The sequence below is a fragment of the Nicotiana tabacum genome, chromosome 19 (assembly GCF_000715075.1).
Source record: "Nicotiana tabacum cultivar K326 chromosome 19, ASM71507v2, whole genome shotgun sequence".
NCBI lineage: Eukaryota > Viridiplantae > Streptophyta > Magnoliopsida > Solanales > Solanaceae > Nicotiana > Nicotiana tabacum.
In genome coordinates this window covers 6,234,880-6,299,529 of record NC_134098.1, presented here as the reverse complement: position 1 = coordinate 6,299,529, position 64,650 = coordinate 6,234,880, and the positions used below count along the sequence as shown (strand labels likewise).

Here is a 64,650-nt window from a genome sequence, read left to right as displayed (position 1 = left end):
AATATATTTATTTGAGGAAATTATATTAGAAGAGATTTATTGAAAGAATTTTATATTCGAAAGATGTTTATTTGAGGAAATTATAGTTGAAAAGGAGTTTTGTTTGTCAGAATTATGTGTGAAAGATATTTAATTGAAGAACTTAATTTAACTGAGTGTAATTGTATTTATCAATTGTTGAGCAATATTAATGATGATTTTATTGTCATGCTGGGCATATCACTGGTTGATTTGTGTTTTCCTTATTGTTATTTGTTTCCTATTATATCATATACTATATTGCACAGGTTATTAGACTAGTGAGTGTCTTGACTGTACCTCGTCTCTACTCCACTGAGGTTAGTCTTGATACTTACTGGGTACCAACGGTGGTGTACTCATACTACACTTTTGTACATTTTTGTGCAGAGCCAGGTATTGGAGGTATCGGACTCGGAGAGAGTTAGAGCGGGATCGCAAGGATTCAAGGTAGATCTGTTTGGTCGTCGCAGTCCCATGGAGTCTTTTCATTTCATTGTACTGTTAAATTTTAATCAAACGATACTGTATATTCGGTCCTTGTGATCATTTCATGTATTCAGTTAGAGTTCGTAACTCAGTACTACCAGTCTTGGGAGGCTTTTATATTTGTAATTATTTTTGTTGTTGGTGTATAAAAAAATGGCTTGAAATGTAATTGTGATCGGCTTACCTAGTCTTAGAGACTAGGTGCCATCACGACGCCTGTGGTGGAATTTTGGGTCGTGACATGTGTGTTGGGATATTATCTGGGCGGAGCGATAAAGGTAGTTATAGGAGCGATAAGGGTGGCTATAGGAGCGATAAGGGTGGCTATTGATATTGTTAGTGCGGATGGATAAGAAAGGCTATTATAGGAGTGATAAGGGTGGCTATAGGGGCGATAAGGGTGGCTATTGATATTGTCAGGGCGGGAGATAAGGGAGGCTATTATAGGAGTGATAAGGGTGGCTATATGAGAGATAAGGGTGGCTATTGATATTGTCAGGGCGGAGGGATAATCGAGGCTATTATAGGAGTGATAAGGGTGGCTATATGAGAGATGATGATGGCTATTGTCAGGGATGATATGTGATGATGTGGGGTTATTGCGTTGGTAATTTTCATGTAATGTTGTGATTTTCCTTGTGTTCATTTTTATACCTTGTGCAATTTATCTTGTTATTGGTAAATTGATAATAGTCTGATCTATGTTGAAATTGGGAGCTTGTGGTTATTGCCAGGTGGATTATGAAATGAAATGTGGGCACGAGATGCCGTGAGTAAATAATGATGATATTGACACGTGAACTGTCACAACTCTCAGAAATTCATCACAACTCTTGCTTTGAGACTGAGAAACTTTGCCCAGGACTGTGTCGATGCCAGTGACTGTGAGGATACTCTTTTCGATCAGTGGCGCCCTTTGCGGGTTTTCACTAGCTGGCCCCTCTCATTTCTCTTCTCACCATCGCCTTATAGTGCTCTTTGTGAGTTTTCACTAACAAGACTCTCTCATTTTCGAATTTCTCTGCTTACCATCGCCTTATGGTGCCCATGAGGTTTTCACCAATAAGACTCTCTCATTTTATTTCTCTCATTTTGTTGTATTAGATCCGAGTTACTGCATCTTCCCATTTTGAATCTCTTTGCCGATTGATCAGAAGGACTTGAAAAGGATTTGGGTAAAAAGGATTTGGATTGAATTACAAACTTTGGAACCTTTCAGACAAAACCATCGCCAAACCATTATAACATCTTCCCTAGTTTCACTTTTGAGGGAATTTGGATTTTTTGCTTTGGTGTGACTGAACCCCAGAGAGAGGCTGCCTACGTATCCTTTCGGAATCAAGTCAAACGTAGTTCAAGGAACTTTGTTCCTGATTTTCTTTTGTTTTGGTTTTCTTTTCTGTTTTGGTTTCTTCTCTTTCTTTTTTCCTCATTTTTTATTTCATTTTCCTTTTCTCTTTTTTTCGTTTTTTTTTTTTTTTGCAATAACGCTTTCAGGTACCAAAGAGGGTAATCAAAGAAAAGGTAACTGGCTCAAAGGGTTTGCAAAAGGTTTATAGTGTTTGGGTATCAAGAATGAATGCCTTCGTCATCCCAATCAGAGAGTATTAAAGTTGCGTAAAAGGGTCAAACATAATACCTTTTGACCGCGTCTGTATTGACAGTTGTCTCGGGGTCATTTCCTTCGATTCTTTCCAGGTACAATACTCCCTTTTGCAGTACTCTCGTTACAATGTATGGACCTTTTCAATTTGGAGCCAATTTTCCTTTAGCTTCTTCATGAGGTGGGAGGATTCGTCTTAGAATGAGTTATCCTTTTTCAAATTTCTTGGGCCGCACTTTCTTGTTGTAGACACGAGCCATTCTTTGTTGGTACAACTGCCCATGGCAAACTGCGACCAATCATTTTTCATCAATAAATGTCAATTGTTTAAATCGTTTCTTGACCCAATCTTTATCCTCAATCTCGGCTTCAATAGTGATCTGAAGAGAGGGAATCTCAACTTCGTTTCAATTTTCTATTTATTTTCTTATAAGTCTTGTCTTCAAATCATTCTGCTTCTTGATTCATTATTTCAAGGTCTGACAGCGTTTTAGGATCTGGTCATGAAGTTCGCAAGCATGTCATGTTATTAAAATATGCATGAACAGAACTGAAAAGAGAATAAGAAAAGTGACAAGATTTTAAAAAAAAGGCATTCCTAGACAATGAAATACTAATTTCATTTGATTTTTTTTTGTTTTGCTTTTTTTTTTTTTTTTTTTATAAGTTTGAAGATAGAAGGGTTTACATCGGAAGGTAAGATAATAAAGTAAAATATTTGGATCACACCCTGAGATAATCCGGATGCAGAAAAGATAGCAAGACTGGCTACCGAGACTCCCGTATGATGGGGAACTTTCAGGCTTGACGACCATTTTTATCTTTTCTTCTGTCTCGGCAATGAATGCAATGGCCTTCCATTCCGGATCAAATTTTTCATCTTCACAAATCATTTCAACTAATGGCATATTGGTGTGAGTAGGCAGATGATTGTTCATCATATTAGGGTCTTCTCCATCCCTAAGCATTATTGATTGGACCTCGATGAGGTCTTCCACTGCTCTTTTGTGAGTCCAACAATCTTCAGTATCATGCCCCACTGCTTCGGAGTAGTATTTACATCTAGCATCAACTCGGTGCGAGGTGGACTCGGGGTTTGGCCTGTTCGGGGGCACTGGTTGCAGTAGACCTAGCCTGATTAGCTTTTGGAACAAGCTCGGGTATGATTCACCAACATTGGTGAACTAATTCCTTCTCTGGATGCTCTCTTTTTTCTTTTTCTTTTTTTTCTTTTTTTCTTTTTTTTTTTCATATCTTAATTTCTTTTTCTTTCTCTTATTGTTGTTTTTCACTCTTTGTTTTTCTTGTTTATTTTTTGTCACTCTTTTCTTTCTTTTTCACTCATTTTTTTCGGTTTATTTTTTCACCCAATTTGTTTATGCTTATGATCGAATCCGATGGAGATTGCCTACGTATCATGACGCCGCATGAATCATATCTTGCATAGTTTAGGAAGATTAGGAATAAAGTAAATAAACTAACTTTTTTCTTTTTTTTTGGATTTTGAATTTTTTTTTCTTTTTGTTTTTTGTTTAATTTTCGAAAGAAAGACTAATAAAGAAGAAAGAAAATATTTTTTGATTTCGATTTCTATGTTTTTGTTTTTGAGTAAATAATGATGATACTGGCACGTGAATTGTCCGTGCAGTTGTGATATGAAATGTGGGCACGAGGTGCCGTGGTTAAATGAATGATGATATTTGGCATGTGAGTTGTCCGTGCGGTTGTGATAGAGAAATTGGCACGAGGTGCCGTAGAAATATAAAAGTGGGCTGAGACCCGTATTTTATGATTTTGAAATGATGGGTCACAGGGTGACTTTTATTCGAAAGAGATTTAGTTCAAAGAATATTTATTTGAAGGAATTATATTTGAAAGAGATTTATTTGAAAGTATTATATCCTGAAGATTTCTATTTGAAAAATATATAGGCGAAAGATTTATATTGGAAGGACTTGATTTATTAGTTGTACTTATATTCATTATTTATTGCATAATATTTATGGTATTCTTGTCGCCCTGCTGTGTATGTCACTGGTTGATTATTGTTGCCATCATTGTTATTTGTTTCCTATTATTTTTGTATACTGTATTGCACAGGTTATTAGACTGGTGAGTGTCTCGACTGTACCATGTCACTACTCCACTGAAGTTAGTCTTGATACTTACTGGGTACCGACCGTGGTGTACTCATACTACACTTCTACATATTTTTGTGCAGAGCCAGGTATTGGAGCTATCGGACTCGGACAGAGTTAAAGTATGATCGCAATGATTCAAGGTAGAGTTGCTTGGTCGTCGCACTCCCTTGAACTCTTTTTATTTTATTGTACTGTTAATTATTAATCAAACAGTATTGAGTATTCGATCCTTGAGATCATTTCATGTATTCAGTTAAAGTTCGTGACTCAGTATCACCAGTCTTGGTAGGTTGTTATATTTGTTTCCGCTTTTGGTTTAAAAAAAAAAAAGAAATGGCTCGAAATGTAATTGTAATCGGCTTACCTAGTCTTAGAGACTAAGTGCCATCACGATACTTGTGGTGGGATTTTTGTGTCGTGACACCAATTCTATAGGATGAGTAATTCTCATATGTCTACTAAGTGTCCCAGTCCCCCCTAAACTTCCTCGAGTCTTATGTTTAAAATCATCTTTACTAAATTTGCATCTAACTTTATCAGAATTCTCTATTTCCTCAAAATATTTTCAAACTTTACTTCTCCTTCTCTGATGACTAGTCGGGCCACAGGTGGTCTACTACTAGTGCAACGACCAACACACCTGCTACAAACTCCAACACTACTAGGTGTAAGTGGTGTCTCATCTTCAATTTCTAATTCATTATCTTCTATACCGAAATCTTCTTGTAATTGTTCATAATCTATATTATTATCAGGTGATATTTTAGAAACATGTGTAAAGTCATTTAAATTACTACTAGAAGTTGAAGTAATACCTCTTTTTTTATTTTCCCGATTAGCAATATTATTACAAATTCTTTTTGCAGTATTAAACATATTGTGAAAATTTAACTACTAATAAAAATTAAATATGCAAATAAAATATTAAATAAGAGAAAGAGTTGGAAGGAGTGCACCAAATTCCGCAATAAATTAAACACTTGATGAATTTTAAAGTCTTGAAATTGAATTTTGCAACTCCGATGTTACCACGAAGAAACGTCAATTGTTCAAAGTTCAAACTTCAAATAATACCATAAATAAAATTTCCCAAAAAATGAGAGTCAAATAGTTGATTGCAATTTAGGTGAAAAATGAGAGAATGACAATTGAGAATTTGGGTTTGAGAATTAAGAGATGAGTGAATAAATGAAGAAGATGGGGTATATTTATAGTTTTTCAAATGGCTAAATTAATAAATACTAAAAGTGTTATTTTTGAAAATAAATATCCAAAAAGGACTATTCTTGCAAAATAGTCGTTGGGCAACGGTCAAAATGGCAGCTGACTGTTGCCAACTATATTAAAAAAAAATTGATTTATAGTCGTTGAGCCGGTCTGATTAACCGATTCGAATTGGACTTGACTGTACCGGTTCTGATCGGTCCGGTTAGCCGGTACCCCTATCCTACCCAGCACAATTTGTTACCCGTCCAAACCAGCCCTGTCCGACCCCTACCTACCGGTCCGGACTAAAACCGGTTCGGGTCGGTTCGGAACCGGATCAACCCGGCCCGTTTGACACCCATAACTGCAATCATCTCAATTAAAGAATGAGAAAAGAATCAAATTGAATCCGCGACATAAGAAAATGACAAAAACAAATCTGGAAGAAGAAGAGGAAATAGAACAAAAACTGCAAAAAAGATCTTTTTTCCGGCAAACACCTTGTTATGGCTTATCATAATTCCATTCCACGAAGTTTGATTTTTCCGGCAAACAAGCATTACTTTAATTTAGACTAAATTGATTTGAGTAGAAAAGATTAAATTTGGTATGGAGATTAAAAAAAGGGTCTTTGTGATGAAGGAGAGAGGAGGCCGTGAAGAAGAAGATGGGGGGGATTCTATTTTATTTCCAGTCAAACGCGCCTACCTTTTTGATATAATTAATTTTTTTCGCCACGTCATCATATGAGATGATATTAAATTTACTTGGAATAAAAATAGGACGCAGAAGAAAGAGATATCTGCGTCGCCGGACTTAGACCAGCGAGGGGAGAAGAAGAGAACGGGAAAGAAAGATATTTGTGTTATATCCGTACTCCCCAAATACCAAAAAGATATAGAAAATCCTAATATATAGGATAAAAATTGATCAAGACTTAATTACATATAAATCTTTTCTATTTTCAGCAACCCGGTGCACGAAGTATTTTGCGTCTACGCAAGATTCGGGAAGGGCAATAGCCTAAAAGGTGTGATGTAGGCAGTCTACCCTGATACAAGCATCAATGGTTGATCCCACAACTCGAACTTGTGACCTATTGATCATACGGTGATAACTTTAGCGTTGCTCTAAGGCTCCTTTAAAAAAACAAAAATGTAAAAATAAATTAGATGGAAAATTCGGTGGCGGAGACACCCTTCTACCGGAAGGGTCATCTAACACCATTTTTAATTTATTTATTTTTAAATCCAATAAATTTTCTTTAGAAAAGCAAATATATAAAAGACCAAATGATTGAAAATAAAGCAAAATAAACATCGAATTGGAATAAGAAGCAAAGCCTTATAACCAAAACAACAACACCCCCAAAACTCAAGAACAAGCTGAGTTGCGAGAATAACTGGATTGAAAACAATCACTTTGCGAGCTAAAACATTAAACAAAAAAACAATGTACATTAATGGTGGAAGTAAGAAGCTTGCTTTTCCATTGTCATAAATTTACATCTCTGAAGGACATAACATGGCACGAACATGGTTCATCCCATTTAGTTAATGCAGCATCTAAACTGTGTCATTATCTTACAATCGAGAGAAAAGAGAAACTGTACAGTGGCGATACATTAAGTCATGGTCTGGTCTTTAGGTTAGAGATGGAGCAGAACTCACGTCCGACCCAACCTCACCAAATGCTGCTGGTGCTTTTCAGCAGCCGCCTTATCAGCAGCTTCACGCTTGAGTGCCCTCTTTGCACGCCGGCCTACAGCTTCTTTAGGAGCAACAGCAGCAGCCTCTTTCTTCTTAGTCTGGCGTGACGAGCCAGCGCCAAAGTCCTGGGAATTTGGTCGAGGAACAGGCGTTGCTTCTTGCCTTCCTGCCCTGACATATCCATTGTCTCCCCATCTCCGGTTGCCTATTCGGAGATGGGATGAACTAGTAAAATAGAAGTGTTCTAGCTCTTCATCTTCATCCTCATATGCATAAAGATAATCCATGTTATCATCGACTTCTTGTTTTTCCTCCACAATCAAGGGATTGAACCATGATGCTCTGAGGAGAAGGCAGACACTCTCCTCAAACATGTAATCCTGAATGCTGTCGGAAAAAAAGTTTCATTTCTTAGGTTAAAAATCACCAACCACAACTACGGGACGTCCAAAACAAAATTAGAAATAAAAAAAATCCTGCGAACATGACAACGATTAAACCATCTCAGAGATAAACAATCAAGTTCAAGAAAATAAAAGAATTGTGCACATGGTTTTATACTCGTTCAAACACTCGAAAAAGAATGTATATCAACTACCACCTATGTTGCACGGAATCTCCAAAATGATGCCGCACCCGTGTCGGATCCTCCAAAAATATACTATTTTTAGAAGATCCGACACGCAACCGGTAACATTTTCGGAGAGTCCAAGCAACATAGACTACCACATTGGCATATTATTTGCATTATCATGTATAACAAATATTTAGATAAGGACTTTAGCCAAAACTAATCAATTACCTTCCATCTAGTGAGCGATGAACGTGGAGAAACTCAAATGGATGTTTACACTGAGGGCATGCTGGTTCCTTTTTGTAGGTTGCCCACCGAAGGATGCATGTCACACTGAACACCACGTAAGGAGATAGTACATATTAGTGTTGAGACATTTCCACTATTACAAGAATGGACTTGCTCTGAAAAAAGAAAAGACTTGCAAAAGACCCAAAGCTTAGAGACTAATTCAAACCCTATAAGATCATTATTATGTCATAAAAACACAGATCAGGTCATAACAAGATAAGGAGACACTAATGAAGTTTGTCACATTCACACTAAAACCCAACTGATTTAATCCTTTGTTCTTTTAACAAGTAAGCTTGTAGAACCTAACACAGACTAAAATAGAGAACCGTCCAATTTGATGTACAAAAATCAATCATAAGTTAAACCAAATCTTCCAACATCGACAAAAGGATTGTTAATACGAACCAGTGAAACAGAATATACTGTGGTTCAGAGTAAGAGAGCTTTCTGCTGACTACCAAGGAGTAAGAGAAAAGCGCCAGAAAATCATTAGTCCTGCAACCCACCCACCCCACCACCCACCCACAAGAAAAATAAAATTTTGGACGAATGGGAATGAAAATATATCCTCATTTTCCTTCCTTTGCTCACCAATATAAAAAAGCAAAAGGTTTCATAGCATAAACTGACCAAAAATGCAAACAAATTTCTTCAAGTAACTATCCCTTGCACGTAACTTTCTTTCTTTCGCGGTTCATTTACCATCCATTAACTGCCAATTTGATAGCCATAAATAACAGAAAACAGCAATTTTATCTTTCTAGATATATAGTTAGGTGAAATGTATATATGTATGAGTAAATTGAATTAGGATCCTATCAAAGGCAAGCAGATCAAACTGCAGTAGATTTAACAAAAAAGTGTAGAACAATTAGCTGTGGACAAACTTTATATGACCAATTTATTAAAAACAGTAAATTGAATAGGATCCTATCAGGAGCATCTGGTGATCAAAATGGCAGTAAATAGATGGAAGAGATTGGTTGTATATACAAACCAGTAAGCATGCTCGCAACCTTTAACAAGAGCAGTTTCTTGAAGCAATATCTTATTCAAACAGATAGCACACAAACCATGATGATTACTCTCGCACCCAACTTCGTGATTTTCCTCAGATATGCTCTTCATGTTAGTCTGAAAATCAAAATCCATATCAATCAGATTAAATGTATCGTGTATTCAAACAACACAGCTGTAAGCCTAAAAATCCAGCCATATGATAAACAGAACGGATTAAATAAATCCAAGCCACTGCAACTCCACGATGCAGAAACTAACACAAAATGATATAATGTGGTACCATGAGGTTCAAGCTATGCTTGTAACCATTGTAGGAGCCAAGCCTTTTAGGTCGATTCAACTTTTACTAATGAGTTTTCAATTTGACATTTTTGTCTGCTTTTTCCTTTTCAGATAGGTTCTCATTTTCCAAATGGGGTTTCTTTCCTGCTTCAGAATAGCACGCTCCTAAGCATCCCGCTTTCATAAATAAATCCACTTGTATTATTTCGAAGTAGTGACTGGAATAAATAAGCCTCGTCTCAAACAATCTTTTCTCAATATTAGTTTTGAATTTCAAATCTTCTTTTGGTTCTTCATCATTTGGTTATCTTCCTGACATTTCTAAATCTTCCTTTGTAGCCCCCTCGTTACATAAAACTAAACCAGAATTCATAGAATTTATTCTATATGTAGAAACATGTAGAAACATTTAATCACATTAACAGACTTCAATCAATTGTTTCCACCAAATCCTTAGCTCTCAATACTAGGACTAACCAATAAATATGTTTCTTTTATAACCGTGATTTCAGGGCCAGCTTATGCACACCTCCCACCAGCAACAAGTATCAGGTGCCTCTCACCATCTACCTCCCATCAACAACATGTACCTGCTACCTCCCGCCATCAACATGTACTAGGTAACTCTGTTCACCAAGGCTTGGACACATGGAAAGAAATCACCTAATGTTTTTGTCTCTGATGGGATCTGATCCTGAGAACTCATGATTCTCAACTCACTTCATTGACCACTAAGTCACGCCCTTGGGTGCAACCAATAAATCTATTTTATGGGTGCCAAAAGAAAGTTACACCAAGAATCTCTATTTACCCCTATACACAAGTAGTTCCGACAACAACAATAAACCTAGTGAATTCCCACAAGTGATGTATACGCAGACCTCACCCTTAACCTAGGCTCAAGAAAAGATAAAAAAGAAGCAGTGGCAATAAGCAGTAACAACATCAAGATATTAAGAAAAGTGAAGCGAAAAATAGCAATCAAGCAGCAGGTGGTAACAGCAATCTAAGAACAAGGAAGATACCATATTGCTAATGAACTATTTTCAAAAGATAAAGCATGAACTATTTTCAAAATTTAGCAAAACTCCTCAACAATGATTTGGAGAAGGACCATATTGCCGTGAGTAACACTACCTATCAAGTATCAACAGATAATGGCAAAATTCTATTAATCAAATATCCAGCTTATTCAACAGGGGTGGGACCTAGCATACATGTTATGGGTTCATCCAGTAACTTTTGACTCACAGGGGTGCATCCAATGTTATGTTACCGAGTTCAACTAAACCTAGTACTTTTCACGCAGAGCATAAATTTATGTGTAAAATTCCACTAAAACTACAACAAATAATAGCTATAAACTTATAACTTAAAATATAAGTGGTTCAATGCTAAGAACATTAAATATTGAACGTGGAGTTTGAATTCTGGATCTGCGTCTGTTGGCTCAAACCTTGTATGTGTTCAAAATTCTAATAAACAATTACAAAATTTTGAATCTCAAACACAGTAAATCAAATGAGCTGTGGTAGAATTTCAAACTCGAACCCACTAAATTGGTAGAATTTCAAACTCGAAACCATAAAGTTCATTCAACAACAATATACCATAAGAAAACACACTTTAGGACGCTATTGCTTCAAAATCATTGTATCCACATAATATTTTCAATTGAAATGCATTTGCGATCATTATACTAATCAAATAAGACAAAATGTAAACGAAAATGTAAAAAAGAACATAGTAAAAAAACCCCATTATTACCTGGTCTTGAATGGATAGATCTAAGATGTCATTCACGAGTTGCTGACCCTCAAACTCCACAACTGCAGCCATCGCCTAATAAAGATAGCAATAAAAGAAGAAAAGAAAAAGGAGAAATATACGTACTCTACTAGCTAGTTTCAACTAATAAACTTTACTGTAAATATATTCTGGAGAATTATGCTGATTCCAGCGAGCGGCCTCGAACGAACCGGGGAACGAAGCCGATGCGGAATACGTACAAGAATCTTATTATAGATGCCCCCACCTACCCCTCTTACCTTGCCGCCTTAAGATATAAATATAAATTAAAAGGAAAACAAAAATAAAAATAGAACAAAACAAGAAATCTATTCTTTTTCTCTTTCTTGTTCCGGAAAAGGTCCAATAATATCCCTAAACTATGGTATATAGCTCACTTTTGTCCTCCGTTAGTAAAGTGGGCCAAAAATATCCTCCCGTTAGTAAAATGGGCCACTAATGCCTTCAACCTAACGGCACTCCACACAAGCCTTCATATCAGCATTTTATAGCTTATATGGCATCCACATAAGTTATTCTCTCATCTTATTTTCCCTCTTCTTATACCGATATTCACCCATTCCCAAAACCCTTATTGTCATTATTCCCAAATTTTAAAAATCTCCATTTTTCCTTCAAAATTTCTGCTCAAATCTCCAAATTTTTGCTCAAATTTCTGCTCAATGTCTGATTTATCTGTGAATGCGCATGAAATTCAATATGCAAGAAGATGTCATTGCGGATTGATTGCGCTATATTTGACAACTTGGTCAGACGCCAATGCTGGGAGAAGGTTCTACAAATGTCCAAGATCCAAGGTTAGTTTTGAATTTTTTTTTATTTTGGTCGATTTATGTGATTCATCTTCTTTTGTCGAGTTAGGTCGTTCTTGATTTTTATTGTTTATGTACAAAAATTGTTTCCAAAACTGCTGTAAATTCTGATATGGTGTAGGTTAGTTCTTACTGGTATTTTGAATGGATTGACGAAGAGCTCCTTCGTCAAGCTGTGATGGTGATCAAAGATTTAAAAACTAAACTTGATGCTGCTAAGCTTGAGAGGAACAATTTGAGGAATAAAGTTTACCTCATGGAACAAGCTACGACGGTTCAAAGGGGCTCTAAGAACTTGTTTGATGAAATGGAAGATGTTATGACGGTTGAAAGGCATACTTTGAAGATGAAACTTGACGAAATTGAGCAATTTCAAGTTGTGGAAGCTGAAAAAGCTAGTAATTTAGAGGTCAAATTGAAGAAGATGAGAAATATCATTTTGGTTTCATGGGCTTTATTATTTGCTTTGGTTGTCGTAGGGATGATGAAGTGAATGTATGTTGTTTAAATATGTTGGTGTAGTATTTTGGTTTAGTTATAGGGATGATGAAGTTAATGTATGTTGATTTAGTATGTTGTAGTATATTGGTTTAGTATGTTTGTTTAGTATGTTGTAGTATTTTGGTTAAATCATTCCTCGTGTTTCATAATGAAGATTATGCTATTTTAAAACAACAGCACTGTTGTGCAACGACCACTGCTGTGCAAACTAAGTTCTTTTCTGTTAGTCATTAGTCGATTTATTTACCTGCAGGCTGTCCATTTAGAAAGGCACAAGGTGTGTGTTGCATTAAATCCCAGCAAATGCATGTGCAGTATTATATTTTATGAGTATACTTAAATATGGGAATCGATTCCAGTGGATATCTATTTTGTCTCATTATAAATACATAAATATCTCAATAAAGTGAACTTGATTGATTAACTTGTCCAGCAAAAACTTGTATAATATATGTTTTATCCGATTAGTTTATGTTTAATTAAGTAGTTCAAAGCATTCACAATATATTTTCACATACTAAAATAGAGAGTATTCACAATCTGCTGTGCAAAATATCACCAAACACCACTGATGTCTAAACATGTATACTGCTGCTAGAGTACCAGACCCACATACAAACACTATACACTAGAAGACATGACCAGAAATACTAGAACATGACAAAACCCTAGAAAATTACAACAAAAAATTGAATAATCCCTTTATTCGAGACATAGACCCAATAAATAGAAGGAAAAATTACCTGAATATCTTCAGATGATCTTCAGTTTGTGTTGTTAAACCTTGCTTGATCGTATCATCTCCTCAACTCTCAAATCGCCATGGAAGAACGGACATGGAAGAACCAGTGATTTTTGTTTGGAAATGGGGTTTGTTAGGTCTGCTTATTTGGTTATCGGAGCGGGTTTATGTGGCTCCGCTTATGTGGATGTTATGTGGATGCCATATAAGCTATAAAATGCTGATATAAAGGCTTGTGTGGAGGGCCGTTAGGTTGAAGGCATTAGTGGCCCATTTTACTAATGGGGAGGATATTTCTGGCCCAAAAATGAGCTATATACTATAGTTTAGGGATATTATTGGACCTTTTCCGTTCTTTTTTGGGTTTCTTTTTTTTTTCTTTTTTTTTTCTTTGAAAAAACAAGCAATCTGTTCACTTTCGGTTTGATGCAAGGGTATTATAACACGTGGCTAAAGTTCAGTATTAATACTCCAAATAGATAGTTGGTTGTCTTTTTTCTTGCTCGTCGTAAATTGTACAAATTATACAAGAATTTATATATTTATTTATATGAAATAGAACGCAAAAAAATTAGGAAATATTACAGTAATGTATCAAAAAAAAAATAGTGCTATTTACCAACAACTAGCAATTTTAGTTATGCTGTGAAAAATAGCCAACAAAAATTACCAATGATATTCAACATTCAAAAAATATAGGCAAAAAAATATTTTTTTTCCAATGGGTATTATTATGATTCATTGAAAACATACATATGAGGCAATATATAAAATTGGCAAAATGCATAAAGACCCCATTAAACTTGTCCAGAAAATAGGTTTGAACACTTAAACTAAACGGGTGACTTTTCACCCCCTAAACACATTGTGAGTGAATTTTATTTTATTTTTCATAACACCAGACCCAGCGCGTGGCATCATATCATTTATGAGCGTGTTTTACACTAAATTAATGGATAAAATTATTTTTTTTAAAAAGGGAAACTATTTTAAAATTACATTTATTTTATAAAGAGACCCCAACAGTAAAATTACCCGATCCAATTCTTCTTCTCTTTTTCAAGAATCCTAAATCCCCCTCTCCTTCAATTAGTTATAATTTCTGGCCAAGATATGAAATTTCGGACAAAATCAAAGCCTTATGGGAATCAAAGCCTAAATCCTTTTATGTGAATTAAAGCCTTATTTTTCTCTATAATCTTTTGGTTCATCTGATTTTAGGGCTTTATTTTGAGTGGTTCGAATTTCTTTTTATTTGAGGGGGTTTCTTTGATTTATTGCTTTGTACATAATGCGGTCAACTAATTTGGTTGGGCTTTGCATGGAAGATGATGATCCTACAAGAGAAGCCACCAATCTGCAGTATCTACGCTCTAATCGACGAGATTTGGGGGAAAATCTACACTAGGGTTTGAGTTCATCACACAATTTCTCGTTGTGTTTAGAAAGAAATGAGATCGGGGTTAGAAAACTAGGGTAAAAATTAAATAAAGTGGGTCGGGTATTTTAATCGGGTGGGTTTAGTAGTGATGGACCGGGTCATTAAAATGGCAAACTTCATTGATGACGTGGCATCACCAGAAAGAGCGTGCCTCATACTCATTGCTCTTTAACTGGTCTGATGTTATGGAAGGTGGAACAAAATTTACTCGCAATGTGTTTAGGGAGGTAAAAAGTCACCCGTTTAGTTTAAGTGTTCAAACTTGTTTTCTCGACAAGTTTAATGCAATTTTTATGTATCTTGCCTATAAAATTTGGCGAAGTTTGAAGACGGGTTAGACTAGTTTGGAGTCAAACTTCATTACCAATGATATAAAATATTTAAAAAATAGGCAAAAAATATTTTTTTCAATGGGTATGGTTGGAGTTCGTTGAAAACATATATATTGAGGCAATATACAAGATTTGAGCAAGATTGAGGGGGATTTGGACCGATTTGATAACATAATTCGTAGTTAAAATTGAGTTTGAATTTGTTTTCTCCGACACATGTATCACGCATGTATCTCACACACATGTATATATGGATATACATATGATATACATTTGATACATATGTGATGCACAAATGATATATAGTGTGTCACACATATCATCTTTTTTCGTCTTCGTTTTCTACTTTGAATTTTCAATTCAAAACAATTCAAAACTCTATCAAATCATTCTAAAACTGAGATTGAACTCCGTAAGATGTACGCAATCTATTCCAACAGCACCCACTCAAAAGAAAGCAAAAAATTGACATTTTTAGCTACAAATAGCTAATTGGCTAATATTGTTAGTATTTGTCTAATATTAATAATATTTTACGAATCAACCAATTTTTATACTAATTTGCTTACGGGAGACATAACTGGTAATTTTTCGATAGTAGAGTTATTCACATTCAATATTTATATCAAATTAATTGTTATGCATAATAATATTTTTGCTCATATATTTTTGTCACTTAACTATAGTTAAAATATACGGAAAAGGTTCATAAGTGTCTCTCTACTAGCTAAATTAAGTCATATGTGTGCCCCGTTTTACTGTTTAATTAAAAGAGTCCTTATCGTTTGTGCCGAGATTAAAATGTCACTCTGTCGTCTACTCCTAATTCTAAAATAAAATATTCATGTGTCGGCCTTTTACTGGATGAACTAAACCCACCCCTTATTTTTAAATTGACCCACCCACCGACTAATTTTATCCAACCCACCCGAAATTTTAATTAAAAAAGTGCCCGAACACATTGGTTCTCTCATTCCCTTCCTTCGACCAACGAGACCAAATTAGGGTTCTTAAGACACAGTACTTACTATTAGTCGATGTTGCCAATTCAAGAATCATTTTTCTTAAAAGATATGTTTAATCCGCGTAATTTCGCTTGCTTATCTCCTTCTATGTGTATCTGTCTTAGTTTATTATTAGGGTTTTATGTTCAATCGTTTTGGGGCTTTAATATATTTTATATTCTTATGTCTTAGTTTAAGATGTTATTTTATGACTTTTTTGTCTTATTTTCTTGTGTGGAATGTCTTTGCATGTGTTGTTTTAGTCTTTTTTTTCTGTTAGGATTATCGATGATCAGCAATATAGTATGGATTATTTTTTATTTTTTTTATCTCGTATAAACTTTTGTGATATGTCTTGTTTTGATTTTGTTTGTGCTGGATTTATGTGGTTTTTGTCCGTGCTGGCATATGTCTTTGAATTTTTTTAAGCATTAAAGTTGGTGAGGTATGAGAATGTGGGGTTTCATTTATTTTTTTAGTCGTTTCTTGTCTGGCACATGTTGTGTTGGGTGTGTTAAATGTTGTTCCCTCATAACTAAAATCCGCAAATATTTTAGTGTTAGTGGACCTTTACTATTTGAATTATTTGTGGTCCCCTGGTTGTTACATATGTATGTGTTCCCTTAAATCCATACATGTTTTATAATTTTGATTTTTTAATTGCTTAGTTATTATTTTTTATGAGTATTGTTTATGTTATTTAAATTTTTGTTGTCCTCATTTATGATTTTTTATTATTTTATTAACTTTTACAGAATATTAAGGATGTCATTAGGGGACCTAATCTTGAATTATGGTGGGGACTAGATCACAAGCTCACATGTCTTGTATTCAAAGAAGTTGTCCCATATCAAGAGAGGTTATGATTCTGAACTTCTATCGTACAAATATCTAGTGGATTTAAAAATGAATGACTTAGGAAATGTAGGTGTTCAACAACTAATTGTGAACGGTCCATCTGGTAATTATTATAAAATTGAGAATGAGCTGGTATAAGACATATGTTGTGTCTAATCTCTGATGAATTTAAGACTCTTCATTTCTATATTGTAGATGAGTGTGAGCAATCTATTAATTAATGTGACTAACATAGTCCATAATTTTGAGTCTTATCCAATATCAAATGAAGTTGGTACTGATTGTAGTGATTATGAATCTGATTCTAATTCTAGAAAGGTAGAGTATAATAGTGATGAATTACAAATATTTGCTAGTCAAAAGAAAAGAGAGATTATGCAAGGTTTGGATAATTATAAGGAACTGGATAAGGGTATGAGCTTCAAGGATATACCTGAAGCTAGAAATATGACTGCAAAGATATGGATGTGTATGTGATTGCCCCTTTGTTATTCACGTTCAATTCATTACCCTTGCAACTAAAATTCCAACAAAAAAGGGTACATAAAATGATAATGAAAATCTTCATCTTGAGAATTTACTCTTCTAATTTAGTTACTTGAACATGGTTTCTTGCCTTTACGATGGTCTTTTTCTCCTTCAATTTATCCCTTTTAATTTTAACATTGTCCAACGACGACTTCAAAGTACTGATTTTAACATTTGTCGCATTCAACTGAGACCTTAAATTGTTGATTACAATGAGCGCTCTATCGGGAATAGGATCATCTGACCATTCCCAATAACCACATGAAGCATCCTGCAAAACCAAAATACAATTCAAACAAATCAAAGGGAAATAATTCATTAAATTATAAAAAAATTCAAATACGACAAAATTTAATAATAATAATCACTTACTTATGATTTTGGATATTTGTAGAATCTCCGTCCAGGGTTAAAAAGAGTAGTCGAAGTAAAGTGGTTAACAAATTTCCCACAGTGTCACTTCCTCTTGGATGAAAAATTATTTTCTCACATGCCAAACCATATTTTTGGATAATATTTACAACTAATAAGATCAAATAAATGATTGGACCAACCCTTTTCCTCTTGAACTCTTTCTTGAAGAACCCTGTCATGACCCACTTCTCCCTCCGTAAGACGTCGTGATGGCACCTAGTCTCTACGACTAGGTAAGCCTAACAATTGCGGAAAAATCAAAAATAAAGACATAATCAACAACTAATTTAAATCAGATAACTATATAACGGAAAAATATCGCTCGACATGTACAAGTAACCAACAACTCGAGTATAATAATATTCTCAAAACCCGGTAATCACAAGTCACAAGCTCTAAGAATTTGTGTAATTGTTTCTATACATCAGTAACTAGAAGAAATAAAGGAAGAACAATATGAAAGGGATAGATGGGGACACCGAGATCTGCGGACACTGACAGATATACCTTGAAGTCTCCGGAGCAGCAGCAAGTATGCAACTAATAGTGGGGTTGGTAGGAGGTACCTGGATCTGCACACAAAATATGTGCAGAAGAGTAGCATGAGTATACCGCAACTGTACCCAGTAAGTGCCAAGCCTAACCTTGGTAGAGTAGTGACGAGGTCAAATCAGGGCCCTACTGGTATATAATTATTAAAGGCAGAAAAATATAACAATGTAATAAGAGACTAAAAATTTAACGAGGAGAAACTACAGAAAGATAATAGCACAACACATATGTATAAATAACGGGGGCACTTCCGAGATATCGTCTCGTAGTCCCAAAAGTAAATGCTCAACAGGGGATCTCCCGAGGTATCGCCTCGTAGTCCCAAAAGTAAATATACAGGGGGATCTCCCGATGTACTGTCTCGTAGTCCAAAAAGTAAATATACGACAGGGGATCTCCCGAGGTACCGTCTCGTAGTCCCAAAAATAAACACACATCTCGAAATCGATGGAAACAACAATTACAGCAAAAAAATCCTACAGTTTATGACTAAATACAAGTCAAGGAAAATAGGAAATCAACTAAGCATGTTGTATATGTTTCAAATCTAGTCCGCTAACCACCTGAAATCCACCCGAGGCACCCGAGACCTTACCCAAATATACCAACAAGTCCTAAAATACCATACGAACTTAGTCGAGCCCTCAAATCACATCAAACAACAACAAAAATACAAACCGCACCCCAATTCAAGCTTAGAACTTTGAAATTTTAAACCTCTACAACTGATACCGAAACCTATCAAATCACGTCCGATTGACCTCAAATTTTGTACACAAATCATATTTGACATTGCACACCTACTCCAACTTCTGGAATCGGAATCCGACCCCAATATCAAAAAGTCCACTTCCGGTCAAACTTCCCAAAAATTCAACTTTCGCCATTTCAAGCCAAATTAAGCTACAGACCTCCAGTTCACAATCCGGACACGCTCCTAAGTCCAAAATCATCCAACGGAGCTAACGGAATCGACAAAACTCCATTCTAGAGTCATCTTCATACAATTTTAACTACGGTCAAAATCCTATAACTTAAGCTTCCGTTTTAGGGACCAAGTGCCCCAAATCACCCCAAAACTAAAAACAAAACCTCCCGGTAAGTCACACAAGCATAAAATGATACGAGAAAAGCAGTAAATACGGGATTGGGGCTAATACTCTCAAAACGACCAACCGAGTCGTTACAAACCCTAATATGGTATCGTTGGTTGAAATAAGGGAATGAGAGAACCGATGTGTTGGGGCTCTTTTCAATTAAAAGATCAGGTGGGTCGGATAAAATTAGTCGGGTCGGTGGGTAAATTAAAAAGTAAGGGATGGGTTTAGTTCATCTAGTAAAAGGCTGACACGTGGATATTTTTATTTTAAAATTAGGAGTAGACGATCGATGGACATTTTAATTTATGGGCACAAACGATATGGACTCTTTTAATTGAATAGTATAACAGGGGACACATATGGCTTATTTTAGCTAGTAGAGGGACATATATGGCCCTTTTTCGTAAAATATATATTCTAATCATTTTTAATCACCTAACTATGGTAGGTAGCTATGTTTTGATACAAATATCAAGTACAAACAAATATTTAATCTTGAATAAAAAACTATAATATTAAAATAAAATTACCATGACACTTTAGGATTTACGTCAATGTTTGGTTTAAAGATAACTTATGTTGAGATTAATTATATTGGGATTAATTATCATGGTATTATTTTTAAATACATCGACAACCCCTTAAAGTTGTTAAACTTTTCTCTTAGACATTCCATCTTAAGCCTGTTTCATTTGAATACTTTAACCAAACTTTTATTGTGTCATGTAGTCACAAAATTTGTAGGCACACAAAAACAAAAGGTGCGTGTAACTCACACACAAAAGTGACGAATAAGAGGAGAGGACATGTGGATTTAACTTAAACTAATATAAAAAATAGAAAAAATAAATATAAAAATGAGGACCCTACCCCACCCGTCGTCATCTTCCCCAACAATCCTTTTTCGCCTAAAAAATTAATTTTTCAGCAATATTTATTCTTCTTTTTCATCATCTTCCACTCATTTCTTCTGCCATTTTTTAAGCCATAGATTAAATACCATTCTTCCTCTTTCTCACACCATCACATTCTTTCTCTTTTTAGATCTTGTTGCCGGAAAAGAGTCCTCTAATGGGTCAAAGAATGCAGTGGTGGTCGATGTAGTCGATGGAGGTGTAACATAAGACTAAGTATACTCAATTTTGACCAAAGTGATTTGTCTTACTAAAGGAGAGCTTCTTAGGCTTTGTTATGATGGTACACGTATTCTAAATTAATGGGGCAGATGATATGGACGTGTCCTAGATCTATGGTGGAGATGAAGCGAGCTAAAGGAATTTAACTCTTTGTAGGAAGATTCTAGTATGGGTATTTTTGATTTTGTACATTGTAAATATTCTCTTTGTTCATTTTATTTACACAGTCTGTTATAGAGTTAGTTAGGATAGATAAGATTTAGTCTAGTACATGCCAGGGATTTTTTTTGTATATAGATACTAGTCTTGTACAACAATTAAGACACAAAATTAAAAATAATTATTTTTCCAGCTCGTTTCTTCCTAAACATTTTCATGGTATCGAAGCATTGCTAAAAGCAATCGTTCATTGTTTTTCCTTTTTTTCTCTCTATATATTTTCATTTCTCAAACACCATGGTAGAAACAGTAATTGATCATGCTACACAGGCTGGTAGGTCTTCACAAACTACTCGTACTCCTTCTCAGCAAATTGATTCTTGCCATTTTTACTTCTTAACTTCTTCTGATAACCCTGGAATCAAACTCATCAATATCAACTTTGATGGAACAAGTTATGGAAACTGGCGCATGGGAGTACTCATCCCTCTCTCTGCTAAAAATAAGCTGGGATTCATCAATGGAACTTGCTCATGTCCATCTCCTGATTCACCCATGTTTGAGTAGTAGAAGAGATGCAATGACATGGCCATTGCTTGGTTGCTTAACTCACTCAGCAGATACATTGGAGAGAGTATCATTTATTCCCAGACTGCAGAAGAACTTTGGAATGAGCTTGAGCAAAGATATGGCCAAGCTGATGGTACTAAGTTGTTTCAGCTGCAAAGGGAATTGAACAATATCACTAAAGGATCAAGTGAAGTGGCTGGTTACTTTACCAAGCTTAAGAGGATATGTGATCAAATGAAGGTGATCAACACATTCATGATTTGTAGCTGTGAGTGTAAGTGTGGAGCCAAAATACACAATATTAAGATGAATGAAGACCAAAGACTAAACCAATTTCTTATGGGGTTGAATGAAGCCTATGTTAGTCCCGCCAATATTGCTATATTTGTAAATAATAATTCTGAAAAATATAAGTTATCATAATGAAACAGTAATAAATTCGAGCCCACTGAATTCACAGTATTTCCTTAAGGAATTTAATCCCCTCCTAGTACCCAAGGTTATGGATTATTTCCTCCCAGGATAGAACGAATAACACACTGGTGTAGTGGTACTTCAAACCCCAGTGTTTCAGCGAACACAAAGTTCGGTAGCAAATCACACTTACAGTTGCTTTGTTTAAAGTTAAAACAATGCAGAACGAAGGAGTAGAAACTCAGAAATTCGTATGGAAATGCTGAGAGGAAGGAGTGCAATGTATAGCCAAAGTTGAGCGTTTTTTCAGTTTTGTTAGTGTTTTTCGTTTTTCGTTCGTGTCTTTCTTCAACAGCTGCTGCACATATATATAGCAGCCAGCTTTGAAGATGAACGACCCTCCATCCTCCATGGTGGAGCATGCACTAGCTTGTTTGTGGAGCAAGTACTTGGCCATGGTGGGAAGAGCATTAGGCGGCTGCTATTGCAGCTGGTGATCAATACACGGATTGGAACATATCCGTTACAAATACGGATAATCTTACGTTAATATTTACTATTAACAAATAGATTTGGTCCAAAAAATTAATCAATCAATCAATCATTTGACCAAATCCAAATGCAAATCCGAAGCCGAAGCCGTAGCCGAAGCCGAGCCGAGCGAGCGACGACGACGGCGGCGCGAGGCTTGCTTTCTTCTTAACTCTTTAAGAGCTACAAGAAGAGCAATTATATATATACCCACCAAAAATCTTTTCCTCTTCCAATATGGGACAATGTCTCATTATCAAGAGGGAGAAACTTAAAATTTTACTCAAAAATTTCATTTTCTCTCCATTTCCCATTCACCCTCATTTTAAGACTATTTCATCTTTAAATAATAAAAACCTCAACAATCCCCCATATGAATGGGGAATGGCTATATCACGGAAGTATGCATGGAAAAACTGTGTGATTTGCAAGCAAGGATTAATCACATCTGGATAAGTAGGTTTCCCTTTGAACTTTCCATAGTGAACTTATGTCGGATATACTCGGTCAATCGGTAGATTTGATATATTTAAATCGTCGAACTTTGGTGTATACCTAGACAACCATAAGTCACACAATCAACCCTTAACCATCTTTGGTTCTCATTGTTGTGTTCGTTTCAGACATGAACACAGCCTGGTTTCATAAGTGCATAGAGAACTGGCCTTACAAAGTTCTCCTTGAAGCGGCTAACACTTCACACTTACATAGGTGATTCCTAAACGTGTCGTCCTGTAGATACACTATTTGATATACCCCGTATCAAATTTAGAAATCATTAAAAAGCCTTAGTGATTTATCCTTGGTACTGAATATTGTCTCATCACGAGAACGGACTAAAATTTTATTTGATAATGTTGAACCGTCATTAATGACTTTGTTTGATCTCCTTGAACCTAGATCTTGGGATCTCCAGTCTTCTAGGTAGAGTTACCGCCACAATGACTTGTTCTCGGCCATAGCCCCATTCCCCTTGATGATTTCTCAACTACCTCTCTAGTTAGGCCTTTTGTAAGTGGATCCGACACATTATCACTTGACTTTACATAGTCAATCGTGATAATTCCTCTAGAGAGTAATTGCCTAACGGTTTTATGTCTTCGTCGTATATAACGAGATTTACCATTATACATAATGCTCCAGCCCTTCCAATTACCGCTTGACTATCACAATGTATGCATATTGGTGCCAACGGTTTGGGCAAAAATGGAATGTCTTCCAAGAAATTCTGGAGCCATTCAGCTTCTTCACCGGCTTTATCTAAGGCTATGAATTCAGCCTCCATTGTAGAGCGGGCAATACATGTTTTTTGGACGACTTCCAAGATACCGCTCCTCCACCAATAGTGAATACATATCCACTCGTGGACTTAGAATCACTTGAACCGGTGATCCAATTTGCATCACAGTATCCCTCAATCACCGCAGGGAATTTACTGTAGTGCAAGTCAAAGTTCTAAGTATGTTCTAAATATCCCAAAACTCGTTTCATTGCCATCCAATGAGATTGGCCTGGATTGCTCGTCTATCGATTCAGTTTACTTATAGCACAAGCTATATCTGGTCGTGTACAATTCATGATATACATTAAGCATCCCAACACACGAGCATAATCCAATTGTGATATGCTTTGCCCAAGTGCTTGAATTTTTCAAGTTCTGTCTTAATATAATGAGATTGTGACAATGCCAGACCTTGAGGAGTCTTATGGATCTTAATTCCCAGAATTAAATCAGCAACTCCCAAGTCTTTCATATAAAACTTGCTATTGAGCATACGCTTAGTAGCATTTATGTTGGCAATGTCATTACTCATTATCAGCATATCATCCACATATAGGCAAACAATGAATGTGATTTGGAACATTTTTAATGTACACACATTTATCCCATTCATTTATCTTAAAACCATTTGACAACATTGTTTGGTCAAATTTCGCATGCCATTATTTGGGTGCTTGTTTTAGTCCGTAAAGAGACTTAACAAGTCTACATACTTTCTTTTCTTTACCTGGAACCACAAACCCTTCAGGTTGTTCCATATAAATTTCTTCCTCTAACTCTCCATTTAAGAAGGCCGTCTTAACATCCATTTAATGAATTTCAAGACCATACACTGCAGCTAATGCTACTAACATCCGTATGGACGTAATTCTTGTAACTGGAGAGTATGTATCAAAGTAGTCTAGACCTTCTCGTTGTCTATACCCTTTGACTACGAGTCTTGCCTTGAATTTATCAATAGTGCCATCATCTTTGATTTTTCTCTTAAAAATCTATTTAGAACCCAAAGGTTTATTTCCAGGAGGAAGATCAACCAATTCCCATGTATGGTTGTTCAATATGGATTCTATTTCACTATTGACTGCCTCTTTCCAAAACAATGATTCCGAAGAAGTCATAGCTTCTTTAAATGTTTGAGGCTCATTCTCCAATAAGAAAGTCACAAAATCTGGTCCAAATGAAGTAGACGTTCTTTGACGTTTACTACGTCTTGGATCCTCCTGATTACATGTACTTTCTTTTGTTTCTTCCCGAGGTCATTTAGATCCTTCACCAAATGACTCACATTCCTTTTTATATGGATATATATTTTCAAAGAACTCAGCATTATCTGATTCTACAACCGTATTATTATGAATGTCGGCATGAATCAGAAAATCGATATGCTTTACTATTTGTCGCATATCCTATGAAAACACAATCAACGGTTTTCGGTCCTATCTTTACCCTTTTGGGTTTAGGAACTTGCACTTTTGCCAAACACCCCCACACTTTAAAATAATTCAAGTTGGGCTTCCTTCTTTTCCATTTTTCATATGGAATGGATTGTGTTTTGCTATGGGGCACTCGATTTAATATTCGATTAGCCGTAAGAATGGCTTTCCCCCACAAGTTCTGTGGCAAACCAGAACTTATCAACAACGTGTTCATCATCTCCTTTAATATGCGATTCTTTCTTTCTGCAATCCCATTAGATTAGGGCGTGTAAGGGGCTGTTGTTTGATGAATAATTCCATATTCTAAACATATTTTTTCAAAAGGAGATTCATATTCACTACCCCTATCACTTCTTATCATTTTTACTTTCTTGTTAAGTTGCGTTTCAACTTCATTTTTGTATTGCCTGAATGCGTCTATTGCTTCATCTTTACTATTTAGTAAGTAAACATAGCAATATCGAGTACCATCGTCAATAAAAGTTATGAAATACTTCTTTCCACCGCGAGATGGTATTGACTTCATGTCACAAATATTTGTGTGAATTAAGTCTAAAGGATTTGAATTCCTTTCAACTGACTTATAAGGATGTTTAACATACTTAGATTCCACACATGTTTGACATTTTGATTTTTCGCATTCAAACTTAGGCAGTACTTCCAAGTTAATCATTTTCCGCAAGGTTTTATAATTGACATGACCCAAACGTACATGCCATAAATCATTTGACTCAAGTAAGTAAGAAGAAGCTGAAATATTATTATTGTTTTCCACAACCATTAGATTTAGATTGAAAAGGCCCTCGGTGAGGTAACCTTTTCCTACAAATATTTCATTCTTACTTATGACAACCTTGTTGGACACAAAAACGCACTTAAAACCGTGCTTAACAAGAAGTCCAGTAGAGACTAAATTCTTTCTCATTTCGGGAACATGAAGGACATTGTTCAAAGTCATGACCTTGCCAGAAGTCATTTTCAGAAATATCTTCCCATATCCTTCAACTTTTGCTGTTGAAGCATTTCCCATATAAACTGTCTCTCCGGGTCCAGCAGGAGCATAAGTAGCAAAAAGCTTCTCTAATTGCACAAACATGGCGAGTGGCTCCTGAATCAAACCACCACAGTTTAGGATTTCCCACCAAGTTACATTCAGAAAGCATGACACACAAGTTATCAACATCATCATGATTTACTACCATGTTTGCTTGACCCATTTTCTTGTCTTTCTTCGGAGCACGACACTCCGTAGATTTGTGTCCGTTTTTTCCACAGTTGTAGCAGTTTCCACTGAACCGCTTCTTGGTTGGGTTGTATTTCGGACCAGAAGCCTTCTTCCTCTTTTTGTTATCTTCAACAATATTTGCTCCCATTATTGTTGAATTTCCACGGCCTCTCCTTTCAGCAGCTTTATTGTCCTCTTCGATTCTCAACCGAACAATGAGATCTTCAAGGGACATTTTCTTTCGTTTGTGTTTCAAATAATTTTTGAAGTCCTTCCACAACGGAGGTAACTTCTCAATCATTGCTGCTACTTGGAATGCTTCATTGATGACAAGACCTTCAGCAAGTAGATCATGAATAATCACTTATAATTCCTGGACTTGGGTAATAACAGACTTGCTATCTACCATTTTGTAGTCCAAAAATTTTGCGGCAACGAATTTCTTCATTCCGGCATCTTCAGTTTTATATTTCTTTTCAAGCGCATTCCACAATTCTTTTGACGTCTCCACGCCACTGTATACATTATACAGATTATCATCCAGTCCGCTAAGAATATAATTCTTGCATAAAAAATCAGAATGCTTCCACGCTTCAATCACGACAAAGTGTTCATTCTCTGGAGTTTTATCTAGTAGATCAGGAACATCTTCCTTGATGAACTTCTGTAGACATAACGTAGTTAAGTAGAAGAACATCTTCTGCTGCAAGCGCTTGAAATCAATCCCGAAAAATTTTTCGGGTTTTTCTGCCGGTCCCAACGCCGGTGTTCGGCTGGTCGATGCGTTGGCAGTCACCATCGGAACAACTTGGTTTTCGCTTTCAATAGTCATTTTTTCTGTAAAAGAATGACACAAACAAACGTTTAATAAACGTTTTCAAACTGGAGTAAAAATCACGTAGATTTTAATCTCCAACAAAACGCCACGAAGGCTTTACTCTCCAAAACGGGAGTACACAAAATCACAAAGGTTTTAGTTTGCAGAATAATAAGAATAACACAAATACAGAAATAAATATTAAATTCCTTAAGATTGTTAGTCCCGCCAATATTGCTGTATTTGTAAATAATAATTTTGGAAAATATAAGTTATCGTAATGAAACAGTAATAAATTCGAGCCCACTGAATTCACAGTGTTTCCTTAAGGAATTTAATCCCCTCCTAGTACCCAAGGTTATGGATTATTTTCTCCCAGGATAGAACGAATAACACACTGGTATAGTAGTACTTCAAACCCCAGTGTTTCAGCGAACACAAAGTTCGGTAGCAAATTACACTTACAGTTGCTTTGTTTGAAGTTAAAACAATGCAGAACGAAGGAGTAGAAACTCAGAAATTCGTATGGAAATGCTGAGAGGAAGGAGTGCAATGTATAAACAAAGTTGAGCGTTTTTTCAGTTTTGTTAGTGTTTTTCGTTTTTCGTTCGTGTCTTTCTTCAACAGCTGCTGCACATATATATAGCAGCCAGCTTTGAAGATGAACGACCCTCCATCCTCCATGGTGGAGCATGCACTAGCTTGTTTATGGAGCAAGCACTTGGCCATAGTGGGAAGAGCATTAGGCGGCTGTTATTGCAGCTGGTGGTCAATACATGGATTGGAACATATCCGTTACAAATGCGGATAATCTTACGTTAATATTTACTATTAACAAATAAATTTGGTCCAAAAAATTCGAAGCCGAAGCCGTAGACGTAGCTGAGCCGAGCGAGCGAGCGAGCGACGACAGCGCGAGGCTTGCTTTCTTCTTAACTCTTTAAGAGCTACAAGAAAAGCAATTATATATATACCCACCAAAAATCTTTTTCTCTTCCAATATGGGACAATGTCTCATTGTCAAGAGGGGAAAACTTAAAATTTTACTCAAAAATTTTATTTTCTCTCCATTTCCCATTCACCCTCATTTTAAGACTATTTCATCTTTAAATAATAAAAACCTCAACAACCTATACTAGTGTAAGAGGAAATATCTTGATAATGAAACCTATTCCTTCCCCTTCCCAGGCATATTCAATCATACTACATCAAGAGACACAGAGAGAGGTACACTCTAACTCTACTTCTATCACAGACTCTTTTGCTTTTATGATTTCTCGGCATAAATGGGCACCACAAAGAAACACATGTGAATACAGAGGAGCAAGTGAGAATGTTATTAGTAGGGGAAAGAATAGTGACTTGTTTTGCAAATACTTAAAAAGTTAGAGCATGTTAAGGAGGAATGTTATAAGCTGGTGGTCTATCCACAACATTTTAAGTTTAACAAGCAAAGAAAAGGTTTAAACGGTAATCAGCAGGTCAATGCAGCCATATGTGAAAATGATCTTACCTCAGGAATTGTAGGAGACACAGTTTCTACACTTGTTGCAAGCCAAGGGTTCACTAAGGAGCAGTGTGACCAGCTGATACAAATGTCCAATATGTACATGGTAGTTCTACAACCTCAGCTTCTCAAGCCACTGCAAATGCCAATCTAGCTGGTATACATCATGCTTGTCTACTATTCACTTCTTTTCTTTCTAGATTAACTAATGTCCCCTGGATCCTTGATACTGGTACTACACAACACATGACTTTTGATAGAAGCTTACTTCATGACATAAGAGTACTTCCTTCTCATCTCTTGGTCAATTTAGCTAATTCCTACAAGGTAAAAGCTTGCTCTGTAAGAAGTTTGCACTTATCTCATGGACTAAAGCTACACAATGTGCTCCATGTACCTACATTCAAGCACAATCTCTTATCAGTCAGCCTCCTTGTTAGGCAAATAAATTTTGATTTGTCATTTACTAAGGATGGATGTGTTTTACAGGAACCTTCAATGAGGAAGGGACCACACTTTGGTGAAGCTGCAGCTGGTCTCTATTTGCTGAGGGATAATACTTCTAAGTTGGATGATGCTCTATTTAAGTCCCAATTTACAGTTTCTTGTCCTGCTAGTAATGTGTCTAGGTCCAGTTTGTCAGAGTCTTTTCTTTATTTTTCAGAGTGTGCTTGTAAAAGGCTTGTGTGACCAGTCCTCTTGAGTCCTATTTGTCATGAGAAATCAAATAAAAATGTGAATAAAGTTGTTTCAGTTTGCAATATAACTAATTTAGAGAAATTATGGCATTATCATTTGGGACATTTGCCTTGTCATGCAATGAAAATTATTAAAGGACTACCTGTTTCATTCACTGATAAAAGAAAATTTCCTTGTGATGTTTGTCCTATGGCAAGACAATCAAAGCCACTTTTTTCTACTAGCACAATTACCACAAAACACTGTTTTGACTTGATACATATTGATACATGGGGACCTTATAACACAACTGCACATAAAAAGGAAAAATACTTCTTAACATTGGTTGATGACTTTTCCAGAAATACTTGGACTTTTCTTCTTTCTACCAAATCAAATGCCTTCCCTATTTTGAAATCATTTCTATTACTTGTTGAAAGACAATTCCATACCAAGGCGAAAGTTATCAGGTCCGACAACGCATATGAATTAGGATCCGGGCAAGTAGATAAAGATTTCTTTTATTCTCAAGGTATCATTCATCAGACAACTTGTGTTGAAACCCCACAACAAAATGGGGTAGTTGAAAGAAAGCATAGACATTTATTGGAGACTTGTAGGGCTTTATTATTTCAGTCACATGCACCAAAGAAGTATTGGGGAGAATGCTTACTAACAGCAACCCATTTGATCAATAGGTTCCCTTCTAAGGTACTCAAATTCAAGTCACCTTATGAAATCCTATTTGGAAAAAGAACCAGATTACTCCTATCTAAAACCTTTCGGTTGTTTGTGCTTCAGTTCCACTCTTTCTAGAAATAGGGACAAACTTAGTCCTAGAGCTTTACCTGGGGTATTTCTTGGTTATCCTTTTGGGAAGAAAGGGTACAAAATTCTCAAATTGCAGAATGGTCATGTTTTCACTTCTAGAAATGTTAAATTCATTAAGTCTATTTTTCCTTTCTCTTATGCTACACCAATGTCTAAATTGTTCCCTGCTTATTTTTCCACTATTGATGATTCTGTATTGCCCCCTACTTCCCCATGTTCTCATCAGAGTCATCTTCCGAGAGAACACTTATTTCTCATTCAGCTACCCATTCTAGTCCTATGTCCTCGCCTTTGTCTATGCTTCATGATTCTTTTTCTGATTCAATTCCTACAATTGAAGTATTCCCCTCAACACAAGAGCAACAACTGTGGAGGTCACAAAGAGATCACAATCCTCCTAAGTATTTATCAGATTATATATGCAATGCTGCATTTTCTGTTGTCTCACCTAATCCTCCATTTCTTTCCTTTTTATCATTGTTCTTTTTCTGCTATGACACCACAAGATCAGTCTATTATTACTTTTATTTGTCAAATAAATGAGCCTACTTCTTACCGACAAGCAATGATGCATCCTGGTTGGAGGGCAGCAATGGACAAGGAATTTGAGGCCTTGAATTCTAACCGTACATGGGACATCGTTCAATTACCGGAAGGGAAGAAATATTTGCCGTGCAAATGGGTTTATAAGGTAAAATTAAAGTCAGATGGTTCCTTAGAAAGGCTAAAAGCAAGGTTGGTCATTCGGGGAGATACAAAAAGAGAAGGGATTGATAACACAGAGATATTTTCTCAGGTAGTAAAGATGACTACTATCAGGTGCATACTGTATATAGCAGTTAAAAAGAATTGGAAACTTTACTAGCTTGATGTAAATAACACACTCTTGCACGACGATTTGTACGAGGAAGTATACATGAAATTTCCACTAGGTTTGAATCCTCCAACTCCTTCACATGTCTGTCGTCTTCGAAAATCGTTATATGGATTGAAACAAGACTCGCGCCAGTGGTATGCACAGCTATCTTCAGCCCTTGCTACAAGGGGATTTACCTCTTCACTGAATGATTATTCTCTTTTCTTCGAAGTGACTGATGATCTGATTAATCTCCTAGTTGTATACGTGGATGACATTCTAATTACTGGGAACAACAATGAGGAAATCAGTGAGATTAAGCAATTTTTGGATTTTGAATTCAAGATTAAAGATCTAGGAGAAGCTTAGTATTTTCTAGGCATGGAATTGTTCCAAGAGAATGAGGGACTTGTGGTAACCCAACGAAAAATTTGCTCTGGAGCTTCTTCATGAATTTGATTGCATTAGTTCTCGGATAGTTTCCACTCCTTTAGAGCCTACTCTCAAGCTGACCTCTACTTGTGGAACACCTCTTGCATACCCTATTTCTTACAGAAAACTCTTGGGCAAATTGAATTTTTTGACGAACACTAGGCCCGATCTTTCTTATGTTGTGCAGACTCTTAGCTAATATATACAATATCCTCATACTGGGCACTTCCAAGCTGCCTTGCACACTCTTCGATATTTTTCTGGCGATCCAGAACTTGGTTTGTTCATGATACCTGACCATTCTTTTCAAATTCTGGCATTTTGCGACTCGGATTGGGCTTCTTGTGCTGATATGCGATGGTATATGAGTGGATTCTTTTTGGGCTTAGGAGGATGTCCAATTTCTTAGAAATCCAAGAAGCAACCAGTTGTTGCTCTCTCTCTTCAGCGGAAACTGAATATAGATCGATGCGGCGTTTAGTGGCAGAGATTACATGGATCGTTCGACTTCTTCAAGATCTCAGTGTTCCACTTGTTTTGTCGGTTCCCCTTCATTGCCACAACCAAGCTGCAATACATATTGCGAAAAATCATGTCTTTTATGAACGAACGAAGCATATAGAGCTCGATTGCCACTTCATTCGTGAAAAAATACTTGATGGATCGATTTCTTTGTCATTCGTCCCATCTTCTTCGCAGCTTGTAGATTTGTTAACCTAAGCTCTTGCGGGACCGCTGCATCGATGTCTTCTTCGCAAGTTAGGCTTCCGTTCTTCGGCCTCTCACTTGAGGGGTGTGTGTAATCACCCGGCCGGTCATTTCCAGTATTATAACCTTGTTTACTCATTTACTGCTCAATTTATGCTTTACATTTATTTTATGACTTACCGGGTTAGTTGGTTCGGGTCCGGAAGGATGTCAGGCTGAAATGAGACATTTAGTCTCATAATTGAAAACTTAAGTTGAAAAAGTTAACTGGTTGTTGACTTATATGTAAACAACCTCAGATTTGAATTCTGATGATTCCAATAGCTAAGTATGGTGATTTTGGACTTAGGAGCGTGTCAGAAAAATTATTTGGAGGTTCGTAGAGGAATTAAGCTTGAAATGGTGAAAGTCGAATTTTTGGGAAGTTTGACCCGGGGTTGACTTTTTGATATCGGGGTCGAAATTCGATTCTGGAAATCTTAATAGGTCTATTATGTCATTTATGACTTGTATGCAAAATTTGAGGTCAATCGAACGTGATTTGATAGGTTCCAGCGTCGTTTGTAGAAATTAAAAGTTTCAAAGTTCATTAGGCTTGAATCTATGTGTGATTCGTGTTTTTAGTGTTTGATGTGATTTGAGGCCTCGAGCAGGTTTGTGTTATGTATTGGGACTGGTTGGTATGATTGGACGGGGTCCCGGGGGCCTCGGGTTTGATTCGGGGTGGTTCCGGACCAAGTTTGGGTATTTTGAGGCTGCTGGTTGCTGGTTCTGGTATTGTTATTCGCGTTTGCGAGGAGCCTCTCGCATTCGCGAAGAAGGATTTTGCTGTTGGGATTTTGTTCTTCGCGTTCGCGAAGAAGGTATTTTTGTTATCCGTCGTCTGACTTTGGAGGCTCATATCTCGCAATCTATAAGGAATTTGGAGCTGATCCAAAAATGAGAGTTGTAGCCCTTTGTGTATAGTTTTCAGAAAGGTAAACTATTTGTCATTTGGAGGTGTGAACAAAAGGTTATGGTGGACACACTACAAGCTGTGTGGGAAGAGTTTGGAAATCTCCGTTGCACAAGGCTGACTTTGAAAGCTTATATCTCGCAATCTATAAAGAATTGGAAGATGAGAAACAAATAAAAGTTATAGCCATTGATGTCTAGTATTCATAAAGTTAAACCACTCATCATTTGGGGTTTTTTACAAAATGTTATGACCATTATACTAGAGGCTATCTGAGAACAGTTTGAAAATGGTTGTTGGAGAATTTGTTCATCGCGAACGCGAGGGGAGGGTCGCGAACGCGAAGAACAAACCCCTGGGCAGCAGAATAAAGTTCAAATTTGTCTCATTCTTCCATATTTGGACCAAGGAAGCTCGGGTGAGGCGATGTTTTGAGAGTCTTTCAAGGAAAATATTGGGGTAAGAATTCCTAACTACATTTTGGTTAAATTACATGAATCTATTGTTGTTTTTATCACTAAATTAGTGAATTAAGTTGAAAAATTTAGAAAACCCTCTTGATTTAATTTGAAGATTTGAGGGTCGAGTTGAGGTCGGATTTTGGTAGAATTGGTATGGTTAGACTCGTGGTTGAATGGGCTTTCGAATTTTGTAACTTTTTTCGGGTTCCGATACATGGGCCCCACAGGCGATTTTTGAGCTAAATTTCGAATTTTGTTGAAAAATTTGTATTTTCTTATGGAATTAGTTCCAATAATTTTTATTGAATGAATCGAGTTATTTGTGACTATATACGAGGCTTTCAGAGACCAATTCTCGAGGTAAGGGCATAAGAGAGTGAAACATTATACGGGTTGAGGTAAGTAACAGTTCTAAAATTAGTTTTGAGGGTATGAATCCCCGAATTGGTGTTATATAAATTGTTTGGAGGTGACGCACATGATAGTTGACGAGCATGTGGACGTGCACCATATAAATTTACTTGAATAAATCCTATGAAGTTGCAAAGTTAAAGAATCATGCTATTATCTGAACAAGCTACACATGTTAGAGGAATTGAGTTGAGGCTCATGATAAAGATCATGTTTAGGTTATGTCCCAAAATATCGGGATTAATTACCCGACTTGAACACTGTCGCACCTCCTTTTTACCGCGCCATGCTCATCCATTGTGATGATATTTATTGAATCGGGGTTGCCCGCCTGCATCAGGCCATATCGGCTTTATATATATTATTATTATTATTATAGGATCGGGTTGCACACCGCAACAGGCCTTATAGGCTTTATTACTATATGAATCGGGGTTGCCCGCCTGCAGCAGGCCTTATAGGCTTTATTATTATTATGAGATCGGACTACACGTCGTAGTAGGCCATATCGGCTTTATATAGCACTTGGACTGAAAGGAGCCCCTCCGGAGTCTATACACACCCCAGTGAGTGTAGATGATTATATATATTCGGGATGGACTTCTCAGGACATGGACTTGCCTTATTTATTTATATGTTGTGATGAATTTTCCCTAGACATGGATCTTGTCCGTATCATTTACATTGGGGATAAATTACCCAGGGCTGGATTAGCCTTATACGGTACTGAGTGACTGACTGTCAGTCGATGTCTATATATATACATGACGGAATATCCCTGGGCTGGATTGACCATAAACAATACCGAGTGACCGAATAATTTGTGACCAGTATTTACATGAGGCATTTCTACTGAGATGTCATATTCCTCATATCATGCAGTGTTGATCCATTTCACTTGTACTGAGTTTAACTGTTGAACTTGAAAGTATGCCTACATTTTTGTACCATTATTTATACTGGACTGTACTTGCGGAGCTTGTCACTACTTTCATCCTAGAGGTTAGTCTTGTTACTTATTGGGTTGGTTGTACTAATACTACACTCTGCACCTCGTGTGCAGATCCAGGTGCTTCAGGATACGACGACTGCTAGATTTCGGAGTTACTTCTGTTGGAGACTATCAAGGTAGTTGCTTGACGTCCGCAGACGTGATTCCCTTCCTGTTTAGTTATTGTACTGTTCTATATTTCAGACAATAATTTTTATCAGTCAGACTTTGTATTCATTTAGATGTTCATATACTTAGTGACACCGAGTTTTGGTAATGTTTACATTTGTATTTGTTAGATTTCTTCCGCTGAATTTAATTATTATATTTTCAAACTTAAAAGATATGGTGATTTATTGAGATTGCCGGCTTGTCTAGTATTGAGATAGGCGCCATCACGACAGGTGAGATTTTGGGTCGTGACAAGTTGGTATCAGAGTCTAGGTTACGTAGGTCTCACGAGTCATGAGCAGACTTGGTAGAGTCTTGCGGATCGGTACGGAGACGTCTGTACTTATCTTCGAGAGGCTGCCGAACCCTTAGAAAAATTTTACTTTATTGTATTTTGTCGTGCGGAGTTGTTGATTCAGGAAACTAAATTTCTGTTATTCTATTCTCTCACATATGATGAGGACACGTACTGCTGGATCGGACGGTCAGCCACCAGTGCCACCAGTTAGGGCCGTGGTTGAGGCCGGGGCCGAGGTAGAGGTCGAGGTGTAGCTCGTACAGCAGTTGGAGCAGCACCTGTAGCATCACCAGTTGCTCCAGCTCAGGAGCAGATTTCGGATATAGCTGAGCCGACAGTACCAGCTCAGGCACCAGCTGTGCCCATTGAGATTCCAAGCCTTCAGGAGACTTTGGCCTAGATATTGACAGTTTGCACTAGCCTTGCTCAGGTGGTTTCTGCTCAGGCTGCACTTGCCACTTCTCAGGCCGGGGGAGGTACTCATACCCCTGTTTCCCGTACTCCATATCAGGTAGTACAAGGACTTCAGATATCGGGGGCACTACCAGTCCAACCAGTTGCAGCTGCTCAGGCCCCAGTAGTCCCCGCAATGGCAGATGATGAGTAGAGGAGACTTGAGAGATTTGGGAGGCTTCGACCTCCATTATTTAGCTGTGGTGAGTCAGAGGATACTCAGGGTTTTCTGGATAAGTGCCAGCGGATTCTTCGGACAATGGGTATTCTGGAGACCAGTGAGGTTTCGTTCACTACTTTTCAGAGGCGCAGGCCGATTAGTGCAGTACCACTTATATGGCAGGAGTTCTCCGTTCTCTTTTTAGAGAAGTTCGTGCCGCAGTCTCGCATAGAGGAGCTGCACAGACAGTTTGAGCAGTTACATCAAAATGGCATGTCTATGATGCAGTACGAGACAAGATTTTCTGAGTTGGCTCGTCACGCAGTTTGGTTGGTTCCAACTGATAGGGAGAGGATTAGGAGGTTCATTGATGGCCTCACATATCAGCCGCGGTTGCTTATGACTAGGGAAAGGGTATCTGGTGCCACTTTTGACGAGGTGGTTGACATTGCTCGGCAAATAGAGGTGGTCCGTAGCCAGGAGCATGGTGAGAGGGAGGCCAAGAGGCCTTGAGGTTCGGGTGGTTCTGGTGTGGTACCTTCTGTAGGGCAGTCCTACCACAACAGGGGTCGTCCTTACAGACACGCTCAGACGGGTCGTCCATTTCACCGTGGTGCATCCGGCCATGGTTCATATAGTTCTCATCAAGGTTAGTCATCTCTCAGTTCATTTCCAACCCAGAATACTCCTCGTGCACCATCAATTCAGGGATCATCTGTACCAGGTTCTTCTAGTAGTTATTCCGGTCCTCGAGGTCCGCCACAGAACTCGCCACCATTCTTCGAGAGGGAGTGCTATGAGTGTGGAGAGCTAGGTCATGTGAGGAAATTTTGTCCCCGCCTTACTCGAGGTCCAGCTCAGCAGGGGAGTCAGGTTACTACTTCTGCACCAGTTGCTCCATCACCCGCTTAGCCAGCTCGGGGTGGGGCTCAGTCAGCTAGGGGTCACCCAAGAGGGAAAGGTCTATCAGGTGGTGGTCAGGCCTGATTTTATGCTTTTCCTGCCAGGCCAGATATTGTTGCTTCAAACGCAGTGATCACAGGTATTGTTTTAGTGTGCCACAGAGAGGCTTCTATATTATTTAACCCTGGTTCCACTTATTCATATGTATCATCGTATTTTGTTCATTATCTGGATATGCCCCGTGAGTCCTTAGTTTTACCTATTCGTGTATTTATGTCGGTAGGTGATACTATTATTGTGGACCGTGTGTATCGATCGTGTGTGGTATTTATTGGGGGACTGGAGACTAGAGTGGATCTCTTATTGCTCAGTATGGTTGATTTTGATGTAATTATAGGTATGGACTGGTTGTCTCCATGTCATGCTATTCTGGATTATCACGCAAAAACCGTGACGTTGGCAATGTCGGGGTTACCGAAGGTCGAATAGAGGTTCTCTAGATCATGTTCTCAGCAGGGTAATTTCTTATTTGAAGGCCCAACGTATGGTTGGGAAGGGATGTTTGTCATATTTTGCTTTTGTGAGAAATGTCGATGCAGATACTCCTACTATTGATTCAGTACCGGTAGTGAGAGACTTTCCGGATGTATTTCATACAGACCTGCCGGGTATGCCGCCCGACATGGATATTGATTTCGGTATTGACTTGGTGTCGGGCACTCATCCCATTTCTATTCCTCCATATCATATGGCACCAGCTGAGTTAAAAGAATAGAAAGAGCAACTTCAGGAACTTCTTGATAAGGGGTATATTAGGCCTAGTGTGTCGCCTTGGGGTGCACCGGTTCTGTTTGTGAAAAAGAAGGATGGTACTATGCGGATGTGTATCAATTACAGATAGTTGAACAAAGTTACAATCAAGAATAAATATACTTTGCCGCGTATTGATGATTTATTTGACCAACTTCATGGAGCGCGGGTATTCTCCAAAATGGATTTGAGATCCAGGTATCACCAATTAAAAATTCGGGATTCGGATATCCTAAAAACGACATTCAAAACTCATTATGGTCACTATGAATTTCTTGTGATATCATTTGGGCTAACTAATGCCCCAGCAGCATTTATGCACCTGATGAATAGCGTATTCCAGCCGTATCTTGACTCATTTGTCGTGGTATTTATTCATGATATCCTGGTGTACTCACGTATCCAGGAGGAGCATGCACAACACTTAGGTATTGTATTGCAGAGGCTGAGAGAGGAGAAACTATATGCCAAATTCTCTAAGTTTGAGTTCTGGCTTAGTTCAGTGGCATTCTTGGGATACATAGTGTCCAGTGAAGGAATTAAGGTGGATCCGGAGAAAATAGAGGCAATTCAGAGTTGGCCCAGACCATCTTCAGTTACTGAGATTCAGAGTTTTCTCGGCTTGCCTGGTTATTATCATCACTTCGTGGAGGGTTTATCGTCTATTACTGCGCCTATGACTAAATTGACCCATATAGGTGCTCCGTTCAGATGGTCGGATGAGTGTGAAGAGAACTTTCAGAAGCTCAAGATGGCTTTGACTACATCCCCAATATTGGTGTTGCCTACGGGTTCAGGGTCTTATACTGTGTATTGTGACGCGTCGCATATTGGTCTTGGCGTAGTGTTAATGCAAGACGGTAGGGTAATTGCCTATGCGTCCAGTCAGTTAAAGGTACATGCGAAGAATTATCCGGTCCACGACCTTGAGTTAGCAGCGATTGTTCATGCCTTGAAGATTTGGCGGCATTATTTGTACGGTGCCCATTGTGAGGTTTATACTGATCACCGGAGTCTACAACATCTGTTTAAATAGAAGGATCTTAACTTGCGACAGCAGAGGTGGTTGGAGTTGCTTGAAGATTATCATATCACCATTCTCTATCATCCCGGAAAGGCCAATATGGTGGCTGATGCCTTGAGTCGTAAGGCGGAGAGTTTGGTCATCTTAGCATACTTACCGGTAGCAGAGAGGCCTTTAGCCTTAGATGTTTAGGCCTTAGACAACCAGTTTGTCAGATTGGATGTTTCCAATTCGAGTCGAGTGCTTGTGTGGTTTCTCAGTCTTCTCTTTATGATCATATTAGAGAACGTCAGTATGATGACCCTCATCTGCTTGTCCTAAAGGACACGGTTCAGCACGGTGATGCCAAAGAAGTTACCATTGGAGATGACAGTGTATTACGGATGCATGGCATGCTATGTGTGCCAAATGTAGATGGTTTGCGTGAGTTGATTCTCCAGGAAGCTCACAATTTGCGGTACTCCATTCGTCCAGGTGTCGTGAAGATGTATCAGGATTTGAGGCAGCACTATTGGTGGAGGTGAATGAAGAAAGATATAGTTGGGTTTGTAGCTCGGTGTTTAAATTGTCAACAGGTGAAGTATGAACATCATAGACCGGGCGGATTGCTTCACAGACTTGAAATTCCAGAGTGGAAATGGGAGCGTATTATGATGGATTTCGTAGTTGGGCTTCCACGGACTTTGAGGAAGTTTGATGTTGTTTGGGTGATTATGGATCGGTTGACCAAATTCGCGTATTTTATTTTAGATAGTACTAATTATTCTTCGGAGCGGTTGGCTGAAATTTATATCAGCGAGATTGTTCACCTATACGATGTGCAATGTCCATCATTTTCATATCGGGGCACGCAATTTACATCACAGTTTTGGAGAGCAGTACAGCGAGAATTGGGCACACAAGTTCAGTTGAGTACAACATTTCACCCTCAGACGAACGGACAGCCCGAGCGCACTATTTAGATCCTGGAGGACATGTTATGCGCTTGTGTCATTGATTTTGGGGGTTCCTGGGATCAATTTCTCTTACTCGCGGAGTTTGCTTACAATAATAGCTACCAATCGAGCATTCAGATGGCTCTGTATGAGGCTTTATATGGGAGGCGGTATCGGTCTCCGGTGGGTTGGTTTGAGCCGGGTGAGGCTAGACTATTGGGTACTGATTTGGTTCAGGATGCTTTGGAGAAGGTTAAATTGAATCAGGAGCGGCTTCACATGGCGTAGTCTAGACATAAGAGTTATACCGACCGGAAGTTCGTGATGTTACTTACATGGTTGGGGAGAAAGTTCTGCTCAAGATTTCACCTATGAAGGGTGTGTTGATGTTCGGGAAGAAGTGCAAGTTGAGCCCTCAGTATATTGGGCCTTTTAAGATACTTAAAAAAATTGGAGATGTGGCTTATGAACTTGCCTTGCGACCTAGTCTATCCGGTGTTCATCCAGTATTCCATGTATCTATGCTCTGAAAGTATGTCGGGGATCCGTCTCACATTTTGGATTTCAGTACAGTGCAGCTGGACGGTAATTTGATTTATGATGTGGAGCCGGTGGCTATTTTAGACCAGCAGGTTCGAAAGCTGAGGTCAAAGAACATAACATCAGTGAAGGTACAGTGGAGAGGACATCCAGTCGGAGAAGCTACTTGGGAGATTGAGCGGGAGATGTAGAGCAAATATCCACACCTATTTGAGACTCCAAGTATGATTCTAAACCCGTTCGAGGACCCGGTCGGTCATTTTGAGTATTATAACCCGGTTTTCCTATTTACTGCTTAATTTATGCTTTACAATTATTTTATGACTTACCAGGTTAGTTGATTCATGTCCGGAAGGATTTCGGGGTAAAATGAGACACTTTATCTCATAATTGAAAACTTAAGTTGAAAAAGTTAATCGGATGCTTACTTATGTGTAAACGACCTCGAATTTGAATTCTGATGGTTCCAATAGCTTTGTATGGTGATTTTGGACTTAGGAGCGCGTCCGAAAAATTATTTGGAGGTCCGTAGAGGAATTAGGCTTGAAATGGTGAAAGTCGAATTTTTGGGAAGTTTGACTCAGGGGTTGACTTTTTGATATCGGGATCAAAAACTGATTCTGGAAATTTGAATAGGTCTGTTATGTCATTTATGACTTGTGTTCAAAATTTGAGGTCAATCGGATGTGATTTGATAGGTTCCGACGTCGTTTGTAGAAATTGGAAGTTTTAAAGTTCATTAGGCTTGAATCTGTGTGTGATTCGTGTTTTTAGTGTTGTTTGATGTGATTTGAGGCCCCGAGAAGGTTCATGTTATGTATTGGGACTGGTTGGTACTATTGGACGGGGTCCCGGGGGCCTCGGGTTTGATTCGGGGTGGTTCAGGACCAAGTTTGGGTGTTTTGAGGATGCTGGTTGCTGGTTCTGGTATTGTTCTTCGCGTTTGCGAGGAGCCTCTCGTGTTCGCGAAGAAGGATTTTGCTGTTGGGATTTTGTTCTTCGCGTTAGCGAAGAAGGTATTTTTGTTATTTGTCGTCTGACTTTAGAGGCTCATATCTCGCAATCTATAAGGAATTTGGAGATGATCAGTATTTACATGAGGCATTTCTACTGAGATGTCATATTCCTCATATCATGCAGTGTTGATCCATTTCACTTGTATTGAGTTTAACTGTTGAACTTGAAAGCATGCCTACATTTCTGTACCCTTATTTATACTGGACTGTACTTCCGGAGCTCGTCACTACTTCCATCCCAGAGGTTAGTCTTGTTATTTATTGAGTTGATTGTACTCATACTACACTATGCACCTTGTGTGCAGATCCAAGTGCTTCCGGATACTACGGCTGCTAGATTTCGGAGTTACTTCTGTTGGATACTATCAAGGTAGCTGCTTGACGTCCGCAAACTTGACTCCCTTCCTGTTTAGTTATTGTACTGTTCTATATTTCAAACAATGATTTTTATCAGTCAGACTTTGTATTCATTTAGATGCTCATGTACTCAGTGATACCGGGCTTTAAAAATATTTATATTTGTATTTGTGAGATTTCTTCCGCTGAATTTAATTATTATATTTTCAAACTTAAAAGATATGGTAGTTTATTGAGATTATCGGCTTGCCCAGTATTGAGATAGACGCCATCACGACAGATGAGATTTTGGCTTTTTAGATCTTGTTGCCGGAAAAGAGTCCTCTAATGGGTCAAAGAATGCAGTGGTGGTCGATGTAGTCGATGGAGGTGTAACATAAGACTAAGTATACTCAATTTTGACCAAAGTGATTTGTCTGGATACTAAAGGAGAGCTTCTTAGGCTTTGTTATGATGAGACACGTATTCTAAATTAATTGGGCAGATGATATGGACGTGTCCTAGATCTATGGTGGAGATGAAGCGAGCTAAAGGAATTTAACTCTTTGTAGGAAGATTCTAGTATGGGTATTTTTGATTTGGTACATTGTAAATATTCTGTTTGTTCATTTTATTTACAGTCTCTTATAAAGTTAGTTAGGATAGATAAGATTTAGTCTAGTACACGTCAGGGATTTTCTTTCTATATAGATACTAGTCTTGTACAACAATCAAGACACAAAAATTGAAAATAATTATTTTTCCAGCTCGTTTCTTCCCAAACATTTTCAGATCCAAACTCATTTTCTTTAAATATTTTCTGGTCAATACCCAAAAAATTATTTCTGCCATTTCAAGTCATTTTTCTATTAAGTTTTGAGCCACTTTGTTTTAACCATAGATTCGACTAATTTGGAACATGAAAATATTTTGGGTTTTTAGCAATAGATTCGGCCAATAGGTGGAGATGGTGGAATACTTGGGTTTGGCATTTTCCCATTTCTTCCCTTTACAAATTTGAGCTTATTTTGCATTGCATTGTTTTGAGAGTGATTCGTGAGTGAGAGAGACTGAAAAGTGATTAAAAAAAATTAAGAAATCAGTTGCCTAAAAAATTCGTTGGTTTCTCTAGAAGAGACGAAAAGAATAGACAAAAGAAAAATAATGAGAAAAAAAGGTTAGGAGTTTGTTTTTCGGACAATTTCACTCGCTTTAAAAATGCGAGAAACACTTGCCTTGCCATGTCAGTTTTTTTGTGTCTAAATGACACAGTAAAGGCTCGTTTAAAGTGTTTAAATGAAACAAACTTAAGATCGAGTTTTTAACTGAAAAGCGTGAATAATTTTAAGAGGCTGTCGATATATTTGGCCTATTTCTTATTAACTATTTTATATGATATTAATTATGCGATTGTCAATTTTATTACTTTATCCTGAATAATTTATCGTGTCATTACTTTTCAACCCTCTAACAAGTATACATTATGATACTATTTTTAATGGTGGGATAACCTATCCCAAAGTTAATAAACAAACAAGAATAAGACTGGTACTAAATTGATTATTTTTGTTTATCTTAATTTAATAATGGTTACATGAATATCACTTTAATAAATGGCATTTATAGTGAGAAATTGACGTGGAAGTCTCTTATTGGTTGAGACAACAAGTCCCTACGTACCTCCCCCAATTGAAATCCTTCAAAATCCCAAATAAAACTGTTAATAATTCATTTAACCCAAAATCTAAAACCCTATTTTGACTTTAAAAAGGTAGAGCCAAAAAGTCAAAATTAAAACATTTCAAATATCTATCTTATTGAAAAGCCTCTCCTGATCTGCGTAATTGGAGATCAGTAGAAGGATAAAGAGACAAGATCAGTTCTTTCTTCTTGTGAGGTAAAAAAGAATAAATATGGAAGTTTTAATTGTTTTCTTTTGTTAATCAGAATTTGATTTTATATAATTGGATTTTCATGTATTTCAGAAGAAAATTCATGTATTTAAGGTTATTGGGTTTATGTTGAAATTTTTGATTTTTTAAATTTTCAATTTTTTTTTTCATTTTTGTTGAAAGGATTGATGTAGATTTTGAATTTTGATAATTGGGTTTTCATGTATTTCTGGGGAAAATTCTTGTATTTAAGCTAATAGGGTAATATATTTTTGCTGAAAAATTTTGATTTTGAATTTTTTAAAACTGGGTTTTCTTTTCTTTCTTTTTTTCTGAGCAAATTTATGCAGTTTAGAGGATTGGGATTTTTTTTTTATTTGAGATGATTGATATAGAATTTGATTTTTTAAAATATATAGTATCATGTATTTCAGAGGAAAGTTCATGCTTTTAAGCTAATTGGGTTTTCAGTGAAAAAATTGACATTTGAAATTTTCAATTGAATGGGGTTTCCTTGTTTTTTTTTTTTTCAAAGCATTTTAGTGTATTGGGTTTTTGTTGAGAATTTGGGTTTTTGTTGATATTTTCAGTTAATTGAGTTTCCATATTCAGAGGTAAATTTTATCCTTTCCCAGAATTGTTTTTTTTTTATAGAAATGTTCAGAGTTTTTTTTACTGGTCAAATCTTGATAACATTACACTTCTCTAAAATTTGGTGAGAAATATTGGTAAAGATTGCACCTTTTTCTCTTACAATTAATAGTTATTGTCTTATAAAGATGTAAATATTGATTATTGTTACTAATACTTATTTTATTCTTGGTTTGTTGTAGCTTATTACCTTGGGGCAAAAAAAGGACTGTGCTTCTGTGAGGATGAAGAGTAGCGAGCGACTAGCAAATCTTGCTTTAGCAGGTTTGGTTTCATTGTTCGATTTGGTTCAATCTTGTTTCTTTTTGTTTGCTGAATTACAACGCACATTGACTTTGATTTGTGCTTGTCAAAACATGAAAGTAAAGTAATCCATGTTCAAGATATGAGACGAGCCACAGTGTCTGTAGAATTCGTTTTGATGACTGTTTGGAACTCGTGATTCTTAAGTTTCTCCGTAACTATGAACAGTGGATTTATGAGTGTTTGGATGTGCATTGTTTAGATTTCCGGAGAAAATAGACACTACAATTGTGTATGTATGATCTTATTATATGTTTTCATCCATTTATTATTAATAGATGGTATTAGTTATTACTACTGTTTTTTTCCTCACTTCATGTGTTGTAAAACAGATTAGTTCTGCTTGTCAAACATAAGACCTAATACCCTACTCTAAAACTGCCATAAAATTTTGTTGCTCATTATAAGGGATCAAAACTCTTGAAATTCTCACTCGCTTCACATTACTGTAACTCTTAAGCTTGCTGACTTCAACGTGCTGTTTGATCAAATGGTGCGGCATTGGGCCCACAGGCATCATTTTTGTAGACTTTACTAGGTTTAGTGGTATTTGGCCCTCACTAACCCTAACTAGTTTGGGACTGAGGCGTAGTTGATTGATTTCTTGATTGATATGCTGGTGTTTAGCCCCCTTCCTGCTGCTAAATTCGTGTTGCTTGAATTACCTTGAGAACTCTTGGTTTTTGGTTGTGAATTTCAGGTTTGAGTTTGGCACCACTGGTCGTGAATGTGGACCCAAATTTAAGTGTCGTATTAACAGCTTGCCTCACTGTTTTTGTGGGTTGCTACCGTTCTGTTAAGCCAACTCCACCTTCGGTATATTTTCAGGACTCCAAGTTGCATCCTCCCTTTCATTTGTTCATCTGTTTTGATGTTTCCTAAACTTGTTTATTCTACTTTGTAGGAGACAATGTCTAACGAACATGCAATGAGATTCCCCTTGGTTGGAAGCGCAATGCTCTTGTCGTTGTTCTTGCTCTTTAAGTTCCTCTCAAAAGACCTGGTTAATGCTGTATTGACGTGCTACTTTTTTGTGCTTGGCATTGCTGCTCTTTCGTATGTTCTTCCCGTATGGGTTCATTCTACTATGCTTTATATATTCTTTTTCAATTTTCTAAGTACTAGTTTCATTATGTATTCTTATATCTTCCCTTTCTTTGGGGCTTTGCAGTGCAACACTGTTACCTGCTATCAAACGATTCTTGCCAAAAAAGTGGAATGAAGATCTCATAATATGGCGCTTCCCAATCCCATATTTCAACTGTATGGACCACCTTTTTTTGTCTTGTTTTATGCTAGTTGGTGACTGACTCTTTTTTCTCCAAAAGATTCTGAATTGTGTTTTGCTCACTGTGGCTTTTCTTTTTCCCCCCCATCCATTTAAAAATATCATTTAAAGGCATTCCCACATCCCATGTGGTACACCTTCATGTCTGTTTTGAAAATGCCACTTGTTGACTGAACTTCTTTTTCCTTTCTCAAGTATGGTACTCTTTTTTCACCCCTTCCAAAGTGGAGTAGCTCATAAAATGGTACTTACTGTATTTCTTTTATGTGGACATGTTCTTGGCTATTCTAAACAACAATAGTTGGACTCTTTTTTTAAAAATAAATCTCGGGCGTTGAAAATTTTGTTCTTTTGTGGTATTCTCTTATTTTTTCTCAGTAGAGTCCGCAGAGTATGTATTGTTTGGCTGTTTTAGATGGTGATTGCCGTACCTTTTCTGAAACTTTTCCTTAAGAACTCTTTACCTTTATCTCCTGATATGGTTTTGATGAGCATGTATGGATCCTTAAGTCATGTACTTATGTGTTTGAACAGATCGACTAGTTTATTGGGGTTTTCTTATCCTACATACTTGAGATATTTCTAAATTTCCAAGAAGAAATCCAGTTTTCCAATCTACTCCATTTTCAACTTGAAGCATGGGCGCATTCGATCTTCAAACTTTTAAGGGATCTAGGATTGTATTCTTGAAAATGATCGAGCATTTTATAGTTGTTTCTTTTTGGATAAAGATTTTCCTCAATCCATTGAGTGGAACTTGTTGGTTTTCTGCCTTCTTCTTTCTTGATATGGTGTTTTATTTGTTTTTTTCTCAGCTTTGGAGGTCGAGTTCACAAGGTCCCAGATTGTTGCTGCAATCCCTGGAACTATCTTCTGTGTATGGTATGCTAAACAGAAGCATTGGCTAGCTAACAATGTATTGGGACTTGCATTTTGTATTCAGGTTTGTCTGCACAAATAGCAAACTTTCTCTATCTGTTGCTTTGAAATCACGAAACAACCTTCTCACAGCTTCGTTTTCCTTCTGATGGTTGGACACTGAATTGAATGCTTATTTCTGTTAACTTGCAGGGGATTGAAATGCTTTCTCTTGGGTCATTTAAGACCGGCGCCATACTATTGGTAAGTAGAAAGAGGTTTTATTTTTATGTGTAATTTATGATTAATTACGTAGTTCAGAGATGTCGTTAAGTTTGTTTTTATTGGGCCAAACCTGCATGACCAAATAGTTGAAGTGGGACCCTTTAACGAGCCATCTCTTATGGCATGCATTACATAGACACATCCTTTTTGCAAATGTGTAACCTTTAGCGGTCAAGCAGATAGTAGAGTTCCCTGGGGTTTATATGACATTGGTTTTGCAGTTTCTTTATGCTTTACCTTACCATCTTTGTGCTGAATGCGTTCTATGTTCTTAAACTGCAGGCTGGACTTTTTGTGTACGACATCTTCTGGGTCTTTTTTACCCCAGTGATGGTTAGCGTTGCTAAATCTTTTGATGCTCCTATCAAGGTGTGTATAGTGGATTTTTTTAATTTAGCTTTTCTTCCAATTTGTCATTGCAGGATTTTCGTTCTTACAGTATGGTAATGAATGTTTTTTTTCTTTTGCAGCTTTTGTTCCCAACAGCAGATTTGAAACGTCCCTTTTCAATGCTTGGTCTTGGAGATATTGTAATTCCCGGTATGACACCCGTTTAAGTTGTTTTTTCATGACCTGGCTATATAAGTGATTTCATGAATTTGCTTTGGATTTTACCCGCCTCTGAACTTCTCTGTTTCTTACCTTCCGTTATTAGTTTTTGGCATGAACTAGTAATTATCCTCTCATTATGCAATTTGTTTCTTTGATTAAATAAGTAGAGTTAGCAATATTTTGATCACTTCTTCTGTACTTCAGGCATTTTTGTGGCATTGGCACTCCGCTTTGACGTCTCCAGGGGGAAAGAGCCTCAATACTTCAAAAGTGCATTTTTGGGATACGCAGTTGGTGTGGTTTCAACAATTATTGTTATGAACTGGTTTCAAGCGGCACAGGTTGGTGTCTCAGATAAGTTTTTTTTATGTTTTATTCATGAAGCAGGACTATTGTGCCCTTATTTTTCAAGCTTCTAGTTATCTAACTTAGCACTTCGTTTACTCCTTTATTTTCCAGCCTGCATTGTTATATATTGTTCCAGCTGTAATAGGATTTTTGGCTGTGCATTGCGTTTGGAATGGGGATGTGAAGCCGGTAAGCTTTTCTTTTGATAATCAATATTTCCTCACTCCATTTTCTTCTATCTTTACTGTTTATGGGCCTTGAATATTTGTTTACTGTTTACTCCAAATTGTCTCATATGGGATTATGGATACTATAGAATTCAATTCTTGGTGTTTCGGCCAAAAAAATAATCGGGTCATTTTGTGCCAAGCATTTTTTGTCTACCAATTTCTCTCAGTAACATCGTTTAGGAGTAGATAAGAGAAACATTTTTCATTGTTTGTTTTGTAACTAGGGAAAAAGAGGAAAAATGGGACAGTAAAGATGAAAATGCAAAAACAATCAAGGAAAATCTTCCTCCTCAGTTTGGTTTGAGTGGAAAGTAGTAGGGATTATCTTAATCGGTGCACTTTTCTCATTTTTCTTTTCTTTTGATAGCCGTAGTATCAGGACCAACTTGTGTATCTCGGCTATCCCGTCGGGTACTTGCTACATCCAGTGGCGGAGCCAGAATTTTCATCAAGGGGTGTCAAAATATAAATAATTAGATACATCGAAAAGTTAAGGGAGTCAACATATAGTAAATATACATAAAATAAAAAATTTATCTAGCAATATAGTATAATTTTCCGGCGAAGGGGTGTCACTTGACACCCCTTGGTTCAATGTGGCTCCGCCACCGGCTACATCCCATTAGTACTTGTACTAGGTAGCTCTGTCCACCAAGAATTAGGCAGATGAGAAAAAACTGCCTAGCATTTTTTGCTTCTATTGGGATTTGAATGTTGGTCTTCCATGATTTTTATCCCACTTCATTCGCTAGGTTAGACCGTAGTCTCCTCTTATTTATGTGTCTTTAATTAAGGGAAGAATAATCTCTAATGTTGTTTTATCTTCTACAAGTTTGTCACCCCCCGAAATGGATTGCGACGTGGCCGGCATCCAGTGCCTTCCAACTTGGATCGAGTGAACCATTATGATGTATTACATACCCAACTCGTACCCATATAACTCAATTCATTTAATTAATTATATATTAAATGAACAAGACGAGATAGTTATCCTTTTGATTTAAAGTGCGGCAAAACATAATTAAAGTCATGAAATATAATAGTCATTCGAATGTCAGAAGAGTACCCATAATCCAAAATAATACAAGTTTCATCTATGGAGCCTCTATGACCCTATGAATAAGTAAATGAAATTACACTATACAAAAACAAACTCGAGAGGAGAACTTAAAACTACCCTAGCTTCTCTAAAACTTTCCTTAGTTTTTTCATAGAGTTAAACATGATTTTGGTTATGAGAGCAACTATAGATGGGGTCTCGTCTAAATCTCCAATAACTATTACACCTCAATCTCATGCAAGTTGAGGCTGGCTATATGAATTGTTACTGGTTACGTCTCTTCAATTGATCTTGTCTTAGTCCAATATTATAATTCTCCAAGCATTATATATATCTTATTCAAGGTTGAATTTGTATTCTTGATTTTCGGTTGAACAGTTGTTGGAGTTCGACGAGTCAAAATCACAGAGCACTGAAGAAGTCTCCGCGGAAGAGAGCAAGAAAGTAGAATGAGGCTAAAAAGACAGACAGAGTAGGATTATGACCTTCCAACTGCAGAAATTGTTGGTTAAGGAAGAACTTTTTGTTGTACTAGAATCTTGTTAGTGACAATTGATTAGACTGGCTTCATATGTTATTACTCAAACCAATATTTCCATTGTCAATTATAAACATTTTCCCCCCTATTCCATGATATTTAATGTGGTTAATCTTTACAAAGAATAGCTAGTGATTACAGAGTTGTGGCCTTTGAACAACTTTGGCCTGTGGTGTTTTTAACCATAAGTTGCTTTATCTTGAAGATATTATCTTTAGCTATAATTTCGTGATTGTTTCTCTTGTGAGACAGAAAGTTCTGAATTCTTCGTTCTTTATAACAAAGAATTAGCATAAATTCTATTTATAACTTTTCTTTAACGTATTTATTCTTCTTGTTTATACTGAAGAGCTATCCTCAGACACAGCACGAATGAATAAAATATAGGAATATATGCCCCTGTTGTTACATCTACAGATGCACAAATAATAGAACCTGATTCCAAAGTTATAAGAAAATTTTAAATAAAAATGATATTATAAATCCAAGAGTAATGGACGTACTAATTAATGAAAAATTCTTTTTAACTTTAAAAAACATTCTTTAATTTGTGAATTTTGATAACGAGCGACATATCATTTTTACCTATAGAAGCTGAGTCTTGACGTAACTGGTAAAATTGCTGCCATGTGACTAGGAAGTCACGAGTTCAAGCCGTGGAAACAGCCTCTTGCATAAATGCATGCTAAGATTGCGTACAATAGACCCTTGTAGTCCGGCCCTTCCCCGGACCCCGCGTATAGCGGGTATTTAGTGCACCGGGCTGCCCTAGGGAGATTAACTTTTTTCCTTGATATATAAAAAAGAACATGAATTCTTACTCCGTATAGTCCATATATGTTACTATATATCAAGATTTTAGCACACTCCTTAATTAAGACATCTTCTAACAACATTAATCATAATAGTAGTTAATTAACCAAGTAGATCTAAAATAAAAACAAAATGACTACTTGTTTCTGATAAGACGTAAGATAATTTGAAAAGAATTCAGTTAGCCAAAATTGTACAATTAATATGTGGGACAGAATATTTTACATGGATTATCCCCCCCTCCCTTAAACTTAGATTGTGTATCTTTGCCAACATATATATATACACACACAATCCAGCATTATGAAAGTTCCATAAATGAAGTACAAAGCTCCAACTAGTGTGAGCTTGGAACTTTTCCTTATCTCTCTGTGATCAACTTTTCTTTTTTATTTTACTCCCATATTTTCACATATATCAAGAATTAAAAAAGATGTCTTTATTAGGCATTTTGTTGTTGTTGTTGGAGTTGTCAACAATTTCAGCCATGGCCAAAACAAGGCAATTTAAATGGAGAGTGGAGTACATGCATTGGTCTCCAGACGGTGTAGAGGGTGTGGTAATGGCTATTAATGGAAAGTTTCCTGGTCCAACTATTAGGGCAAGAACTGGTGATACTATTTCTGTTGAGCTTACTAACAAGCTTCTTACTGAAGGAGTTGTAATTCACTGGCATGGAATTCCACAGGTTAGAATCCACCTCTACCCTCAAAAAACATAAAACACACACAATGAATTTTTAATGCTAGTATATTGGCATCTTCATAATACGAGACAGAGCTAGAATTTCAATTTTATGTCGGTTCTGAATTTTAAAACAAAGGCTTCAAATGCTAATGAATGGATTCTAAATTTAATTTTTGTATATATTCAATAAATTTCTTAACACAAAAATACACGTTTTGCTAATAATTCTTTTAACACAAAATACATTGTTTGAACAAAAACTACTTGGTTCGGCCTATCGAACCCATAGCTCGGCTTTTGCCTCTGCCACAGTGTATAGGTGATATATATTAATTAGGTGTTCTTTTAGGACTTTTTGAGTTTTATTAGAGATTTATATGCATGCAAATAGAAAATATAGAGAACTTAAAACGCATTTTTGTTTTTATTTTGATTATATATAAAAATAATATTGAATTGAGACGGACTTTATGAAGTGACGTGAGCAAAATTTATATAACCTACCTTAACTTGCTTGGAAATAAGGTTTGATTATTGTTTATATTGTTGTTATAGTATATCGACATCTCATTCTGAGTGGAAGCTAGCTTTCTATTTGTTATATATCGTCCTTTTAATCATCGTACCAAACAAAGAAATGAATTAATTAAAGCGGAATGAATAACGAGAATTAATTATATTACATAATTTAGCTAAATTAAGATTAAGGTACGATTGATTGACTGATGTTGGTATTGTTAGGAACAAAAAAAGACCACTTCTATATATGCTTGATCAAAATTCAATTAACCCTTGAATAACTAAAATTACAATAACCTTTTTTTAACATATAAGGGGTCCCCCTTATTTTTTTTGGTAAGTGGGGAAACTCGCAGCCGCGACACTTGGTGTGCATTGGCTAAACCTCCTCATGTGTAATAATATGCAAACCACACAGGGAATGTAAACCGCACTAGTCAAGCCCTGGGCGACGGATTCGATCGCAGGTCATCCATATGGATGACTACCCTCGAAACCAACCGATCAACCCCGAAGGGTTGCAAGGGGTCCCTTTTAACTAACATTTGCGTAATCTTTTTTAATATGTATTAATTTCTTACCTTTTTTTTTTCATTTGTGGTTTTCATAAATTTCTTACTACAGCGTGGAACACCATGGGCGGATGGAACTGCATCAATCTCCCAATGTCCCATTAACCCTGGAGAGACATTTGTTTACACGTTTATAGTTGACAAGGTAATTTCTCTCCCACACAAGACCAAAAAAAAAAATGGAATTATCTTCTATGAGTTTTTTACGTTTTTTGAACCCCCCTTAAAAAAATATTTAAAATTTTCTATATTTTAATTATAAAGTATTCGTCGAGACTATTTTTTATCTCTCTTGAACATCTTTCTTAATTAACACGCCCACTAAAAAAATATACTTCTTGTTTTTAACATTAAATATTTTTGAACAATAACAATTTAACAAAACGTAACATGGAGCAAAGGTAGAATTATTTTATAATAGTTAGATTTTTTAGGACCCACAAGGACCATACATCCAAAAAGCAAGTGTCACCACTATATACAATATTATTCACTTTTACGTGAACAAGATATTTATATAGCCAATTTTAAAATTCAAAAATTAAATGAAATTAAAAGAAATTGGATTTATTATATTTGTGTGATACTTAAATAATAGCCGGGGACGTATTCCTACCATGGATATTAAGGGAGGCAAAATATTATTTAACTTATTTTTTACTTTACGAAATGAACTTATAAAGAAGTGAAGATTAATATAATCGGCCTTAACTTGTTTGGAATTAAGACGTTAATGTTGTATTAAAAAAAACAGGCAGGGACATATTTCTACCATGGACATTATGGGATGCAAAGATCAGCAGGATTATATGGTTCACTCATAGTGGAAGTTGCAAAAGATGAAAAAGAACCATTTCACTATGATGGAGAATTCAATTTATTACTTAGTGATTGGTGGCACAAAAGTTCCCAAGATCAACAAATTGACCTCTCTTCTAAGCCTTTTCGTTGGATTGGTGAACCACAGGTCACATATTACTTCCTTATTTTTTTTTATAATTGTGATATCCGCGTCGGTTTGTATACACTTCGATTAATTTTACGGGTTGCTTGTTATCAGCATACGTATCGGATAACTTTATTTACCAACAGATTGAAAGAAATCATGCACTTAGCTAGTCTTTGGCCATATATTCCCAAATTTGTTTCGAAAAATCTGGTTTGGGTGAAGTTTGGTTTGAAGATGAAAACGTGGTTGGACATCAGTTTTCAAAATATATTTCACTTTTATTTTTTGAAAAAACATGAAACATGACTTATACCCACAAGTTCTAAAAACTATCACAAATACCCAATATTATCTTCATCAATAACATTCATTATCATTATCACAAATCATAGTCCTGAACATAAATAAATTTAGTACAAAATTATTATTTTTATAATGAACTACAGAATACACTATCAGATGACCGAGAAGACGAAGTAGCAGTGTTACAAAATAATAAATAGTGGGCTCTTTTATAAAATACAAAAGTTGAGCTAATTTTTAAAAAAACTTAATAGTAATATTTTGGGCTTGGGATTTGGGTTTTGGGAATTTGCCAAAATATGGATAAAATTTATGAACAAACATGTATTTGCCAAAAAATATTTGGCAAAAATTTGACAAAATCTATGGCCAAACGGGTCCTTAGTGGGCATTTGGACATAAGAATTATGAAATTCCGGAAAAAGTGACTTTTTTTAAAGTGAAAATGATATTTGAAAATTAGAGTTGTGTTTGTATATGAAAACAATTTGGAGTTGTTTTAGAATTTTGTAAGTGATTTGAAGTGAAAATTTTGAAAAATAACTCTTTGGAGTTTTTCAAATTTTCGAAATATTACGAAATTCAAATTCAAGTGAAATTTGAAATTTTTATGTTCAAATACTGATTCCGTAAAAAAAAAAATGAAAAAAAATGACGGCCAAACAGGCCCTAAATATCCCTTTGTTGTGAAACCAGAGTTTGTTGATGAATGGAAGAGGTCAATTCAATTGTTCTCTAGCGGCGCAATTTAGCAAATCATCAGTTCCTCAGTGCAAGTTAAGAGGAGATGAGCAGTACGCACCCCAGATTATTCACGTGCATCCAAACAAGACTTATAGGCTTAGAGTGGCTAGCAGCACTGCATTGTCTTCACTCAACTTGGCCATTGGGGTAAGGAACAAAATAGCCTTATTTATTTTTTTCTCACTTCAAAAGTAATTATTCCTTTCAACTTTTTACAAAGTTATTATTCTTTTGCTACTCTAAAGTAGTTTCATGAATCAATTCTTGACTTTCTTTTCATAATCATGATAATGTTTGAATCAGTTTGTGTATTTTAATTTTTGTTATTAAAAGTTTTGACGTTAAAATCAGATAGCGTCACAGATAAAGATATTAAAATTAAATAGGATTTAGAGTTGATGGTTACTCCTCTATTTCCAAGGTAAAAAGGTTGAATTTGTTTTACGATTGACAAAATTGATTCATAAATTGAATAAGTTTATGACGATTATGATGTGTGGGTCTACACTTCAATTTTTTTTTCTTTTTCCATTAGGAACTTTTGAAGTTGAGATTTAGATAGAGTAAGACCGTAGGAGAGAGAGTTTTGAAAATTGAGGCTACATTTCCAAGGTAAAAGATTGAATTCATTGTAGATTATAAAAATTGACTCATTCTTATTTGTTAAAATTGGATAAATTACAATTTAATGTTGAATTTTTAATTTTTTGTTAAAGAGAAATGACTTTTAAACCTTTTTAAAAAGTTAAAATAATTTGGACCACTTCTTGATTTGGTGCTTACGCAAGAACTGTACTAATCTTCTTTATATCGTCTCAATTTTTTAAAGATATGGGACAGCATTTGAAAAGAGAATTTGTTAACATCAGTGGTGCAAAGTTGAAAACAACATAGCTTTAAGAAAGTTTAGTTCATAAATGGGAGACCTTTGTGCCCACCAAATAAAGTTGGAGAAAGTAATTCTCAAAGTGGCTAAAACTGAAAATTACACTACTACTCTATTTAAGGAGTCAATATTTTTCTATTATGATTCTTTTTATCGTTAAGATAGTATTTTAAACTATAAAATTATGATTTATAATCTCATTATATATCTTTATATTTATCTGCGCTTGAGATTAATTTACACCAGACCTTATTAACTTATAATAGGCTAAGTGATAAAAATGAAGTGAGAACGTACAATAATTAACCATAGTTAAGTAATAAAAGTACGTTGCAAATACATAAAATTTGTTTATTGATTCGACGTAAACAACAAATATGAGCACATTGGTCGTCTGTTACTATTTTGCCATGAAAATCCATCTGTATCTAAGGACAAATATAAAATGTAAGGTACATGATCATTCGAAACCAGTAATTTTATGGCTCACACAACATAGTCTTGCTAAATTAAATAAGTATAAATAATTAATTTCAAAACTAGTAAATCAAATGAGTTGAGATGGAACCTGAACTCAAACCCATAAAATAAATTCTAAATTCGACCCAAAAAAATGAAGTTGACTATCTTTTACAAAAGCTCTTAAGAAATAATTCTGATACTTGTTTTGATTTTACATATATAGGGTCACAAAATGGTGGTGGTTGAAGCAGATGGAAACTACATTCAACCATTTTCTGTAGAAAATATGGATATTTATTCAGGTGAAAGCTACTCAATTCTCTTCAATACTGATCAAAATCTTTCAAACAACTACTGGATTTCAGTAAATTATTATTATTGAGTTTAAGTTCTATGTAGTGACGGAATAAAAAATATATAATTATATAACTATGTCCAGAGGCGGATCCATGATTTAAACTTAATGGGTTCAAGTTATAAAGTTTTTAGAATAGAACTCATTATATTTTTAAAGTTATGAGTTCATATATATTATTTTTCTAATTTTAATGAATTTTTATACATAAACTTTTACTCCGCGTCAAAAGTTATGAGTTCAATTGAACCGATAACTAGTACTACACTATATCCGTCACCGACTACGTCACGTAAAAGCCAGTTGCATGTCATTTTTATGATTAATACTATTTACCAAACTTAAAAATAGTAAGTTATACAACTATAACATGTTAAATCTACTGATCGATAGTGTAAGAATTCTTTATGGTATAGTATATAACCATTTCTTATGGAAAATATGGACATTTATTCAGGTGAAAGCTATTCAATTCTCTTCACAACTGATCAAAACCCTTCAAACAATTACTGGATTTCAGTCAATGTAAGAGCAAGAGAACCTAAAACATCTCAAGGCCTCACTATATTGAATTACATTCCAAATTTTGGTTCAAAAATTCCAATTTCACCACCACCATTGCCACCTCTTTGGAATGATTATAACTACAGCAAAGTCTTCTATAAGAAAATCTTTGGCTTGATTGGATCACCTAAGCCTCCAACTCAATACAATCGTCGTTTTTTGCTCCTCAATACTCAAAACAGGTACTCCCTCCATTCATATTTTGTTTGACAATATTTAACTGAAAATAGAATTTAAAAAGAATATAATATAAAGTATTTTTGACGCATAAATTATATAGGCATATAGTATTGAAAAAAAAGTATCTTTACTATCCACTATCCAGTGGGACATGCTCGTTAAAAAATTAGAAAGATGAAACAAATTTCTTGAATTAAAGTTTTATGTATCAATGAGGTAAAAATAATTTATGCAATCAAGTTAAAAAATAGTTATAGGTAACCTTTTATAATTAATGTCTGATAAATTGAAAAAAATAGTAAGATACATATGGTAACATGTTAAATAAATATATACTAATAATGTAAGAATTCTTTTCACTGTCAGTATATATATAACTTAAATCTATAAAAAAAAAATATAGTAAATTATTACTCTATTTTATATTACCATATCAAGCTTGCTATGAAGATTTAATGTGATGATATGAAAAGTTTATATACGTGTTGTCCGTATATAAAACATAAATTATTTCTTAGGCAAAACATGTGAAAATATTTTTGTTGATAAATGATGATGAGACATGAATTTAGGACCTCTTTCGTTCTGTTACTATGTAGATTAGTTATGTGATTACATCATCTAATTACAAGAGTAAATTATTAAAAATATGAGATTATATTTATTAATTATATCTGTTTATAACAGGATTGAAGGATACACCAGATGGGCTATCAACAACATTTCCTTAGTCTTTCCAACTACACCCTATTTAGGATCCATAAAATATGGCATAAATAATGCATTTGACACAAAATCTCCACCAGATACTTTTTCCAAAGACTATGATATCATGAAACCACCACCAAACCCTAATTCCACATATGGAAATGGTGTTTACATGTTGAAATTCAATACCACCATTGACATAATCCTTCAAAATGCCAATGCCTTAGCCGAAAACGTCAGTGAAATTCACCCTTGGCATTTGCATGGACATAATTTTTGGGTTTTAGGGTATGGAGACGGAGATTTTACAACAGAAGATGCTGAGACGACATTCAATTTGAATAATCCTCCGTTGAAGAACACAATTGTTGTTTTTCCCTATGGATGGACTGCACTAAGATTTGTGGCAAATAATCCAGGGGTTTGGGCTTTTCATTGTCATATTGAACCTCATTTGCATATAGGCATGGGAGTTGTCTTTGCTGAAGATGTTCATCTTGTCAAGAATATACCTAATGAAGCTCTCACTTGTGGTTTGACAGGGAAAATGTTCGCGAAAGACAAGCATAAATAGTTGTAATTAATTTAAATGTTATTTGTTTTCAAATGAATAAGAAGAGCTTTATAAAAGGTGGTTATTGTAACATTATCCTGGAATAGAAGTTTAGAAGATAATTGTGAAATATGCAACAATTTAGTTCGTTATGAATTATATATACTCATGGGTATAAAGACTTTTTAAACGATCAATGTAGTGTAACATGTGATAGTAGGTTTTAATTTCTTAGTTATCTATATTTTTCCAGCTCATCAATTAAAGTATATCATACTTGCAATTTTCTAATTAGTGATCTGTGTGTAAATATTTTTAATCTTCGAGCAAATGTAACTTTTTTGTAATAACTTTTGAGTTTTAGGGTACGGAGATGGAAGGTATACAGTAGAACATGCTGAATAGTTCAAGTCAAGAATCCACCATTGAGGAACACGATTGTGATTTTTCATGGGATATAAAAATCCCCCTTAAACTATAATTGAGTTTTTAGTTACACATTCAAATTTTGTGGGAAATCTGTATTACCTCTCAACATTTTTGAAATGATTAGAAAGATTGATATTGGATTTTATAGTGTGAAACGTAGATAATTTCGCTTTTGCACTTCGAATGCTGTTATTCATTTTGAAAAACAAACAATATCAATCTGTAATCTTGAAAAATACTTACTCGTAATTAGTATTAATAATAAATTAATTAATAACAAATTTTAATTAAAGTAAGAATATATATTATTTAGTAAGTAAATATTTTTTTTTTGGTAAATAGTGGTTTCTATTCATTCCAAAAGTATCTTTACAAAGCAAGTAGATGCTGACCATCCACAATTCTAATTACATCAATTCCTGTAGTCTAAGTATGTAGATACTCCGACTAAGATCCTAAAAAGATCAGCACATACTACATTGTAGCCTAAGGATAACAATTCAGCTGATTAAGTGCTCCTTGCCATTTCTGTATTGATCTTCCTCTAGTGTGTATATGTATTGCGATTTCTCTGCATATGCTATCAACTGTCACTATTGCCTTGGTTATAATGCATTCAAAGAATAAGTGGTCAAACAATTCATCAACTTGCTTACAGAAGACACATTGCTGAGGAACTTGAATACCAATCTTCAGAAGCCTGTCAACTGTAGCCAATCTTCTCTATAGTGCTAACCACAATATGAATTTGAATCTGGGATGTAGATTTGGTTGCAAAATAATACCTTTTCAAGGCACCCGTTGTAACTGAGGGAATTGCAGACGATAAAGCTTTTTGATGCTAAAGACTTCTCCCTGTTGTAATTGGCATAGTCTGCTATTGAGATCTCCCTGAATACCTTGAAGTTCTCCAATGAATCTTCTTGTCTTCAGAATTTTCCTAACTATCCAAGCTACATTCTCAGGTATTGGAATATTTTCCAATATGTGGTGCTTTATATAGAAGGTATGAATCCACCTGATCCATAAGCAATCTTTCTTCTTTGCCACCGCCCACAGATGTTTTGCCACAACTACCTTATTCCAGTAGATCATGTTCATCACATTTAGCCTCCCCTGCAGCTTGTGGTAAACATACTTTCTCCCATGCAACCAGTGCCTTTTTAGAGACAATAGATGTTCATGTCCATAAGAATTACCTACATATAGCCTCAACTATCTTCATCACTTTTTAGGTAATAGAAAAACTTGTGCCTAGTAAGATTGAATTCCAAATAGAACTGACTATATTAACTGTAGTCGACTGCATATGAGAGTAATTTGGCAGTCCAACAGTTAATCCTCCGTGTGATCTTCTCTACTAATGGCCAACACTGAATGACTGATAGCTTTTTAGATGCCAAGGGAACACCAAAATATCTGAAGGGTAGAGTGCCTTCAGAGTAGCCCAGTTCTTGTAGGATATCCTGTTTCAGATTGTTTGAAATAATAGCCAAGTAAATAGAGCTCTTGTCTGCATTTTCTTGAAGGCCAGAGGCATTAGAGAACTTTAGAAAGGTATGCTGCAATAATCTAATAGAGCTTATTTCAGCCTTACAAAACATAAGAAGGTCATATGCAAATCAAATATGTACCACTCCTAGCTTTTTGCTCTAGGATGAAATTTAAGGTCTTTGTTCTTTGCAAACTGTGCAAACTCCCTCTATAGATACTCCATTGCCAGGACAAATAGATAGAGAGACATAGGGTCTCCTTGCCTGATTCCCCTCCTTCCTTTGAAAGGTGTTGTCAATCCACCATTCATGGTAAGAGAGTAAGCCGGTGTTGTAATGCATTCCATTATCCAACTGATAAATTTATGAGGAAAACCAAGCTCTATCAGCATTCTCTCCAAAAAAAACCAATCCAGAGTATCATATGCTTTCCTCAGATCCACCTTCAGTACACATCTTGGGGAAATTCCTTTCCTGTTATAGCCTTTGAACAGTTCTATGTGTGAATAGGATGTTGTGAGTGATGCTTCTACCTTCAATGAATGCAGATTGTGATTCACCAATGAGTCCACCAATGACCTTTTTAGTTCTAGCAGTAAGAACGTTGGTGATTATCTTATACAAAGTTGTGCAACATGCAATGGGCCTATAATCTTTGACATGGCTTGGGTTTTGCACTTTAGGAATTAAAGTCACAGCAGTACCATTGATTCCTCTGTGCATTTCTCCAGTTGTGAAGAATTGTCTAGTGGCATCACAAATATCATTGCCAACCTCCCAGTGCTTAGTAAAAAATTCATTGGGAAATCCGTCCACCCCTGGAGCCTTATCATGGGGCATATCCTTAATAGCATTCAAATTTTCCTCATTTGAAACTTCTTTTATCAATTCATTCTTTTGTCCCACGCAGTGCTAAGGTACAACAACAACAACAACAACAACAACCCAGTATAATCCTACTAGTGGGGTGTGGGGAGGGTAGTGTGTACGCAGACCTTACCCTTACTCTGAGGTAGAGAGGCTGTTTCCAATAGACCCTCGGCATCCTTCCCTCCAAGAACTACACACCTTGCTCTTGGGATGACTCGAACTCACAACCTCTTGGTTGGAAGTGGAGTGTGCTTACCATCACAGTAACCCACCTTGTCAAGGTAAATACTTTATATTGTCCATAAAAAAGTTTCCTTTTTTCAAAAATGTATTTATCCGTAATATTGTGCAAGTTATTGGAAATTTTTTGAAAATGAGTTTTTCAAAAACCAAAAAGTGATTTTGACCACTTTTTCAAAAAAAAATTCCCTCACTCACTAAATTGTAATATTTTTTCAAGTGAAATATATGTCTAAATATTATTTTAAATTTCAAATACTATTTTTCAAATTAACTCTAAATATTATTTTATTTAAAAAATTATAATTTTTATGTCCGGGCGCCTAATAGATAAAAGTTAAGTGAGAATACATATCGTTAAACTATTGATCAATTAATAAATATAAACATATGCAAGTCACATATTTGAATTTGATGTAATGGGATTCTCTTAGAAGTTAGAACTCGGGCCCGAATCGAACAAACCCTTCAGTACGGAACTTTATTTTTTATTTTCCAGTACTGACTTTCGGAACTCAAAAACACGGACGCACAATTCGCTTACTTCACAGTTCAAACTCTCAATTTTCCTTTGTTTCAATTGTCTTCTGTCAGCTGAAATCAGCCATGGGTTCTGGTAATACTCAAAATCACATCAAATTCAATAATTTTCCCGTTAATTTTCTGTATCATATATAAATTTGATCCGATATTTGTGAATATATATGTATGTCGCAGATGCGGATATGGAGGATTACGGATTCGAGTACTCGGACGAGGAGCAGGAAGAGCAAGATGTTGATATCGAGAATCAATGCTACAATTCCAAAGGTTTTCAACTTTAATTTTGAGAATTTTTTGTCCAGTTTAAAGCTTTAGGGATTCTTTGTATTGTACAGTACATATTCTTTTTCCCTGGTAATAAATGTAGTTAATAACCAAACAAAATTGAGAATTTTTCTGCAGATTTTATTTGAGTGTTCAATGCTGTAAGTACGATGATAAATTTGATTATTCTCGTGATTTTCGCTGTATTATTCTGCGTTCTGGGTTATGCTCGGGGTTGTCTTTACAACAACTACGCCTCAGTTTCAAACAAGTTGGGTTCGGCTATATGAATCCTCATTGTCCCAGTTTACGCCATTTAAACTCTATCTCATGCCAATATGCAAATACAAATAAAAAGCAAGTATTCGAAGTTTTGAATATTTTCTAATCGTATAAATCTTTGAAAGGTTAAACCGCTCCTAGAGAGTATAAGACCTAACGTAAATGTGTTAGACTTATTACCATTTTTAGAAAAACAAAAGTAAAAATGTTAGGAAAATATTTTCCTCCATGAAATTTTTCATTATTTGGTTACCTTATATTGGAAAATGTTCTATCTAAGGAGAATGTTTTTGTTTTACAAATATCTTGACTATAATACATATTACTTTGATTAAACCATTACTTACAATACTGTATTGGAAGATAGCGTGTTTCTGTTGGTCATAGAACATATGTTCTGGAATAGCTGGAGAGCGCATCAAAAACTTTTAAAAGAGCTCAATCTCCTGGGCCAGAATATGAGATTTCCATTTTTCCTGTTGAACTATGTTTGTAGTGGTTAGGCCCTTGCTATGGTTGCTAGTGTGAAAGGCGTGCATGTATCATTTGCTTCTTAACTATTGGCTAACAATCACACTGCTTATTTGGATAAGTCAGCCAATATAAAGATTGAGTAACTGCAAAACCAAACTTTATGTAATGGTAATTTGATAAATGCTGCCTTTTAGTTTTATTCAGTTGTAAGGTACCTTTTGTGATGCTAACTACCAGGTAACAGTGTTGCCTTTGTATTGTATTGTTATGCATCCTCTTGTAATTTTTGGTAGTGCTGCCTAGAGATATACTTTCTGTTTGTATTGATCCACTTCTGTTTCACTATACTAAACACTGCACTGAAGTAATATTTTGCAATGATGTCATGCATAGGTTTGGTCGAAACTGATCCCGAAGGAGCACTTGAGGGTTTTGCTGAAGTAGTACGTATGGAACCTGAGAAGGCAGAGTGGTAAGGAGTTGAATGTCTAAATTTTGCAGTTATTGCTGGTAACCTTTTCAGCGTGCTGTCTTGGGTGGTGGCTAGATAAAATTATTAACAAGCGTACCATATATTTGTGAGATCAGTTATATTATGGTGTGTGATGATGCCTATGTGCCATTACATATATAGGAAATGGCATCAGGAACGTGCATTCTAATAAAAGTTGCTTTTCTATTATTAACCTGCAAACTGGTGAAGTAAAGTGGAGGGAAACCCGGCCAATCATTAGTATGTGCATTATGGAGATGCTGAAATCTGAGTTAGTTTTTCCCAAGTATCTAACGCTGCATTGATAAAAACTCATTGATTATGCAGCATGCAACTATTAATATGACCTGAAAGTCAAAATCACTTACCTCAGTTTTAAAAAAAGAGGTCAGATTCAAATAGCAGGCCTCTATTTCTTCTTCTTATTTTTTTTACTGACCGAGAAATGCACTATTTTAGGTTTGAAGCTCGTACGATAATGGGTTTGCCCTCTACCTTTCTTCACTTAAATGCCAAGCTTGGTTCACCAACTAGTATTCGAACTCGTGCCATGTGCCTATCACACAAGCCTGTCTTTCTTCTATCCACTCTTTTTCTCATTTCTGTGTGTATATGACACACCAAATTTTAAATCACTAATGAAGATGGAGTCTCTTTAGTTTATTTTTGAACTGCAGTCTTTTTTATGTTCTCTTCTCTGAATTGGAATTGCAAATTTGCTTAATATCCCTTATCCAAAATTTCTAGTTATAGACTTATAGCTCATGTTTGTAATGCTACAAGGCTGGTTATTGTTTACCCATCCAACTCGTGTAAGACTCTTATCCAGGTCTCATGCCTTATGCTTTTAACTAATGGGTTTCCTAAAGCTTTTAAGAATTTTAGAGCTACAACTTGCTTTTGTATTGTTACCAACTATCATCATTTCCAGGGGATTTAAAGCTTTAAAGCAAACTGTTAAGCTTTACTATAAGCTAGGGAAGTACAAGGAAATGATGGATGCTTATCGAGAAATGCTGACCTACATAAAATCAGCAGTGACACGGAACTATAGTGAGAAGTGTATAAACAGTATTATGGATTTTGTTTCTGGATCAGCTAGTCAGAACTTCAGCCTTCTGCAGGAGTTCTACCAGACAACACTGAAAGCCCTTGAAGAGGCTAAGAATGAGGTCAGAGTGTATTCCTCTTTTGGCATATAGGAGTCAGCTCGCAGGTTTCTCTCGAAGTTCTTGTGTCTTTCGTTAAGGTCTCACGACCCACTCTTTCTTTCACAGAGGTTATGGTTCAAGACGAATCTAAAGCTTTGCCAGATTTGGTTTGACATGGGGGAATATGGACGAATGAGCAAGGTATCTTGCTTGCTCAGATTAGTATCTGTAGCTTTTATTTTGCTATGGTTTTCATGAACATAACTTGACAACTTTGTTAGATTCTGAAAGAGCTCCACAAATCTTGTAAGAAAGAAGATGGCACTGATGATCAGAAGAAAGGGACACAATTGTTGGAGGTATATGCAATTGAGATTCAAATGTACACAGAGACAAAAAATAACAAAAAACTGAAGGTATTTTAATACCTTTTTCTTCCCATTTATTGAATAATATACTTGCTTTTGAGCAGAATCAGGCGTCATTTCCTTCATTTTTGGCCAAACTTTTTACAGTCAGTTTCTTTCAATTCAAATGCCAATTTCAGATACTTCTGTATGTTTAAGTTTTCTTGGTTTTTGTGGTCTCTTTTATTTTGAAAGAATGTTACTTCTAGAAGCTCACTCTTTTGTATAC

General features: G+C 36.1%; 4 protein-coding genes across 4 annotated transcripts in view; 3 read left to right on the top strand and 1 right to left on the bottom strand.

Annotated features, from left to right (window-relative positions):
• Positions 1–6,915: 6,915 nt before the first annotated feature.
• LOC107807267 (uncharacterized) lies at positions 6,916–11,370 on the bottom strand. The gene is made up of 4 exons (XM_016631622.2): positions 11,104–11,370; positions 9,032–9,168; positions 7,969–8,073; positions 6,916–7,553 (listed from the first exon to the last, which is right to left on the bottom strand). The coding sequence occupies exons 1-4, from the start codon at positions 11,173–11,175 to the stop codon at positions 7,124–7,126; spliced, it is 744 nt and encodes a 247-aa protein (XP_016487108.2). The 5' UTR covers positions 11,176–11,370; the 3' UTR covers positions 6,916–7,123.
• Positions 11,371–43,216: 31,846 nt separating this feature from the next.
• LOC107807256 (signal peptide peptidase) lies at positions 43,217–49,566 on the top strand. Its single transcript, XM_016631608.2, has 12 exons — positions 43,217–43,372; positions 44,201–44,282; positions 45,022–45,137; positions 45,226–45,377; positions 45,493–45,584; positions 46,425–46,552; positions 46,681–46,731; positions 47,035–47,121; positions 47,223–47,292; positions 47,509–47,645; positions 47,764–47,841; positions 49,321–49,566. Exons 2-12 carry the CDS (start codon positions 44,243–44,245, stop codon positions 49,393–49,395), a joined length of 1,026 nt encoding a protein of 341 aa, XP_016487094.1. The 5' UTR covers positions 43,217–43,372; positions 44,201–44,242; the 3' UTR covers positions 49,396–49,566.
• A 1,003-nt stretch (positions 49,567–50,569) lies between these two features.
• On the top strand, positions 50,570–57,972 carry LOC107807245 (L-ascorbate oxidase-like). The gene is made up of 7 exons (XM_016631596.2): positions 50,570–50,981; positions 52,124–52,216; positions 52,826–53,038; positions 54,020–54,214; positions 55,639–55,717; positions 56,228–56,516; positions 57,202–57,972. Exons 1-7 carry the CDS (start codon positions 50,727–50,729, stop codon positions 57,794–57,796), a joined length of 1,719 nt encoding a protein of 572 aa, XP_016487082.1. The 5' UTR covers positions 50,570–50,726; the 3' UTR covers positions 57,797–57,972.
• A 3,236-nt stretch (positions 57,973–61,208) lies between these two features.
• The window catches only part of LOC107807237 (COP9 signalosome complex subunit 2), a 12,051-nt gene continuing 8,609 nt past the window's right edge, over positions 61,209–64,650 (top strand). Inside the window, exons 1-6 of the mRNA XM_016631586.2 lie at positions 61,209–61,423; positions 61,525–61,617; positions 62,764–62,842; positions 63,795–64,035; positions 64,141–64,215; positions 64,296–64,430. Of these exons, the coding sequence (XP_016487072.2) occupies positions 61,414–61,423; positions 61,525–61,617; positions 62,764–62,842; positions 63,795–64,035; positions 64,141–64,215; positions 64,296–64,430 (633 nt within the window). The 5' untranslated portion in view covers positions 61,209–61,413. The remainder of the gene's footprint in view (positions 61,424–61,524; positions 61,618–62,763; positions 62,843–63,794; positions 64,036–64,140; positions 64,216–64,295; positions 64,431–64,650) is intronic.

Excerpts from the sequence above, each read along its gene's own strand:
- LOC107807267 (XM_016631622.2), bottom strand. The coding sequence starts at position 11,175 with ATGGCTGCAGTTGTGGAGTTTGAGGGTCAGCAACTCGTGAATGACATC. Across the intron at positions 9,169-11,103 it reads ATCTATCCATTCAAGACCAG|ACTAACATGAAGAGCATATC; the intron begins GTAATAATGGGG and ends TTTGATTTTCAG. Across the intron at positions 8,074-9,031 it reads GGTTGCGAGCATGCTTACTG|TGTGACATGCATCCTTCGGT; the intron begins GTTTGTATATAC and ends CGTGGTGTTCAG.
- LOC107807256 (XM_016631608.2), top strand. The coding sequence starts at position 44,243 with ATGAAGAGTAGCGAGCGACTAGCAAATCTTGCTTTAGCAG. Across the intron at positions 45,378-45,492 it reads CTTGGCATTGCTGCTCTTTC|TGCAACACTGTTACCTGCTA; the intron begins GTATGTTCTTCC and ends GGGGCTTTGCAG. Across the intron at positions 45,585-46,424 it reads CCCAATCCCATATTTCAACT|CTTTGGAGGTCGAGTTCACA; the intron begins GTATGGACCACC and ends TTTTTTTCTCAG.
- LOC107807245 (XM_016631596.2), top strand. The coding sequence starts at position 50,727 with ATGTCTTTATTAGGCATTTTGTTGTTGTTGTTGGAGTTGTCAACAATT. Across the intron at positions 53,039-54,019 it reads GTTGGATTGGTGAACCACAG|AGTTTGTTGATGAATGGAAG; the intron begins GTCACATATTAC and ends TTGTGAAACCAG. Across the intron at positions 55,718-56,227 it reads AAATATGGATATTTATTCAG|GTGAAAGCTATTCAATTCTC; the intron begins GTGAAAGCTACT and ends ACATTTATTCAG.